Source organism: Furipterus horrens, unplaced genomic scaffold, assembly GCF_987537825.1.
Source record: "Furipterus horrens unplaced genomic scaffold, mFurHor1.1.pri manual_scaffold_11, whole genome shotgun sequence".
Lineage (NCBI taxonomy): Eukaryota > Metazoa > Chordata > Mammalia > Chiroptera > Furipteridae > Furipterus > Furipterus horrens.
In genome coordinates, this window is record NW_028327181.1 from 7,729,950 (window position 1) to 7,801,778 (window position 71,829).

The window sequence follows — 71,829 nt, forward strand, 5'->3', positions numbered from 1 at the left end:
GTACAGTACCGCAAAATCCCACGATACAGCGAGAAGTCCGCGATAAATAATTAAATATATTTTTAAAACCCCACGATACAGTGAGGCCGCGATAAGTGAACCGCGATATAGAGAGGGACTGTTGTAGTTTTATTTAATTTAAATGTAAAGTTAAAAACTACTCATTCTACTACTGAAAACCTTTTATGTACGTCTGAAACAACTTGGGTAAGTGAATCTACTCTCCCTGTAAATTTTATAAAATCTAAATTAGATCGAGCATTTCCAATGAAAATTTAGCAACCTAATTGAGATATGCTGTAATAGAAAACACATACTCAATTTTGAAGACTTCAGTATGAGGGAACAATGTAAAACATCCTAAGTAACATTTTTTGTGTTAATCACTTTGTAGAAGGATAACATTTTAAATATATTCTTTTTACTTTTCGAACGTGGCTATTAGGAACTTTTAAATTACATGTGTGCTCATGTTATACACCTATTGACAGCAGTGTATGACTTACTCAGCGCTATGGAGTGCACCTTCCTGGAGCTTACAGTCAAAATAGAAAGACGGAAATCAGGTAATTAATCCAAAGAATAATGAGTGTTACTAAGCAGAAACCAGGGAGCTGTGCAAGTCTCACAGGGGACCTGACCCAGACAGGTCTGTCCAAAGCAAGCCTGTGGGTTGAGGGGAAGGAGACAGTTACAAAGCCCACGCTGGGAGCAGCGTGGGGGAGGGGGCGGGGAGGGGCTCCGTGCTGGGGGTGCAGTGCCAGCGCCCCGGGGTTGAGGGCCAGAGGAAGCGGATGTGCCAGGAGCACCGCCGCTTTGATGTGCAGGTGGTGCCGTGGCAGGGAGGGGCCGGGCTGCCATCAGCTGTCAGGTTGGCACTTGCTGGCTCTGCCCACACACTAGCTGGGCTCTGGAGGCCTGCGGGGCTCTCTGGGTGTGGCTTTGCAGGGCTGTGCTGGAAAGTACCTGGGCTTCTGGGAAAGCTAGGAGCAGGGGGCTGGCCTCGGCGCCGACCCAGGGCCTACCCGGAGCTCCTTCAAAGCATAGCCTGGGAGGTAACTTTGACAGGGACACTAGGACTGGACTTGGACAACTAGGACTGGCCGGTGTGTTGTTCAGGGTTGCTTCAGGTGATTCAAATTCCATTGCTGCCTACCTGGCCCCTTTGCCATGTCTTTCCTTCCCCGAATCTGCCCTTTGCGTTGCCACCCAAATTCTTGCAGTTCCGAAAACGTGCCCAAGTACATTGCTGCCTCAGGGCCTTTGCACTTCCTGTGTCCTCTTCCTAGAGCATGTCCTCTCAGAGATTTACATGGTTGGCAGCTTCTCTCGCTTAGGTCTCAGCTCCAAGGTGACCTCGGTCCCTGACTATCATTCTAAAGTAACCTTCACGCTCTTAGGATTCCTGTTTATATCACACTCTTCACTCCCAGAAACTATCTTCCTCATTCATTATTTTTGTTGTCTGTCTCCCCAAGAAATAAGCTCCATTAAAACAATATACGATGCCTAGAACAGCTGCCGGCACAGGATAGGTGCTCAGAACTTAGTTGTTGAATGAATCCATTCATCTTACTAACTCTCAGATCTGAAAACAATTCTGGTGACCTCATAGGAATGTGGACAAATGTTGGTGATGGAATGCCGGGTTAAAGAAGGAATAGAAGATGATACTCTCCGATGTGGCGCGTATAAAATAGGGCGTGCAGGGACGAAGAAGTTCACGCACAAACTGAAATAGTTATCTGCTGGGCGTGGTGGGACTATGAGTGATTTCTATTTTTAAAACTTTTATTTCATGCCATTGAATTGGTTTGTTTGTTTTTTTGATAATAGCTTTATTAAGATATAATTCCTACACTAGGAAGTTCACCATTTTAAAGCATGTGATTCAGCGTTTTTTTGTATATTCTCAAAGTTGTACATAGATCTAATTCCAGGACATTTTTGTCACCCCCCAAAAGAGAGCCTGTGTCCATTAGCAGTAAGTCTCATTTCTTCCCCTTAACTAGCCCCAGGCAACCAGTCACCTATTTTCTGTCTCTATGGATTTGCCCATTCAGGGTATGTCTTATAAGCGAAATGATATTATATGTGGTCTTTTGTGTCTGCCTTGGTCACGTAACATCATGTTTCCAAGGACCGTCTATGTTGTAACGTGTATTAGTCCTTCATTCCCTCTTATGGCTGAATAATATTCCACTGTGAGATATCCAATGTGGATATACCACATTTTATTTATCTATTCATCCATTGGCAGACATTTAGATTATTTCCCTTATATTGTTTTTACCATCACACACACACACAAACATACACACCCTCGAATGGTGAAATGGGACCTTCTCCCTACAGCTCCACAACATGTAGAGCATGTCGTCCCGTGCTCCAAAGTGATGGAGGCTTCTCAGTGCTCACCGCCTGGCCTCCTTTGCTTGTACAGCCAGCTCCCGGCAGGCTCTTAGGCTCCATCCTCTGAGCCCCCTATACTCTGTTGCCACACTAGCCATGCACAATGCCTTGGCCAATGCCATCCCCTCTTCCACTTCCTGGAAAATGTCACCGCGGTCTGCAAAATTCAGCTCAGATGTTACTTCCCTTGCAAAGGCTCCACTGCTTGTGGTCTGTCTACAACTCACTCCACTCAAAAAGGCTCATTATTTGGTTTATTCCTCTACCTGGCTCCTGCCTTGGCCTGTGATCGGAGTGCCCTTGGGGGTCTCATGTATCTTTGCCTCCCTGGTTTCTAACACAATGCTGGCACCCATTAGGGGTCCATCCAAGTCCAATGACTGAATAGGGGCATGGCGCCATCATCCACTGTGATATACTGAGCAGGCATCTGACAGTGCCACCCTCTGCCAAACAAGACATCCAGAATGTCCAGGTTAAGAGAACAGGCTTTGGAGTCAGATGGACTTAGTTCGAATCCTGACTGTGCTATTTGCTAGCTGGGGGGCGGCTCAGAGATCATTTTCTCACCTTTAAAATGGATTTAAGTGCAGGTGGAACACTGAAGTGTTGTTTTAAATTGTGGAGGAACATACATAGCATAAAATGGAGCGTTTTGAGTGTACCGTTTCATCGCATTAAGTGCATTCACATGATTGTGTCAATAAGTGTTTGGATCACTCCTACTATTATTGTATCAGACGCTTCTGTGGTGTGAATTTTCCCAGAGACGGGACATGCTGTTCTGAACCAGTCATGTTTCAGCCTGAGACTCACCTTTACCGAAATCATTTCACCATCTCAAGACTGCTGGGAAGTTTATTGTGCCGTTTATACTAGAGGCTGTGCGGGTTCTGATGACATGCCCCAAGGGCACAGCTGGGATAGCCGGGTGCCTCCCCATGACCTGCTGAGTTATGATGACCCCATCTTACAAGCCACTCCAATGGCCTCTCTAAGGTTTTGACTTGGGCGCTGGGAGGGCAGTGACTGAAGGGGAAAAGAGGTGAGGCCAGGAGTGCCTGCCATCCTTAGCCGGGACAACGCATCCCGCCTGTGGCAGGCGGTGACAGGGCAGGGGCCGGGCCCTGTCGAGCGGCTGATGTCTTTATGTGGCAGGGATTGACTCGCGGTGGCAGGCCCGGCGTGCATCACCCCTGTGACAAATGATAAAGATCTCATTCAGCCTATGAGATCCACTTGAGGAACTGAATGGAGACAGTTGAAAAGCACTGCACACCAGCCGCCGAAGCCCAAAGCCCGCAGATTCTGCTGATTTAAGGTCTTCCGTGCAGATTTGCTGATCCTGGAGAATCTGGGCCACTGGGGCTTTTTAATAGAGTCTCCAGGCCTCCTTGCAGGGAGCCGTGGTGCCAGGATGCAGGCAGGACCTGTCTGGTTGAGTCTGCAGCACCGAGACAGGATGACTGTCTGACACCCGGTCCATCGCGTTTCATTCTGATGACTAATTATGATTGCTTCCTAATTCCTCACGGCCTCCCAGGGAAATCCTTAAAGAGATCCCCTCTCCTCTATTCCCAACTTTTTTGCCTTTGCCATTGGAACCCCTCCTCCTGCCACCATTACTAAATTGTAGCAACTCCTGACAGCCCGACAGATGCTAGTTGGCCAGCTAACCGAAGCTACAACTGACCCCTTGAGTGTGTGAATGAACAGGACAAGTGGCTGGTGACATGCTCAAGTCACTCATTTGTGTCCCTGAGTTTACCATCTGGGCGCCTCTTAGTAAAAGAATCTCGCAGCAGGTGATTCAACATGCCTTTGGCAGCAATCACGAAATTCGCTAATGGGTTTCATAGTCACAGCACACGTGGGGAGGGGTCGCGGGACAAAGCCGTGTGGAGAGCTGAACCTGTAGAAACCTCCTTGGTGCTTATGATCCAGACCAGTAGCATTCCTTTCTCTTACATTAAAAGTGTTCCGTAATGAACAGGACTGCGCAAATGAACTGTGGCACGTGTGTGAAATGGCATTAAAAAGAGAGAGGCACCTGTGCCGCACCTGGCATTGCCCACCTGACTTCCCTCCCCGCACACCGTCGCATGTGCTGTTCCCTGCATCACAATGCTTTTCCATCCTTCCCGACCCTCCAGCACACATGTGTTTGGGATACCGCAGATGTCCAACCGATGAGCTGGCTCTTAAGGTATTTCCCTCCTCCAGAGTTCAGCTATCCCACACCCAAGAGGTGGTCTGGGCAGTGGGAGTGGAGGGAGGTTGATCTTTGTATATGAGAAAGAAGAGGTCCACAGTGAATAGTTAAGTGAAAAAAAAAAAAAAAGTAGGTTACAAGCAGTGTGTCTTATGACCCAATTTTGTAGTAAGAAAATTCTGTATTTCCATGTTTGTTTATGCATAGAAATGTCTAGAAGAATACGCAGTGCATTAACAGGGACTATTTCCAGGGAGTCGGGGTGGTGGAGTAGAGGGTATGGACAGGAACTTTTTGCTTTTTATTTTCTACTTTCTAAAGTGTTTATCTTTTTTCCAATGGGCATTGTATTAATTTTATAATTAAAAATCTAATAATTTTAAAATGTGCTTGGGGAATAGAATAGCTTTGCTTCCAAAATACTTGCCACTGCCCTTTCTCACCGACATACCAAGCTGTTAGTTATTGTGTTGAGGGGGTGTATTTTATTTCTTCAACCAGACTGTGAGCTCCAAGAGCGCCGGCACTGGGCCTAGTAACAGTACCGCTAACAGAAATCCAGACATCAGCGCCACTGTTGGCTGAGTGCTAAATGTGCTACATACACCGTCTAGTTAATTTCATTTGCTTGTAAGTCCTTAGATGCCCTATCATGCTTTGGGTAGGAATAAGGGTTCGATAAATACATCTGATTGAAGAGCGCGGTTGGCAATGCCTTAGGGAAATATACAACGGGGGTCCCTTGTTCAACAGTGAACACTTTTCTATGTGAGCGGGACTTTAAACAGTCTCTCCTTCAAAAGGAGACAGTAGGTAGCGATGTAGACAAGCTCCACCCTCAGTCCAGGCCTGAATTCTAACAGCATGAATTCCCAAACACACAAGGTCACGTTTCCCAGAGCGGGTCCTGCACAATGCTCTGTGAATAAAGAGTCCCATGATTTGGAAGATGCTTCTTTTGATCAGCCCTCTCTGAGATTCACATGCCTGTAAGTGCATTAAAGTTTCTGAAAAGTCCTGCAGGGAAGAAGAGGGTTTGTTCAACCCCCAAACTTCACCAAATCATTTGATTACAGATCCTGTTGTCTCATGAACCCCTCTGCTTGTGTTTCATGTAATATGTTTTGGAAAATGCTGCCCCAGAATGTTCTCAATCAGCTGCCACTAAGAAATGTCTCCTTTTACTTGGTGGCAGGTAAGACACCACCCCAGACTTGAAATGGTCAATGCTGGGTGCTCCAAGTTTTCTCGAAGATGGCCAGGGTTTTGCAGCATGGATGGAAGCAAGACAGCCTACCTCGCAGCTGCTCAGAGGGCACACCACACTGATTCTTGGTGCTTTCTGGGTCAGAGAGTGTGATCGTGTAAAAGTGAGATCTGGGGACTGACAGGCCTGGTTTTGCACGTGAGTTCTACCACAGACTCATTGTGTGGCCCTGGGGTCTAGCTCTGTATCTCGCTGAGCCCACATTTAAAAGTGGGGACAAGAATGCCTCCCTTGAAGAACTGTGAAGAGCAGACGTCCTACACAAGGGACGCTTGCGAAAGGAGAGTTGCTGTTGGTTTTCCCCCAAGTTAGTCACTTCTGCCACTGCGCCTCTGCCCGCTGCCAGGACCCTCTTCATGTCTCTGGCTTTCCACTTGGCTAACACTTGGAGTGTGCTCCGAATTGGAAAACCTTGGAAAGAATTGGCATCTTATAGCTTCCTCCTGGTTACACTAAAGCCAATACAACATCATCAGTCTCTGAGGAGAATCTTGTGCTTTTAAAAATAGATAAGAAAAAAGAAAATTAAGTACTCGCAGTTTGTGGCAGAAACAGATACAAGCAGAACGCCAGGAGTTGCCTAGACACGACTTGAAGCGTCAACTCCAAGGTGCCCTGGCTGGGCAACTCTGGGTAAGCTACTCAACCTCTCTGTGCTTCTGATTCCTCATGTGAAGCGGAGAGGAAGTGGAGCACCAAACCTCATAGGAGTCGTGATGTAAAGCGCTGCATCCTGCAGCGGAAGGCCCGGCTCAGGGTCAGCGTCCGACGTTAGTATTGCTACGGCTGCTATTAATTATTAAGTATGGTGTTCTCGCTCCTTTTGCGGGTGACGCTTTTCCTTCTCCGGTCCTTACCCCTGGCCACCTCCCCCGTACCCGCTTTTCTTTTCCATCAATACAAAACCAAACAGCCGATTAGGCTACTCAAGCGTTTTCAGGGAGTGGGGTCAAGGTCAGGGGTGGGTGCCTACTGGCTTCCCAGTGCCTGCCCCCAACCCCACCCCACTCAGCCCCTGAGACGCCTGCTCCCAGGCCGTGCAGCGTTCTCCAGGGGCGGGGCTGGCCAACACCTACCGAGAGGGTCGCAGCCTTTCGTTGTGCGTAGGGTCCCCTGCAGGCCGGACGCAGTGTCCCCAGGGCAGCTGTGCTGCCCTCGCTGCCTCATGCATGCCAATTAGGTCCTAATTTGATTTCTGTTCTATCTGTGCGAACCCCATTAAAACTCAATTCTGCTTATTACCAACAGCTTTCCTGCCACGCAACGACTCTCCCTCCCAAGGCCTGCCTGGCGCGGTGAGGAGCGGGGCTCCGTGCGCGTGGCCCGCTGACACCCTTCTCCAGATACGCAGTGCCCTTGCGGCTCCTACCCTGGTTCCCCAGGCCCAGTTGCGGGGACCAGGCTGAGTCTCAGGTTCACCTTCCCTGCCCAGCCACCAGCGTTTCTTAGGAAACAATGAAATCACGGAGAGCTGGAATCCGGGGGTGCTGGGAACTCAGAGGTCATTAAGTCCCGCCTCCCACATCCCAGCAAGAATTCCCTGGATAATTAATGATCATCAGTCCCCGGCAGCCTCCTGCGTGGTTCCCAGCACCTGGAGCTCTAGCCCTCCCTCCCTCGTGGAAGCTGAGCTGGATTCAGGTTGCCGCCCCTAAGCTGTGTGACCTTAAACAAAGCTCTTGACCTCTCTGATCCACAGTATCTCAGTTGTAAAACAGGGGGTAGCATCACGCTTGCCACCTAGGACCATTGAGAGGATAAAAGGCGCCGCAGGAGAAGAGAGCCTGGCACAGAGAGAGGCTCCGCAAGACCCAGCTGTGACCAGCACTGCAGAGTCCTGCCGAGCGAGGAAGGCGGGGCTGGTGAGGCAGTTGCGACCCTACCAAACTTAAGGACAGGCCAGAAACCTCAGCAATCGGGATACATAATACTTTAATACAACATTTCTAAGAACTGAAAACTAATGCAAAAAAAAAATCATGGATGAACAAATGATGAAGTTTTAAACAAAGACAGGACTGGAATCTTGGGAGCAGCAAGGGAGATTTTCCAATCACAAGGTGGAATCCTGTCTTTAAGTTGTTGGTGTTTTGCTCATGGTGGACTTTTGGACAATAATTTTGAGATTAAAAAACATAGTGCATTCAATGCTATTCATCTTGATCAGTGAGTTTTTTGGGGGGGCCCCTTTGACTTTTGCAGCCAGTAATCCTGACCCCCAGGAGCGGTCACAATAAAAACCTCTCAGAACCTCAGGTTTCTTATCTGTAAAATAGCGCTAAGAATAACTCTTTATAGGAATATTTTGAAAATTAGTAAGCAGGCAGGATAATTAAAAGCACCTGCTCTAGAACCTGGGCGAGTTCAGACCCCTCCTCTGCCACTTAATAACTGGAGGCGTCTCAAGCTCTCTGTATCTGGATGGTGGGGCACTAACCGTTCAGCCTGGAGAGGTCGCTGGGGGGTTAACTCCAATAACCCTCACCAAACACCCAGCTCATGCTTGGCATGTAGCAAGAGATCGATTCCTGTCTGCTATTATTGGCTGCAAGAATATACATGAACTTAACTGTTCCTGGTATACCATTAGCCCTCAATAAGTGACACCGTTTCTGGAAGGGGCCTGGCACATGGTAGGTGCTCAGCGGACTGAAAGCTGTAGAAGGGCAGAGACCACTTCTGACTTGTGCCTGCCACAGCCCCTAAAGGCTGCACATAGTGGGTCTGCAAAAACTTTCATGGAGTGAATCAGTGTTTAAGTGACGCCAGAAAGTCCGTTCCATCTTTAGTTTCTGGAACTCTTGAGAAATGTCATCCTTTCATAGACACGGCATCCTTACCCGTATGACAGCAATACTGCTGATGGCCAGCTGTTGCCTCCTGCTTACCTGCCCCACTGCGCCCCTCCCCCCACCGAAAGGGGCTTATCCAGCCTTGAGTCTCAAAAAATAAGTAAATACATAAAACACATGAAATGACTCCAGAATATCTCATGTTTGGCCCCTTGGCCTCCTAGAGAAAGCCAAAGGAGGAGGATAGAAACACACTCCTATGGAACCTAACGCCAGTTTCCTAACCTATCTGTGGCCCGGAAGCCCTCCCGCCGTGGAAATGCACTTTGTGCTGCAAGGATTGTAGATGCGGCTTTTGGACATGTGTTAGGGCTACCTCAGTATTTGGCTTGCGGTAGCTGCTCCCTAACTGGTCTGTAGACACTGCCTAGCTTCTTCAGGCTTCTGAGTCGGCAACCTCTGGTCCGTTTGGAACAAACCCGGCCTGGACTCCTGGGTCTGGCCCTGCCTTCTCATCTGCCAGCTCCAGACCCTGGACTTGCTTTCTCTTCTTCTGTGTGTGTCTGTTCTTTGCTTGGGATCTCACTGAGGACCTAGCTGGGTTGTTCAGGATTATCTTCTCAGCTCAAGGCGCTTAATACGTGCAAAGACCCCTTTTCCAAGTGAGATCACATTCCCAGGTCCCAGGGGTGTCATGGAACTGTGCTTTGAGGGTTATTTTTCAGACTACTGTACTCACTTCCCTTCTTCTGGTCTCTTCTGGAAAATGACAGGCTCCCCTCTGGCTCCAAAATTCTACAGGTGGTCCTCAGCAGCAGCATCTCCACAGAGAGCACCTCATTTCTTAGAAGCACTTTTATATCTGCTACTTTGCTCTGTGATACTGACCTCCTAAAGAGGCACCCAGGGTGGCTAATAGAAGACCCATTTAATGGATGATGCAACCGAGGTCCTCGGAAACTCCCAGCTCACTCTCTCCAGCTAATCAGAGCCTGAGCCGAGCAGGCCTCTTGGGTTCCCTGGGCACCACTTCCGCCCATTACATAGCTCCTCACCACAGTGGGCCTTGTTCTGGAAGCCAAGAAAGGTGGATGAGTCAGAGCTAGTCATGCAGCTCCAAGCCCCCTCCACCCCAGGATCCCTACTTCACAGCCCTTTTGAGGTGTGGTGCTGGAGAGACTTCATTTGAATTTGCTGTGGTCCTGGTGGCAGCAAGTGCTCAGTGTCTAGCCCCAAGCACACGGCTGGCGATCTCTTCTTCCCTGTGGGTATCTTCCTAAGCAAGAGGATTTTCTCCAATCCAGGAACTGAGGGCTATTAGAAAGATTTGCCATTTCAATAGCATTAGGATAGATTCAATTCAGGAATAGTGGTCTGGGGGCGGGCCCTTCTTCCTAACCCCACCTGCCTGTGACTTGCTAACCTGGGTAAGGACTTTCCTCTCCTTGCCTCACTTTCCTTGAAATAACATGGATTTGGTAGCAGGAAGGGGGGGGGGGGGGGCGTGGGTATAGAAGACCCCACCGGCACATTTTAATGTAATTCAGAAAAGAAAATGAAGAGATAATTATAGCCAAGTGTTTGGAGTTTTTGAGAAGAAAGATGCAACATCAACACAAGGTATCATTAGCTTTATTACTTGTCAGGAAGGGGCGGAGGAACCAGTCAGGAATGAGTACACAGCTTACAATCCCTGGAGGGCGTGGTGGGTGGATGGGCTGGACATGATCATTATTTATTTATTGCTTTTGTTAAGTGCCTGCAGTGCGCTGGGTGCTATGCTGGGTATGCGTGGAACGCAGACGTACACAAACCACCCGGGGTCAACCTTCTGTGGGCGGGTGGAAGTTAAAAGCTCTCGCATCTTCTCTTCCCGCAAACGAGAACATCTTCCCCATGGGCCTAACACGGTGCCAGAAACAGCCCCCCCCCCCGCCCCCAACGCCAGTTAGCTATTACTCCTTGGGGGCAGCCTGAAGACGCGGTGTATCTGGGTTAAGGCATCTCATTACCTGGGAGGAGTAAGGCAATGGCTGACTTAAGAAAAGCACACATTGGTGTAGCTCCTGACACCCACTCCTGGCCACGGGGGCAGAGAGACCTGGGGGGCCTCCTGGGTGCTCAGCCTGGAGGGCTTGGCCCTGAGTGGATGGACCGCTGCTGGACAGCCCAGGTCCGTGGGAAGCCAGGGGTTAGCACGCCTGGAAGGTGAGAGGGAAGGGTTGACACAGACAGCCCCCTGCCCCAAACAGACTCGCACACGCAGGGGAGGAAACAAAGCACCAACAAGCAAATGTTTAACTACGTCTCAGAGCAAGAGAGCAACTTCGAGGGCCCAGAGCACTTCCAATGTCAAGTGCATGAAACCATGTACACTTTGGAGGGTCTTGAGTCTCTGAGACCGCGAGGAGCGAGTTTTGGGCTCTCTCCTCTGACGTATGCACTTACTGGTATATGCAGGCATACCATACATACTTGGCAATTGCAGGAGGTCCCCCGATTCCAGAAGGCCATCCTTGGACCCCCGTTAGGAACCCTTCTTTTACCAAGTTCAAATACTGTGCTTTTACTTCCTTTGTTCGCAAGTTCTCAACCACCCTGGCAGGAAGAGGGGCATGACACAGAGACCCTGGTCATGCAGACAGTGAACCTCTGGGCTGGGACCAGAGCCCCCTCTGCTGCACAACTCTAGGGGTCCCATGTCATCCAAATTCCACGCGGTGCTCCAAGGAATGCCCTCTTGGATACAGGCAGTGCAGACCCTGGCAGACCCAAGTCCGGGTCTTCTGATAATGGGCCTTCGGAGCTCATTTACAGGCGTATATGCAAAAGAGCCAAGTAAGTGATGGTGCTAATGAGTCCTGCGGGAATTCAGAGAGGGATGTACCTGTTGAAGACTTTGATGCCTAAGCTTCCAAATGGAGGACTATTTATAAATCATCCACTGATCCAACAAATTCCCATGTACCTTCAGCCTGTCCACCCCCAACGCCGTCAGTAAAATCCAATCTCTCTAACGCGGTCCCAGGGCCCCCGCGGGGCCTGCGCCTTGCCCCTCTCCCTCTCCTCATCTCGCGCCTGTCTCTTCCCCACTCGGGCACTCCGGCAGCCCTGACCTGCTGTCAGTCCTGAGCTCTCACCAAGCTTTTCCCACGCCAGGGCCTTTGCACGTGCCGCTCCCGCGGCTGGGGAATAGTCTTCCTCTGGTTCTTTGCAGGGCTGGCTCAGTCTCATCCTCTAGGGCTCAGCTTGAACGTCACTTTCTCCGAGAGATTTTCTTCAACTTCATCTAAGAATATCCCTCCACTCTTTGCCTGCCATCTGCTTCTTTCTTCTTAGCACGTATAACAATCTGCAACTGTTTTATGTCTTCATTTGCTTGTGTGCTTATTCTCCGTCTCCCCCTGGAGCACACCAAGCCCCATGGAGGTGGAGTAGTGCTGCCCCAGCCCCGAGCACATCGTCAGGGCTCAGCTGCTGAAGAACGCAAGGCTGATACGTATGCTCCTGACCTAAGAAAGGTGAGACAGACAGGGATGCTGGCTGTCAAAAAAATGTCTTGTCAGCCAGGTCCATGACGAGATGAAACACCCCGTGAACAGTTTTATGACGTGGTCAGAAGCACAGGCAATGGCTGCTCGGGACTGTCAAGGGACTTTTAGAAGTTGTATTGCTTTCTTAGGGAAACGCTGCCGGCTTCTGCAACTACAGTTTAATTAAATTCAGTTGGCTGGGTACCTGGAGAAGCAAGCAGACTGAGCTCCCAGAAGAGAGAGGTTTGAGGGACACAGGGGCTGCTGTCAGATTGCAGGACCTTTGTCACGCCTTAACAATAAAGCCCAGGGCCACACACAGCTTTCACCTTACTGGACTGTGTCACAATGCTGAGAGAAAGGTTTCGTTAAGCCCGTCTTCCAGGTAAGGAAATCAAGGCACAGAAAGGTACTCATCACTCAGCCAGGATCACTCAGCTTGTAAGAGGCTAGAGGTATAATGGATGGAGATGGCTGAGCCTGTGCACTTGGCCTCCTTTGTGATGACCTATCACTATTGCTGATCAGGCACTGCTTTGGGTGCTCTGGATAGAACAGTAAAAAAAAAAATTAAAAAATTCAATCCTTGCCCACGAGTTGACTCTGTCTGTTACACCTGAGGTTGCATATTCAGAAGCATGTCTGTCCCATTTCCCTATTAGGCTGCGCACTTCTCAGGAGCAGAAGCTTCCCCTCCGCTCCCCGGTCACGGGCCATGGGCGCGTGGGGCGGTCTGATGAAGCCTTGGGACTCCTTTTCAGAACCATGCGTTGCCTCTCAATGCATAAAATAAAGCATGTGCGATCGCAAAGGAAGCCGATGACCCTGTAATGCAGATACCAAAGTACGGGCACGAGTGTGTGACGTGGTGATAGGTGAGCCCTTCGTTACGCTCTCAGTAACAAGCTCTAGCCACTGTGCTATTTCCCACTGCAGTTTCCGCGTGGCGAGGGGCACAAACCCCAGTTTGATGTATCTGCACCAGCTGTTGGTGATACGGAAGTCTCTGTGACTTGCAGGAGTCTGGGTCACAGAAGCAGGCCATACTACCGTGGTTTGTCACCTGCGTCCCTAACAGAAGACAATGCTGCCTTTCTCGCAGAGGTCAGTGACAGTTAAGATTTTCTTTTTCCAGCTAAACTCATGGACCTCTGAACTCTACCTATGCACCCACAAGGGGTCTGAGGACACCAGGGTTAGGAGCCCTAAGAATTGAGTGGTATTTTCCCACAGTGCACCCACAAGCACCCACAGCTGCCAAGGGCCTCAGTAACCCAGCTGGGAAGGATGCCTCCCCGGGTTGCTGTCCTATCTTGTCGTGATTGAATAAATGACTTCAGTTTTTCCATGTCATCGGGGAGGCTACGGTGATGCTGTATGGAGACCAAGCAATAAATAAAGGCAGGAGGGACAGGGGTCAAGAGCATGGCCCCAGGGGCGAGGGGGTCCCAGGCAATCAGATTCACATTGGGATGCCTGCACTCGTTAGCTGTGTGTGCGCCCTTGGGTGGGTCAGGAAGGGTCAGGACTCCACTCTCTGCAAACGAGGCTGAAAAGGCTGTCCTGGTGGGTCTCTGTGAGGACCCCACGAGACTGGGGTGAGGCGTGCAGGTATGACACCGTGCAGGTATGATGCTGTGTAGGTATGACGTCGTGCAGGTATGACGCCATGTAGGTATGACACCACGCAGGCATGACGCCATGCAGGCATGATGCTGTGTGGGTATGATGCCATGAAGGTATGACGCTGTGCAGGTATGATGCCATATAGGTATGACGCCATGCAGGTGTGACGCTGTGCAGGTATGATGCCATGCAGTTATGATGCCGTCCAGGTATGACGCTGTGCAGGTGCATGAAGAGCACTCAACCAAAGACACCTGTCTAGGTGACACCTTGCACTCCCACTGCTTCCCTAGTGCCCCTTCCGAAGCCCGCAGGCTGTGACAGAGCATTAGACACATGCCTTTCCCGATCGCTGCTTCTCTGTCTCACTGAGCGTCCCACGCCGGGCAGCAGCCGTTCATAGACAGTCTCCCAGTGCGCGTTTCCCTCACGCTTCTCCCTTCCTCCCCACCACCTGGCCCAGCCCAAGCTGATGCGTTTGGGGGTGCACACGCTGCCAATGGCTCAATGGCTTCCCTTCCCTCCTCTCTTCTTTTCTTCCCTCTTTCTTTTTTTAAAAAATTGCCCACTGAAGCCAAGTTGCTGAGTGAATCGTTAAGGGAGCAAATTCCAAGAGCGTGAGCTTCTCTTGTTTCCCAGGACAGGTTCGGGCCAAGACAAACCCCGGGGAGGCCAACAGCAGTTGCTGAAACAGTGGAGCTCAGAGCTGGCTTCTCGGCCGGCTGGCGGGGCTCCGTTTGAACTTTCTCCTCTCTCCTTCCACCCGGTGATTAAAAGAACCGCATGCAACTTTCTCCTTCTGCCTCTTTGCTGGTCCCTCCCCAGGCGCCCCCTGGAAAGGCTCTGCAAAGTCCCTCGTGTTTCTCCAAGAGCCCCGAGCTGAGGCCTCTGGATTTATTTTCACTTGGCAACGGGAGGTTGAAATGGCCCCAGAAGCCTGAATAACTGGAAAAGGGAAATGGAGACAGGCAGGGATGGTGGGAGGCCCTGCCTGTGGCCTATGCGAGGCCCTCCCCACCTTCAGGCCAGCGCCGTGAGGCCCCCAGCCTGTGTGCCAAAGGAAAACTCACACCAACCGGCTGGGGTTTGAAAAAGAGGTCAAAGTTGTTCAGAGAAACTAATGACATTTGTCTTTTCTGGGAGCCTGACGACTCCTTGTGTTTTCTCCGGCTGCAGATCCCTGCTCCTGCCCATTTTGGGTTTCATTCATGTGTGACCTGTGGGGAAATCCTCGAAATTTTAATCCCCTGACCTGGCCCATTTTAAGGGATCTCTAAATGTTAGTTAAAGTAAAGAATTTTTATAAGAGCAACTCAAGTCGACTTTTTTTTTTTTTTTTTTGTTCTGTTATGTGTCTTGCCTGGGCCTGCGTAACATGAGTTCATATCCCTATGAAATCACGGCTTTCCTCACCCAAATAAGGTCGTATCTGTTTCCCAAATTAGACCTCGAGTGAGTTGAGGGCAGGAACTGTTCTTCCCTCCTTTCCCTCCCTCCTTCACATCCACAAATATTTATTGAGCATCTACTGTGCACCAGCATCATCTTCTCTCCATCCCATTCTAACACTTAACCTGTATAACTCCTAATAGGTGCTTTGTAAGTGATGGATGGATGGATGGATGGGTGGGTGGATGGATGAAAAGACGGGGCTGGGGGCAGAACCCCAGGAAGTACACCAGGCTCCTCAGCTCTCCTAGGAGGCTGTACATGTGCTTAACAGCTCAGACTTAGGATCAAGCAGCAGAGAGGTGGGCTGGGACTGGAGCTAGGAATAAAGGACCCCTTGTCGCCAGTCCCAACTTGGCCACCGTCTTGCTCTGCGTTTAGAAACAGCCTGTTTGACTCTTTAAGTTGCAATTGTTCCTATCAAATGAAAGCAATCTCAAGATGTCTTCTGAGTTCTGTGATTCTTCAAATCCCTCTGCCCCCAAAGCCGACGAAATGAGATCCTGCCTACGAGAACGATGAGACCATCAGGTTCCCTCCCAGCTCACTCGATTCTTGGACTGTCTCTTCTCAGTCTGACTTGGAACAGCCTATGTCTTTTCTTCTTCTAGAACCTACAGTGGCTCCCAGCTTCCTGTCACAGCCAGTGTGCTTTCCTGTCTTTGGCTTTCCAAAGATGCACAGTCCGTCCACAACCCACAAACCCACTGCATTTCTCAGCACTCTGCTTCTGGAATCTCCCGCTTCAGTCAGGCCGCGCTCCTTCCTAACCCTGACTTGCCTCTGGGCCTTCACTTCTGTGCCCTTCCTCTTCCATTGGTGACTTCTAAATCTTAGCGATTTCATAAAACCTCTGTTAGCATCCACCAAATGTAAGTTGGTTGTAAACAGATCATCCCCAAACAAGAACTCACTACAGGAAAGAAAAAAAAAAAAAAAAAAAATCCATCCCAATTTCCACACCCAAAGACAAACTCTGTGAATGCCTTGCTTTACATCCTTCCAGTCTTTTTTTTCTTTCAGAATCTGAGCAGGGTTTTAGTGGAGGAGCCACATGATTTCCTTATGGATCACCCCTGGTTGGTTGGCTCTGGAGGTTGTTTCTTTCACCACCGTCTACATGTTGTGAGGAACACCCTGTCATTAAATTTTTTTACCTGTCTTTAATTATTTCCTTGGGTTCAATTCCAAACAGTAGAATCGCTGGGATTAAGGCTCTTTAATGATGGGGGGGGGGGGGGGGAACCATGTGGAGACCCAAATCCTTCTGTGAGTCCCAGCAACATGCTGCCTGAGAAAACAACAATCCATATTTTTTTTTCTTTGGGAATTGGCCAGTTAACAGATGTCCCGGCACCCTTGCTTCCCAGCCTCCTGATGTTCGGGCCCAACACCAACCTTCTGTGACCTCTAGGAGGTTCTGTAAAAGCAACACGCGAAAGAAAAAAAGCCTCCTGTGTGTCTTTAGCTGGGACTGAGGGTTCTGGAACTAAATCTCTCCTGAGTCCCCCCACCTCACCCCTGTCCTCGGGTGATGGAACTGTGTACTTGGACATGTGTGATTAACTGTGGTATTAAGAAAATATGTATGACACAATGTTTTTTAGCTTTTTCCAGAGATATTTATATCACACAAATGGCATGTTGGGGTTTTTTTTCCCCCCTCTCAACCACTAAGAATGAATAAATCAATTGTCCTAATCAAGCTAATGGAGAGGGCGTGGGCTAGGAAGGTAGGTGGGAGGGGCTCCCTGCCAGAGGCTGCTGCTCAGCTGACGTGGGGGGAGGGGTGGCCAAGTCGCCTGCTCTCTCTGGGCCTCTGTTTCTCTGTCTTAAAGATGGGCATGGTGATGTCCGACTGTTAATGACTTTAGAAGGGTAAAGGTCGTCGGGAGCACATGGAGTTCCTTGAAAGAAAGTCACTGTGTGAATTTTTAATCCTCTATTCTCAGGTCTTCGGAGCCGCGTGTAGGAGCAGAGTTGTAAACACAGATAACTCACCCCTACATTCTGGTTTGTAAGGTTTTTGTCTCTCCTCACAATCCGACAGATCTGACCTTAAGAATGACTCAGAATGGGGGGGAAATGCAGTTGGTTGTGGTCACTGTTATTACATAAAAATTAATGACTTGGCAAACACAGGGATCACCCTGTCATGCTAAGGGGCATGTTTACACCAAGCAAACATACTTCCAGTCCCTAAGCCTTCAGCAGCACTGCAGGGCACCATGGCCACAGTTCCCCCGCAAGACTCCGGATCAGGTGCCAGAGTCACCCTGGTTCCGAAGGGAGACATTAGTGAGTATCCCTCTGCAACCAGTCCTATCGGCCTCCAAAGTCCTTACGGACAAAGTAGGTTTTTCAGTTCCTAATTTATGGAGGTCTGCTGACTCCACCAAGCAGGGAAAAAACAAATTGAAAAACTCCTAAGGACATAGGACCCAAACTTGGATCGTATTCATTGTTCATTCATCCTTCACCAAATATTTATCAAGCACCTACAATACTGAGTGTACCTGGCACGATGCTAAGTACGGGGGATGCCACAGACAGCAAAAGCAGAATTGTGCCTGCCCGGGGGAGGTGGTAGGCAAATCAAGAAGGCGGACATTAATCAGTACTCACACGAGGAAATGTAAATGTGCAGCTGCGTGGGGAGCTATGAGAGGAAGGTGATGGGGCTGCGATGCGTCATCGTAGGGGGACCGGATCTAGCTTTGGGGACGAGAAAAGCAGAAGTCTCTGTATATGTAACGGTCCCTCTTCAGAGAAAATGATATATTTGAGGATACAAAAGGCCAGAGTAGTAAGAGGGGGTGGGGGAGAGAATTAAAAGATGGAGAGAGGCACACTCACTAGGAATGGCCATAAAAAAAGTGGAAAATAACAAGTGTTGGCAAGGACGTGGAGAACTGGAGCCCTTCTGCTCTGCTAGTGAGAATGCAGAATGATGCTGTCACCGTGGAACACAGTGTGGCTGTTTCTCAACAACTGAAACATAGAGTTACCACATGACCCAGCAATTCCACTCCTAAGTGTACGCCAAAAGAATTGAAAACAGATGCTCAAACAGAACGTGTACATCCTCATCCGTAGGGGCACTATTTACAATAGTCCAAAGGTGGAAACAACCCAAAGGGTCATCAGTGGGTAAACAAAATGTGGTCTATCCATACAACAGAATTTTTTAAAATAATTTGTTTGTTTGTTTTATTTTTAGAGAGAGGAGAAAGGAGAAAGAGAGGGAGAGAAACATCACTGTGTGGTTGCCTCTCACTTGCGCCCCCAACTGGGGACCTGACATCCAACCTAGTCATGTGCCCTGACTGGGAATCAAACCAGTGACACTTGGCTTGCAGGCCGACACTCAATCCACTGAGCCACAGCAGCCAGAATATTATTCGACCACAAAAAAAGGAATGAATCCTGACACATGCTGCAACATGGATGAGCATTTAAAATGTTATGCAAAGCGAAAGAAGTCATAAAATACCAGATATTGAAGGATTCCATTTATATGAAATAGACTGATGGTTCGCCAGGGGCAGCGGGGAGGGTGGAATGGAAAGTGGCTCCCAACGGGGAAGGGGTTTCCATTTGGGGTGAGAATCAAGTTCTGGAGTTGATAGTCACGATGTTGCGCGACAGTGTGAATCTGTACTTTAAAATGGTTAACATGGTAAATGTTACGTTTTGTGTATTTTACTATAATAATAATGATGATAATTTTTTAAAAGATGGAGCTAGAGAGACAGACCCAGCCCTCTGATGAAGGGCTTTCAGGACAGTGAGCAGGTCTTCCTGGCTACTCGGCAAGAATGGATGGGAGCGGGCAGCGGCACTAGGAGGGGGACCAGCGAGGCGGTGGGAGCCGTGAGGCAGGAGAGGGATGTCTAGGACCAGGGGTTACAGCGGGGGTGCAGAGAAGTGGGCAGGCTTGAGAGACCTGTAGTTGGTCAAAGCAAGAGGGCTTTGGTGAGGGCGTGGCTGCCCTGCCATTCCAAACAGACTCGGCTTCCTCATACACGGCGGTGCTCAAGTTTCCAGGGCTTGGAGGAAGAACGTGTCTTCACAAGGGTGCTGGGAAGCATATTGGAAGAAGGCTCTTGGATTCCATCAAAAGTAAGTTTTTGCTGCCAGACCTCGAGCAAGTAACTTCATTTCTTGGGCCTCAGTTTCTTCCCGGGTAAAACCGGGACCCTCAGACCTACTTCACAGGTTACTGTGGGGCGGTGGGAAGAAATAAGCATATCGGGACAACTGCACCTGTCCCAGCTGTCTCCCCAGATTCCTGAGAGACCCAGACGACTTGTCAGTCTTTCAGAGGCAACACAGATCACGCAGGGATGCTGCGGGGGGTCGGAGGGGACAGAGGTCTCAGCTTTTAGAAGGGGGCCCCTTGAACAGAGTCTCCAAAAGCGGTGACTTTACGATATCCTCGAAGGTTACAGATGAGATTTGTTAAGGCCATGACAAAAAGGCAGAGGACTCTCAGAAGAAGTGTGAGCTGAGAAGCAGAGTCGCCCACAACGTGGTCTTCCTTCTGCACTTGCCCCGCCCCCGGCTAAGCCCCACCCAGGCCCCGCCCCCGATGTTCTGTGGGCCATGCCCTCTCAACACCCAGCTCCCGAGGGGGTGGGAGTCTCCCATCTGCGCTCAGCATTTGGTACCCAGACAGGGAGGAGAGGGAACTTGATGGGTAGGGACGGGAGGGCTGGAAATTAGCAGGGTGAGAACTGGGGAGACTAGTCTGAGACGAAACCCTCCCCGTGCCCGATCTTCACTCACCCCCTTGTTGAGGGCCCTGGCTTTTGCATAATGTAAGTACTTATTTAATGCGTGTGCTGGCTGGAGAGCTCTTCATTTGTCTTTCTGTCCTTCACATGCCAACGTGCTTCCGCCCCTTGTCTGTCTAGGTTGAGGCGCTTGGAGAGGAGAGGGCTTCCCAACAGCTCCCGTTCGACCCCCAGCCCTGGGCCAAGGGCAGAAGGAGGCTGGGCGGGGACAAGGGAGAGCACCATATGACAGGCTTTTGGAACCAGACCCGATGCCAACTTGGAGTCTATCCTTTTCTCCAATAAAAGGAACTTTTCACTTTTTTTTTTTCAAACACCCTTTAAATGTTTTTACATTTAAAGAGACTAGTTCCTATCCATCTGACTACAGACATCACAGCGCAAAAAAAAAAAAGCTAGTCCTGCACACTCGTGCGCGCGCACAGGCGAGAGCGTGCGCGAATACGCGAACGAGCTCGCGCGCGGGACACACACACACACACACACACACACACACTCCTCCTGAGGTTTCCCCTTTGGATGTATCTACTCCGGTTACAACTAGAAGCAGCCCCTCCCCCACCTCGCCTTTCCCCTTCCTCCCCTCAATCTTGGGAGGAGCATTCTCTGTGCCTTCCGAAGTCCCCGAGGGGGACCTCCTATGTTGGAGTGGGGTGGGGGGAGGGTCATAGAACGAAGACCAGAGAGAACAAATTAGATAATCAAAAGAATTATAGTAATTGCTTTCACTTTTCCCCGAGCCCGCTCTGTGGATCCTCTCCCCGCCTCTTCCCCGGCTTTCTGTCTGTCGGGAATACTGGGTCTTTCCGACCGCCTCCCACCCCTCCCCCGGCGACTCCTCTCCTCTCCCCTCGCTCCCGCGTTCCCTCTCTTCCTCCGTTTTCTGGTGTGCTGGAACGTTCAGCGGAATATGATGAATGATCACCTGTCACGGCTTGTTTATTATAATGCAGGCAATCAATTACACATCCCCAGCGCTGGCCGGCCTGCAGGAAATTTATATGCTCAGCACAAACCAATGTGAAAATGGAATCTCATTTGCCAAATGTCTTTCTCCCCGTACAGCACGATGATTACAGTCTGTGTTTGTTTCAACAGTCGTGTACAACTGACAGTGCCATCATTTACTGCCTGGCTCGGGTCACGTTACTCTAAGACTTTATTTATTGGGTTCCGATGGCCAGCACAGGAAAAGGACAAGAGAGTCTGTCAGGGATGCCACCTTATTAAAAAGTGGGCGGGCTGGGCTGAATTCCTGGGCAGCGCTGCAGCCTCGGCCCCGGGGCCCTGCCTCCCCTGGCCACGTCCCCCTGCGTTCTACAGGCAGCACTCTTAAATCCCTGCTAACCCGCGCCCCCGCTCCACATCCTAGGCAGCTCTAGGGATCAGAAGCGCCACAGGTCCCAGAATCAAAGGACAGAGTTCCAGTTCTGGCTCTGCTACTGCCTGGCTGTGTGTGGCCAGGGATTCAACCTCTTCATCTTGAAAATAGGAGCTTTAACACCTACCGTGGGAGGATTATTGTGATGCCTGGGATATCAGAGGTACTGGAAAGTGCTAGTTCTGGTGACCTCAGGTCACACACCCTGAGGAACTAAGACCCGCACAGGCACACGCTCGGGAGGCAGAGAGGAGAGGGGTTCCCTTGGAAGAGACAAGAGCTGAAACTCACGCCCTGTGTTAAAATTTCCCCAGTCTCCACCTTCTGGGACGTGGCTGTCTCAAAATCTCCTGCTTCCCTTCTGGGTGGAATTTCGCATTTTCCTTTTCTTTATGCTGACACGCAGTACGGCTTTGGGAAAACGAAATGGCCACTTGCTCTGATTCCATTTCTGTCATCGTAAAAACAGGGGTGGGATCCAGGATCCAGAGTGCCCGTAGTGTGAAAAGTGCCAGGACAGTGCTGCTGCCACCGCTCTCCCACCTCTTTCTGTCATGAGTTCTGGTGGGTCCTCAGGGTCTCTCCGCACAAGGTGTGTTGACCCAAATTTGCAGCCCCACAGCGCTTGGTATAAAGTGGGAGGTCAGTGGATGAGGGGCAGACGGATTCTCCTATGTATGTAACATTGTTTTTTATTGTGGTGTATATTTCCTTATTATTTGACACAGGTATTTATTTGATGGCTGTCTGCCCTGCTGGGACAGAAACTCTAGGAGAAATTTACTAAAGAAATTAGTAAATATCTGTGGCATGGAGGAATGGATGAATGAATGTGTGGCTGCATGAGTAAATGCAACGTCGGGGCAGTCTCCCTTCCGCAGAGGGTGGGCCCCAGAGGAAGGATGTTGACAGGTGTCTGCACAGAATCAGGCTATTTCACATGGGCCCAGTCTTGTCTGAGTGCCACAGGACTCACGGTACCAGCTGGTGACAGACCACAGGCGTGTCCCCCTAGCTACTCCTACTCACCCCTCAGACCTACATCCCTTGAATAAATTTCCACTCTTGTATCCCACGTTGCCTTGAAATTTCTATACCTCCCTAAACTGCAGGCTCCTTGTAGACAGGCAGCCACACCCTATTCATATTTGGGTGCCCCCAACACCCAGCCCAGAGCATGCCTAAAACAGATGTTTTCAATCAATCAATAAAGAGGATCTTCTCTAAGCACAGATGTATAGAATACAACTTAGAAGTCCATTAAAATATGTTGGGCCAGAAAAATAATGATTCGAGTTTATATTTTAAAAAGTAAAAATGTAACAGCTGCCTCGTCTATTTCAGCCACGGGCTTTGGATCTGTGAAAGGGGTTTCTTTCTATAACTGTAATTATTAGTCGCCGCGATTATAATAACAACCAGGGGGATGGCACAGAGCCGTGCCCCCCACCCCCCAGCAGGATGGGCTGCGTAGAGTGGGCACGCTCTCCGCCGACTTGCTTCACTAGCTGACTAACAGACCTTATTCCCTGGCCGAGCGGATCATATCCTGCCAACTCCGGCTTCCCAACGTGGAGAGGAAGTGAGAGCAAGCATTGTGGGATCCTGGGGGAAAAGCAGCCTGTGTTTGCTGCTGCTTTGACAGTTGAGGCTCCGAGAGGGGCTGGCAAACAATGGGAAATGAAACATTTGAGTGGCTGCAAAAAATTCCGCGGGAAATCCCCCCTGGTGGTATTTATGTGCGAGGGCTGTGACGAGGGGAGCTCCGGGCTTTCGATTTCAAGGGCTCCTGAGCAGACCACAATAGAGGCAGTCACTCCCCGGGGCCACGGAAGGCCAGTCTGTCTGTGCAGGGAAGACGTGGCCACGCACATGAAGTTGAACTACAACGGTCTGCTGGGAGTTCACCCACAGCTGTAAAGCTTGTGCCCCCAAACCTGCTCAAAGACAAATCCTTCTCAACTATTCCCCTACATGTGTCCTGGCCTCAAGAGCCTGGGGACTTATACGACTGAGGGAATTTCCTTGGGCTCTGACCCACGTGCAGAAGTGTGTGATCCATAGCCCCCTACAGATATCCCCTCCCATTTAATCGAAAAATCCAAAATCAAGGCCTGACCGCCCTTCCCCTGGCGTTTTCCCATTAATATGTGGCCTCTTCCCGCTTTCTCCCTCCCATTTGCAATGAACAGTTACGGATTTGCTGCACCCCCCACTCTCATTTAGAGAATAAAGTGGCCTGATATTAACCAACCCTGGTTTTGCTTTCCTGAGAACTAATAAATATTCAAAATACTTTACCACTCTTGCTAATGTCTCGCTGCTGCCGCTGTGATAGAATATATGTGTTTATAGATCCACTTAAAGGTAAGGTTTATAGATTTTTAGAGACACTTAGCAGATGAGAAAACTGAAACTTCAAGGGGCTCTTGCGTATTAGTCATAAGGTTTCCGTAGCAAAATGACAGCCTCCTAACTTACATGGACTTGAGTCAGAATAAAAATGTATTGGAAGATTTGACTGAGAAGCATGGGCCGTCTTAGCTTCAGGCATGGCTGGATCTAGGCCCTCGATTATGTCTTCAGGACGTTGCCTCTCTCCCTCTCGTGGGCTCTGCTGTGCCCCGCACTGGTTTCATTTTTAGATCGGCTCTCTCCAGCTGTTATATGTCATCCCAGTCAAACCCTGGTTACGGCTGCGAAGTCCCAGGGTTAGGTCTGCTGGTCTCTGAGAGGTTCAGCTGCCTATTGCTATGCCAATGACTATGGCAAGGAGGATGCCCCAATCTCATGCCCACTGCCCAAGTGAGCCAAACCACATGGACCAAGGAAGAGCAACTGGTTCCCCCAAAGACTCTCGGGGTGTTCTTACCAGAAGGAGGAGGAATGGATGCCGGGCAGGCAGAAAGACCTGATGTCCCATAGTGCCATGTCACACTGCCAGGTCGCAGCAGTCAGGCCTGCCTGCAGCTCTGCCCCCTAGCTTCTCCATGCTGCTGGAGACCCCCTCAGAGACCCCCTCATGCTCTATCCTGCCCTGGGACCCTAGCCCCACGCCTGCCCCGTGAATTCATTCTAGTCGGCAGTTTTCAACATGTGCGTCTTAGGAGCTGCTGGAGGGAGGGAGACCGTGGAGACCAGCAAGCAGGAAGGTGATGGAGCCTCAGCGGCTGCAGCCATCGGAATCCCTGCCCCCATTTCAACCATACAGCCATGCTTGTGTCTGTTTTTACAGTCACTTCCTTTATACGCGTTTATTTCAAGCAAACAGCTCCGTTGTCCTCTCACCCATTTATAAATGAGGAACAATAGCTCAGAGAGATGCAGGAACCAGACCAAGGCCATGCATGCAGCGACACAGTGCAGAGCCTGAGAAATCACGTTCTGCATGCCTGTGTCCTGCACACCCTTCCCACGTGCAGCCTTGCGGGTGGGTGAGAGATCCGTGGGCAGAGACCACCACATGCAGCCCCAAATTACATCCCTGATTTACCAGCCAGGGACGCAGATCTAAACACCAATGGGGCGGCCTCCCAGAACAGAGCAGAAAGAGGAAACATTTTTGCAGCTTTTTTCGAGTCTTGGGCTTCCCTGCACCGGGCAGGCGGCTGCTGGGAACTCTCTGTAGGTAGTAGGATCTTGCCAGCATGGAGAAAAACATCCGGATTCCTGCTACTCCCCGCTTGCTTGGACCCGGTGCTTACATCACCCTTCCAGAAGAGCTGACATGTGCTTCCGCTTAGGGTGTTTACAAACAACTGTTCTGCTCTGTCCTCCCATGTCCGGAAAGCCGCACCAGCCCCCTTCTGTGGTGCCGGTCACGCCATTCATCACAGCTAACCTTTCTGCGTGTACGTACAGTGTTCCCGGAACTGCACGCTAAGTGCTTGACAGATTCTGTTTCATCGACTCCACCCAATGACCCCTACGGTAGGTACCACCGTCACCCTCATTTTACAGGTGGAAAGACGAAGACGCGGAGAGATGAGTCAGTTTCTCCGAGGCTCTCAGCCAGCCTCACACTCAGACAATCAGACTGAAGAGAATGGGGTCTGAGTTATATCGTGACACCAGGCACCTGCTGAGTACTTTGGGCAAGAAAGATGTAGATCGTCGCCGTACCTGTACGCAGGCAGACAGAAAGTGCTCTGCGTCCTTTGGGCCCGTCCTCCCCCCACTCAGGGGCTTCCAGCTGAGCCGGAGGACCGCTGTGGTTTCCTTTGTCCTTCCCTCCTGCGCTCTCTTGCCCAGGGTCTTCGGCAAACACACATGGGGGATTCCAGGGAGACAACCATGGTATTAACAGTGGCCTGGCACCTAAGGTGCCAGTGAACACAGGCACGTCGGGTAAAGAAAGGCACACGGTCTCATGACTTAGACTACCTCGCAGGAGCTTATTGAATTACTGTGGTTCTTAACATCTTCAAGTTGGATCTCCTCCAGGCCGCCAGCTGGTACGTTCAGTGCGACCCAGCTCGTCTTAACTCAATTAACTAAGCCGGGCTGGGTTGAGCTCAGTAAGTATTTCTTAAGCACTGAGCTGACTGCAGGGGGGAAAGACAAAGAAGGGCAAGACGCTGACTCCCCGCCAGACCAGGCCCTTACGGAGACGCCTTGCACTCTTAGGGGAGGACGTGGGGCCCCATTTTCTGACTACTGCCTTCACAACTTCCCTCATATCCGCAACCCCCAACCCCGGTGCGATGGCTGGCATATTTTTCTTTAATTTGTCTTGAAGTAAAATAATTTCCTCTTGAAAACATAAGTTTTTATTATTGAGGTGAAATTCACATGACATAAAATCAACCATTTTAATGGGACTAATTCAGTGGCACTTCGTACGTTCACAGTGTCGCACAGCCACCAGCTCTGTCTAGTTCCAACACGCGCACGTCACTCCAGTATAAAACCCCACACCATTAAGAAGTTTCTCCCTATTCCCACCTTCCCTTGGCCTCTCACAACCATCGATCTGCTTTCGGCATTTATGGGTTTGCCTATTCCGGACATTTCTTATAAACGGAATCCTCCGACATATGGGCTTTTAGGCCTGGCTTCTTTCACTTAGCGTCATATTTTCAAGCTTCATCCACATTGTGACATGTATCGGAAATGTATTCCTCTTTACGGCTGAATAATTCCACTTTATGGTTATACCACATTTTGTTCATCCTTTCATCCTTTGGTGGACATTTGAGCTATTTCTACCTGTTAGATATTATAAATAGTGCAACTTAGTAAGTTTACTTTAATTAAGATATAATTGACACATAACATTGTGAAAATATGAAACATTTTATGAATTTGCATGTCGTCCTTGCTCTGGGGCCATTTACTTTCCTCTGTTTTGTTCCAATTTTCATATATGTACTGTCGGAACAAGCACTAAATAAATTGATCTTCAAAGGAAAATTAACATCACTATTGTAAATAGGAAGGCGGTATTTTTCTAACAAATAAAATAGATGCTTAACTATTAGGAGTAAAAATTGCACCTGCCATAGCACATAAATCACCCCGCATGCTATCAGATGCAGCGGTAAAAAACTCCGGGCTGGGTGTGGCTGGCCTTGAGTTTGGACCCCACCTTTGCCATCTGTGTCACTCTGGGCAAATGTCCTGTCCTTCCCCAGCCTCAGTTTCCTCATCTGTTAAATGCTAATACTTAAAATGACTTCATCTTGTAGTTAGTTGTGTGAGAATTAAAATCAGGCCCACGGTAAGTGCTCAACACGTGAAAGCAGGCAGGGGGGCGCCCAGGCCGTAAACACAGGAGCGGTAGCGGTGCTGGCAGCTACAACGCAAGGATCTGCTATGTGCCAGGAAGGGTGACGCACCTTGGGCGCATGGTCTCCTGTAATCCTCACTGTGTTCTACGAGGCAAATTCGGACCCCCTTTTGTAGCTGAGAAAACAGGCAGAAAGAGGTGGAGCCGGGAGGTGAAGGTCACACAGCACAGACGCGAGCCCTGGGAACGTTAAATGACCATCTGAGAAGGAACCAAGCGTCCCCCGGCGGGTCAGGGCCGTCCCCAGGTGGGGATGGCTAATGGCACAATGGCTGCTGGGGCCCTTGAGGTCCAGCCCTGGTGCTGGCTGCGCACCAGCCTGGAGGCCCAGTCCTCACTGCAGTCCTCCCAGCGGCCTCTCCCTCGGGCCTGCCAAGACGGCCCCCGAGGGACCGTTCTCGGCCTCCACATCTTCGCTGGTTGACTTAACTCTTGTGGGTAATGGGCTTCGCAGGCCCCCAGGGTCCCCCAAACTGCGCCTTTGCTCTGCACTCTCTCCATGTTCATGCTGCCTCTGAGCTTTCAAGACTATTTCACAGCCTCTTACTAATGATCCACTGCCCGTGCAAAAATTAGCGAGTCTCAGGTTCACACACATCCATGACACCTTCATCAACGGGGTGTGTAGGATTCACAGTTCAGTCCACGTGGGGAATTCTGTTCCATCCAAGGATGACACCAGCATCAGGGCGGTCTTCGTTTCCTGGGCTGGCATAACAAATCGACACAAACGGGGGGACTTAAAACAACAGGAATTTATTCCCCCACGGATCTGGAGGCCAGAAGTCCAAAATCAAGGTGTCAGCAAGGCCACCTTCCGTCCAGAGCCGCCCGGGGAAGATCCTTTCTCGCCTCATCCAGCCTCTGGTGGCCCCAGGTTGTCCTTGCTCGCGTCTGCATTGCTCCCGTCGCTGGCTCTGTCCTCTCGTGGCTTTCTCCCTGGGTGCCCCGGCGTGTCCTTGATCACCTCATATGAGGACTCTTATTATTGGATTTAAAAACTGCCTGAAGCCAGGGTGAGCATTCGATCCTTACATTAATGACCTCTGCAGAACCCCATTTCCTATGTCACATCTGAGACTCCAAGTGGACATAAATACTTGGGGACACTACATACCCCACTACAGAGGCCTTCATATAGAAGGGGTACCTGACATTCTTTGGAGTGGATTTATTCTGTATTTGAGCCCAGGGGGTACAAACATAACAGGGCTCAATTTTCCTCCAAACTCCCAAAGCGATCAGCCAAATTTGTATAAATCACTCTTCCCCTGCCCTTGGTGGCGCCATGCCTCTGCCTTGTTCACCTCCAACTTCCCCAGGCCAGCGTTGTCCCGGGGCCTGAGAAACCTGGCGCAGGCCTGGCCACCTTCAGTCCTGCTCCACCTTATGCCTCTGGTTCCCAACGCGCAGCCATGAGGATGAGCCCATGGGCCCCCAAATTCAGCCGGTGCTGCCTCGTACCGGGTCACCCAGATGTCTTACTTTAGACTCGGCTGGTGTGTGGCTGCACGTCCACGAGCAGGTGGTGGCCAACCTGAGTGAGCCCGGGAGACCCTTTCCCAGGAACAGCCCGCCACCCTGGTGTTCCCCGGAGCGCACTTTGGGAAAAGCCACATGATATAAAATACTGCAGAACAGAAAGTATATCCACCACTGTTATGAACGCGTTGCCATAGAAGATGCGTTTTTGAGTAAATACACCAACTCGGGAACACTTTGGTGATTTATTCAGAAAATTGGCTTCCGGATCACCGTGGACGAGACCCAACTTGGCTGGGAGACTGCGGTCCCTCGGCAGAGCCACACGGACAGCTGAACTGGGCCAGATTTTCTTCTGCGAGAGGATCAGAGACTAAAAGTGCTCCGATTCCACAAGCCCTGCGCCAGAGCCAAGAGGGTGTAACTCCCGCTTTGAAAGGCGAGTACTTTCAAGGAAAACTTACACTGCGGTGTAGGCTGATCATGTACGCAGTGATGCGATGTCAATTCAATGGCAGGGACCCAGCAGGATAGTCATCATATTAAAAACAATCACAACAGCAACAATAATAAAATAACGAGAGAAGGGAATAAATAAGTGTGAGAGGCAGGCACGGCTTCACCCGCCGTTCCCCGTCGGCTCAGCCCTGAGCGCTCGTCAGCCCCGAGCATGAGTCCGGTGCTTAAATAGCTGTGGTTTTCGCGTCATATGGCCTCTAGAAGCCGGCCCACGCCTTTGTCGGCTGTGGCACTGGACAGTGACAACCTCCAGCCCCGGAGAAAACCTTGCCGCACTAAGGTGCCTGGGAGAAAGCATGAGCGCCTCCAAATGGGATCTTTCCAAGGGTTTTCAAAGGTGATGTCCACGCAGAGTCTGTGTCTTCCTGAGGAGCTCTAACCCACATCAGACATGACCCCCCCCGCTCCCACCCCCAGTCTCAAAGCTGAACAGAGTCTGGTTTTCCCCGTAGGAGCCACTACATAACCCACTACAGAGGCCTTCAAATAGAAGGGGTGCCTGACATTCTCTGGAAAGGTGACAAGAGCCGAAACAAGTCAGCATCACTCCATGCCCCATTCCCCACTCCCCGTTCCCCCACCAAGTGCCTAGAGAAAACAGTTGAAATCAGAGGTGTTGCCTGCATGGGGTAACTAATTCTCACCAGCCTAGGCAAGGGTAGTTTATCCACCTAGCTAACAGCCCCCTGAAGGTCAGAGGGAGCAGGGACTGAGAAGGTTCAGCACTGTGGGGAAGACAGAATCAGCTCGCTCTCTCTCTTTCTGTCTCCATTTTGCCCCCCTCCCTGAAAACTGCCCCTGCCCACAGGATGATGTCCAAACTCCAGGGCCTTTGTCTTCTGGACCAGTTCACCTCATTCTATCATCTGCAAGGCTGCCCAGCACAGAGCCCAGATTAGGGTAGATGAGCCAGAGTGGGGAAGGAACCCATGTGAAACGCAGGTGCCACATGTCAGACAAAACTACCTGAAGAGAAACTTAAATCTTTGCCCAATTTCTCAAGAAACACTCCCCCCACAAATCCTATTTATAATATAAAAACAGACACAGGCTCATAGTTACAGAGAAGTCACAGCTGCCAGAGGGGAGGGAAGGCTGAGTAAAAAAGGTGAAGGGATTGAGACGCGCAGGCTCGTAGTCACAGAACAGTCAGAGGGACGGGAAGTCCAGCACGGGGAACAGAGTCGGTAACATTGCAGTACCTGTGCGTGGTGCCAGGTCGGTGCTGGAAATAGCTGGGGGGGCGGGGGGCGGAACACTCTGTAAAGTATATGCGTGTACCCACTATGCTGTACGCCTGAAGCCAATACAAATTAATATTGAGTATAAACTGTACTTTAAAAATTATATATATATATATATGTGTGTGTGTGTGTGTGTGTCAAGTAAGATTAACGAAAAGCAAATCCTTTGAATTTTCATCTCACCTCCATGGCAGCTGGCGCCCCGGTCTCTCAAATCCCCCCAACATCCTTCAGATCTAACTTTGCTCATCCCTCCCCTGTCTCCCCTTCCACACGCAGCTTCCACTCTTCCCTACAAGTGCAGCGTAGATGGCTGAGACCTGGTAGCTCTGGGGCTCAGCCTGCAAGGTTCAAGTTCAGTTCAGTCCCTGCAAGTTGAGCGGAAACCTAGCAAGTGTGAGCGCTCAATCCATGAGACATATGTCAACCATTGGCTTCTCCCATTTTCCTTTCTTACTTGGCCCACTGTCCCAGTGATGCACTAAGAAACGCGCATCCGTTTCCCAGGGTTGCTGAAACAAATGGCCACGAACTCGGCGGCTGAAGACAAGAGGAAAACACTCTCTCACCGTCCTGAGGGCCTGAGTGTCAGGAGGGCTGTGTCGTCGGCAGAGGCACGCAGGGAGGCTGCGCCCTGCCTCTTCCAGCTCCTGGTGGCCGTGAGCATCCCTGGGCTTGCGGTTGCATCACTCCAGTCCCTGCCTCTGTCTTCCCATGGTCTCCCCTCTGTGTCTCATAAGAACATTTATTACTGGATGTAGGGCCCACCCACATAATCGAGGCTGATCCCGTTTCAAGATACTTCATTACGTCTGCAAAGATCTTTTTTCTTTTCCTAAATAAGGTCCCATTCACTGGTTCCAGGTGAGGGGGTCAGAATGTGGACATATCTTTGTGGGGGGGGGGTACCCGTCAATCCACTACAAAATGATACTGGGTCCTTCCTTTTGTGGGTGGTGGGCAGAGAGAAAGCTGCACACTCTTATAATTCTTTTTTTTCTTTTATCTTGGTCATGATGAATAAATCAAGTCTGCAGCCAGCACCAGGTACTTGGGAATGCAGAAGGAAAGAGAGGCAGATGGCAGAAAGGGATTGTCAGCTTTCTCTCTTCAATGACGTTCATCAACTCCTTCAATGGCGCAAGTCTGCAGCCACCTTAACTGCAGGAGGCGTATCACGCCCTGGGAGGGGGCGATGGGGTACCGCATCCTGGGGGTTGGATGGGGTACAAAAGGCAGTGAGTTTCAACCACAGAGTCAGACCCTTAGACAGACACATCCGGGGACAGAGCATCTCAGCTTTCCCACCGAGACTGGTCAGTGGCATGCATCACTGGCTGGGAGTGGTTCAAGTTAGTTATTTATTAATATCCTGTGTTAAGATTTCTGCCTTGGCTTCACTGAGGGGATCAGGGAAGCAGTGACTTCTCTTGACTCAAATTGCAATCAGCCAGCCTCTTGGCTCTGTGTTTACCTACCCAGAACTATTTCTGGTGTGTCTTCATAGACAGCACACACCAAAGTATTTGGTATTTGAGATGCAGGCGTTAAGGATGATTAAAGTTAGCTGCTAATGAGTATGCCTAGAATAGATACAGTCTGTATGTGTATGTGTGTGTGTGTGCGCGTGTGCTCCATGTGCGTGCTCCGCTGCGTGTCTGCAAAGCAGATGTCTACAAAGCTGCCCTCAGGTGACCTCACCAATGTCCTGGATCATGGGTATGAACAAAAGACGGAAACGGAGGAAAACTGGCCTGTCTCAAAATACTGCCTTACCAGACGCCTCAACTCCTCCATCTACATTCTGCCTATCCTTCCAAGCCAAGCCATCCCACCCTATCAAGGAGCTCTGCTTGACCACCCTCTGAACTCCTAAACCAGGATTTCACCTCCAGTACAAACTTGGATCCCATTGGCAGGGAAGAGGATGCAGAAAACCGATCTGGGCTGTGAATGATGCTGTTAGCTTCCTAGGGGGCTGTAACAAAGTACCGCCATCTGGGTAGCTTGAAACTACAGGAATGTATTCTCTCACAGTTCTGAAATTAAGTTGTGGGCAGGACCACAGGACTATGCTCCTTCCAAAGCCTCTAGGGGAGGATACTTCTTTGCTTCTTCCACCTTCTGGTGCCCCCAGTGTCCCTTGGCTTATGGCTGCACCATTCCAGTCTCTGCCTCTGTCTTCACTTGGTCGTCTTTCATCTGCGTGTGTGCGCATGTCTGTCTATGTCTAAGTCTCCGTCTCTTTATAACAACACCAGTCATCAGATTAGAACCCATCCTAATGATGTCATCTTAACTTGATTACATCTGCAAAGACCACATTCACAGGTACCATGGGTTAGGACTTCAACATATCTTCGGGGGATGCGGTTCAACTCCTAACAGATACCATGAGCAATTAGGGATGCTTTTCATGGGTGAGGGAAGAGAAAATCTGCCCTACAGCACTTACCCGTGGTATCATTTTGTTGGAAATGAGCACAAGCTGCCATGACTACTAATTTCTATCTATCTACCCATCTATCCATCCATCCATCCATCTATAATCTTATCATGTATATCTATCTATTTGCCTTCTTAAGTAAATCAAAAGTTCCTTGAGAGCAGAGATTATATCTTAGTTCCCTCAGGTTGCTTATAAACAACAGAAATTTATTTCTCATAGTTCTGTAGGCTGAAAGTCTGAGTTCAACATGCCACGTGGCTGGGCGAGAGCCCTCTTCCTGGGTCATACATGGCACCTCTCACTGTGTCCTCACATGGTAGAAGGGATGAGGGGGTTCTCTCAGGCCTCTTTTATAAGGGCATTATTCTCATTCATGAGGGCTCCCCTCTAATGACCCAATCACTTCCCAAAGGCCCCATGTCCCAATACCATCACCATGGGCATTAGGATTTCACATATGAATTCTCGGTGGAGTCGGGGACACGAACATTCACCATACTAATAGCTTAAAGCCTTTCTATTTCCCCACTGTCTAATCTAGGATCTGGATGAAGTAGTTACTTAATTCTTGGTCAGTAATTAGTTTTCACTTTTTGGACTCTGAAATTAGGTCGGGGGGGAAAAAAGTCTCTCTCTATAACACAATACCCTAAGGGCATCTGAGGGTTGGCTGCCTGGGCTTGCTGGTCTACCCTCTTTCTTCCCAACCCTTCCCTACCTTCCACAGATCTCATCTACCAAATTCTACATGTGTACAGGGGTGTTCCCTCTAACAGGATGGCCCTGTAACTATTCAGTGAAATGATAATGTCAGACTCATCCATCACCTCCTCGAAGGGGTCTGGTCTTCCTAATGGAATGCACTGTCCTAAAGAATGGGAAGCATCATAATGTGGAGTTTTGTGCAGGCTGGTTTCTAGCTCTGAGCTATGGACCTGAAATGATAGTTAAATCAACGAAGAGGCAAGAAGCTATCCCCTTGGAATCTGGGCATCTGTAAAAGACAGCTATTGACAGCCCTGAGTGGATATGCTGCAGGCCAGCTCTTCCAGCCTCGATCGGAGCGCTTTCTCCCACTGTGAACAGAAGCTGCCCAAGAGAAATGGAAATGATGGCTGGCTGATTGTTTCTGCAGTCTGCAGGACAAACTGTCTGCCCCCCAACAAGACTCTAGGTCAAGTGCTCTTCTCCGTTCTGTAAAGCTAGTGGAGAGAAATGAGCTCTCGGTGATACTCCCAATTATGGAGAAAAGTGATTCCGCCCTGATCTGGCTTTAATGTGCCTGGCGCTGGATCAAGAGGCAGGAAGCCTGCCTTCTCCTCCAGCCTCGCTCACTGTCTCAAGCCATGACCTTGGGAAGTGACTCAACCTCTCAGCTTCTTTGCAGCCTCATCTGTAATGACCCACTTTTTATCCCCTCATAGTCATGCTCTGGGATAAATGAAACAAGCCTCTACCTCTTTTAGTCCCCCAGAAAGCCTGGAACCAGGTAAATGCAAAGGACAGACATTTCTGTTGTTCTGTTGCATGTGTTACTAACCCGTAGGATTTTGGAGTAATGGCAAAAATGGATGCATTTATACAATTTTTTTCATTCCCTAGGTGCCTCGAGGTGCCTCTTTTACGGAGTGAATGTTGCTGTGCCCATTTCTTACTCAGCAAACTGAGGGAGGTGGGCCTCGAGGTGACGGGCGGGAACTAATCTAGTGAAACTTCACTGCCGATGCACAGCTCCCTGCAGGACATGCAGGACACCAGCTCCGATGCCATTATTAAGCCTCATCTTCCCTCCACTCCAGCTATGCTGACTGGCTTTTACTTTTTTATAAGCACCAAGCGCTTTCCAACCTCCAGCTATGCACACCTGTTCTCTGTGTGGGAGGCTCTTCCTCCCTTACATGTTTCCTCTGGCCAATCCCTACCCATCCTCCCTCAGGCCTCCGTTCAATGTCACCTTCGCAGTGAAGTCTTCTATGACCCCCATTCTATGCTCTCATAGGAACTGCATTTTTCCTTTACTGAGCTTTTCACATTTTTACCTAAATAAGTGTTAGTTTAATGTCTGCCTTTCTCACAAACAATGAGCTCTATGAGGGCAAAGATCTATTTGTCTTATTTATTACTGTGACCCTAGCACTGAGCAGGCTCCCAATCTGTATGGATGAATGAATAGTGAATGGATGGGTGAATGGGTGGACAACAAATAGATGGATAAATTGACCCAGATGAATGAATGATGGATGAATGAATAAAGTATGTATAGATATAAGAACGATCCAAATGACCAGTACCCATTCATCATTGAGGAAAAGTTCTAAGAAAGTTCTAAGTTCCAAGTGTTCAGAGAAGTTCGTGGGTGCACAGTCAGGACATGTGCCAGCAGGAACACACGCCATCTTTGCCGCATCCTAGCCTCTGACGGTGGCTACTGAGCCTTCACATTCTGTGTTGCGCACCTGCGCGACGCCAGCCACTGCCTCCACCGCCACATGGCATTTGCCCTGTATGACTGTCTTCATATGGTTTTCCCTCTTCTTATAAGAACACCTGTCATATGGGATTAGGGTCCGCCCTACTGCAATATGACCTCATCTTAACTACTTTATACCTGTGACGACCTTCTTTCCAAACACGGTCACATACTGGACAGTTGGGACTTTAACATATATTTGAGAGGACTTAAGTCAACCTGTAACAGCCTGTGAGACAGCAAGACCTTCCCCCAGTGTGTATCCTAGAGACACTACTGCAGAGGACGATGCAGAGACACAGGTGAGGATGTTGGTGGCGGCCAGGTTTGTCACAGCAAGGCGCCAGAGATGACCTACCTGTCTGTGACTGGGGAAATGCACAAACTAAGTATGATACATGCAGATGATGGAAAAATATGCAGCAGGCAGACATAATATATGGCATTTGCATATATCATCATGGAGAGATCTTAAAAATATAGTGTGAAATAAAAAAGGTAGGAACTAGAGTGAGATTTATGACACAATACCATTGACATAAATCTAAAATATACACCCAAAGAACAACATTATCTGCGTTTCATAAGCATTGGAAAGTGGGTTGAAAGGGTTTGTTTTGAATACACGGGAGCCGCTGCCCGTGGGAGGCAGTGAGAAGCGCTAACAGGAGGGGAAGGCGGAAAACTACACAAGACGGCCTCGCAGGAGCCTTGACAAGACAATCGCCGGGCGTGCGGCGTCCCCTGGCAAGAGCGCTTCTATGGATGTGTGCGTCCCGGGTCTGGACTTGCCAAGAGGGAAGAAGTCGCGTAAGGAGCTGATTCATGACAGCCATGCTGAGGGCTCTGAGGAGTCCAGGGTCCTGCGAGCGCACAGCATGGGGGAGACAGTGGAGAAAACAGTGCTTTCACTCTGTCCTGCAGAAGAACTGGAGCTGGGTGGGGGAGAGGGGAGAAAGCCCCAGGCAGAAGAAGGACTGCGTATATGTGAGCCCGAGGAAAGCCCAGGCCTGCTTAGGCGTGTCAGCCGGGGTGAAGGACACTGTCCTCGTGCTGTCACTCTACTCTCCCCCCAGGGGACAGAGCTGGCCATGGATGTGTGTCAGCTGCTCAGATACCCACAGGACCAGGTGGCAAACACAAGTAAATGACCCAGGTGCCGGTGAAACACTTCCACAGAGAATTACGGGTCTCCTGATATTTAAAACACAGGACTCCCCAAGTCGGTCTTCCTCTTCCTGATAGAGATGTAGGATGTGATGAACATTGGGGAGCAACAGGGAGGGGTGGTGCCCGTGGAGAACCTAGAGGGGGGTGGCCCAGCTAAGGAGGCAGCTGCCACTTAGCTTCAGACAATGCCTGCCCCCTCTCAAACTCCGGTCCCAGTGTGAGCACCTCTCCTTTTAAACAAGAAGCCACTCACCTGAATTGCATGTTTAATTTTTTCATTTTACCTATTACAACCCAGTAGGACCGTAATGAGGTACCACGTCACACCCACTAGGATGGCTACGATAAAATAAATAAAACGGAAAGCAACAGGTATTGGGGAGGACGTGGGAAAACTGGAAGCCTTGCACATTGCTAGTGAGATGTGAAATGGCTCAGCTGCTGCGGAAAGGTCGGACAGGTCCTCGAAAAGCCACCACAGAATGACCACATGACCCAGCCAGTCCACTCCTAGGCATGTACTCAAAAGAACTAAGAACAGGCACTCAAACAAGCATGTCCACACACATGTTTATAGCCATACTATTCACAAAGAGGCCAAAGGTGAAAACAAACCAAATGTCCATCAATGTGGTCTATCCATGCCATGGAATATTATGTAGCCATAAAAAGGGATGAAGTACTGATACACCCTACAACATGGATGACCCTCAAAGACATCACGCTAAGTGAGAGGAGCCACACACAAAAGGTCACATATTATATGGTTCTGTTTGTATGAAATGTCCACAACAGGCAAATGCATAGAGACAGAAAGCAGAGTAGCAGTTGTCAGGGGCCAGGGGTCAGGGGTTAGGGGTTGGGTGGGATGGGGAGGAAGGATCGGAGCTGAGTGAATAGTGGATACGGAGCTTCCTTCTGTGGTGGTGAAAATGCTTTGGAACTAGACGGGACACAGGTGCTGGGTGCTCAAGACTGTGGAAATACTAAATGCCACTGAACTGTTCACTTTAAAATGCTTACATTTATATGATGTGGACTGCACCTCACTTTTAAAAACTGGAAAAACTGTAACTTAAGTATTTCAGAAGAAAAATGTGTGGGCCGAAGGAGAGAAGCCTGCAGGCTGAATCTGAGGCCCCGTGCCAAGTCTAAGTCTGGTGTGGAGCTTACAGTTCGCAGGAGCCCCACAGACGGGGAAGGAAACTGAGGCTCCGAGGGAAAGAGCGATCAGATCAGGGTCATGTGCTGGACTTGGGGCTGTAGCCAAGGTGTGTGTGGTCTCCAGGCAAACTGATCCCGCGCTCCCTGCGTCTGGGGCCAAGGGCTGTGATATAAGCACCGGAGGGGAGGATGACAGACAGCTCTTAAAGCTGGTGGTGGCAGGAGGTCTTGTCTGAGCTGGAAGCTCCAAGTTCTGAGATTCCCTGGAACACTGTCACCTCCTCCCTCGCCAGGCCCAGAGAGCGCGTTCTGAATTTACCATGCAGAAGGCTTGTGCTACATGTGAAAACAGTAAAAGCAGCAAGTGTGAACGCCTCAGGGTTCACTCCAGCCATGCGTGTTCCAGGCAGGGTCTCCTCCGAGGCTCACAGGAGATCTGGGAATGCAGAAGCGGAGCCGGCACATCCGGCCTGCGTTGAACTCCCACAAATTCCACTACATGCAGTTGACCAAAGAAGGAAGGAAATGAGTGTTCATTGACAATGCCACCTGTCACGTCCCTCCCAGAGTGGACCTGCCACACAGGCAGCTTGGACGTGGCAGGTGTGGACCTGCTCTTCTGGCAGTCCCCAATCCCAGGGACTTGGTGGGAATGAGCAGCTCTGAGCCTGATGCTAAGCAGAGTTTCACGACCTCGCCACCATGACATCCTGGGCCGGGGAATTATTTGCCGGGGCTGGGGAGGGGTGATCCGTGCATTGTAGAATGTTTGGAGGCATCTGGATTTTCATGGACACTGACTTTAGAATCTAGTATCCATATATGATGTAGTATAATGATCCCCTTCCACAGGTGAGAAAACAGAGGATCACAGGGAGTGAGTTACTTGCCCCAGGTCTCAGAGCTAATAAGTGACAAAGAAGTGGTTTGAGCCCAATCTGTCTTACTCTAGAACACCTTCATTTTTTCTATTTTGCTTCCCCGTCTGCATGAGGTACCTACGGGAAATCAGTGTGCCAGAAAGTAGACTCTACAGAGCAGCCAGTCATCTGGCCTACCTCTTGGTTCTGGATGAGGCCACAGGCAAACTCAGGTTCAAAAAGATTATTTCCCTGGCCAGGTGTCTCAGTTAGTTAAGACCATCATCCTGAAATGCCAACGTTACAAGTTCAAACCCCAGTCAGAGCACATACAAGAATCAACCAATAAATGCATAAATAAGTGAAACAACAAATTAAAGTTTCCTTCTCTCTCTCTTAAAAAAAAAAAAGGTGTTTAAAGAGCTTTGTATTACTTAGGACTCTTTTGATTGCAAGAGAAAGAACCCTAACTCAGGCCAGCTTAAACCCAAATGGAAATGTATTGGTTCATAAAACTGGGAGGTTCAAGATGGGGATGGCTTCAGGCACGGCTGGATCAAAGGATCAGGACACAGTCACTCCATGTTTGTTTCCCTCTGTACTGACTTCATTCTCAGGCAGATTCTTCCCCCTTTTACATAAAGAGAGCCACCAGCAGCACCGCATTTTAAAGCTGACCATTTAGAAACCCAGCATGCATCTTTTCTCCTCCATCTCAGTAGTTCAGACAGTACTCCTGAAGTTGGCTCTGATGGTCCTAACTTGGGTCCCATGCACATCCAGGAACTAGTCACTATGGCCGGGGTGAATGGGACTCTGTGATAAGGCCTGCTCATCTTACAGAGGGGACTGGGAGGAGAGAGAGAAGGATGCTATGGCCAGAAGGCAAGGGAACAGGCCTGGGCAGGGAGAACACAGTCACAGTATGCTAACGTGGCAAGCCAAGAACCAGGCAAGGCATGTTCAGGACACAATGTCCTTTAATCCTCGTGACAACTTTCTATCATTACTGCCGCTTCACTGGGAAGGTCCCAAGGCTCAGAGAGGCCAGCATCTCACGTGCAGCTGAGGAAGCAGGTCTCCTCAACCACAGGCACCCTGCCCTTGGGTGGTGGAACAAGGACTTAAGTCCAGATCAGTATGACCCGAAGTCCACAGCTTGTCCCCTGTCCCACGGGAACCCATACACACTGGTGAGCCATGTGGATCCTCCTCAATGCTTGTTCCGGTATCTTAACTGGCAAACCCAGTCAGTAAGTTCTTTCCTGGCACAAACAGTGCTATTACACTAATGGCTCGGGGAACTGTAGGCTGGTCTTGGAGCAGTCCCACACGGCTCCGGCCTTCCCCAAGCCCTGGCCTCCAAAGAAAGACATCAGAAGTTCTAGGAGCCAAGGCCCACGTGGAAATGTTTACAGGCCGCCATTTTGTTTCAGGCTGGCAAAAAAACACCACACACCTTGAACTTGAGCTCCTTATGCAACGTCTAACTGGGAGGCAAAGGTGGCCGAGGTCAGTTACCTCCTAAAAAAAGCCTCTTGTAAAGGGTGGCAGCAGACCTCATCAGGCAAAAAGCTGAGAAGCCGGGGTTGAAACAGAGGCCTCTCTCTGTCTGGTCAATAAGCAGCTGTGGAGGGCGCGTAGGATGGAGCTAAATTTATTTGTTCCTTTCTTTCTCGGAACAGCAGTGACGAGGCTCAGAGTGCAGCTGTCTCGCTCTCCCGTGAGCCTTCTGCAGGCACCAGCACGCACAGAGGTCGGCCCTCCAGGACTTAGATTCCTTTCTGGGCCGTCCCCTTCCTGCTGCGGGCAGGCCCCCCTGCACCCTTCTGTCCTTGGGGGGCTAGAATCCTGTGCCAGGGGCTAGAAAGCTGGAGCTGCGTCCCAGACCTGGGGTGAAATCATCATCACCTTTTAAAAACAGGCAAAGCTGCAGAACACAGATACCCCGGCCTGGGGAAGGCAGCTCGCGGCCACACCCTGGAAAACCACAGAAGTCCCGGACGCCTCCGCTTTCACTGCTCAGACCTGTGGGAAACTTGTAAGACACAGGCTGGGGGGGGGGGGGGGGGGGCATCTCGGGAGGGGCCGTCCAGACCCAAAGCCAGGCTGGTTTGGCAGTCCTTGCTGGAACCCGCGTGTTTTCGGGAAGGGCCACACTCGGCCAGGCCCGGAGCACACCGGCTGAAGTGGTTTTTTAGAAGTGCTTTGTGAGACTTTCAAAAGGTGCCCACGGGTGGGGAAGTGAAAGGCGGAGGGGACCAGGTTAGAAACTGCTTCTTTATTCCTCGCCTCGCCTGAACGGCTTCTTGACGGTTACTGCTCTGGTTTTGCTGAGTCAGAAGCATCCCCCAGCTGCTCACCGGAAACACAGCTGTTGGGCGAAAATAACCACAGAAAGGAGCATCGTGCACCTTCCAGAAAAGGGGCCAGAAAACCTCAAAACAAAAGAGAAAAACACCAAACAAAGAAGCATTGTCAGGCACCCACGGCGGCCTGCTCACTTGGCCAAGCCCACAGCCCTCTCCTCACCTCCCGTCCCCCCCCATCCCCCGTTGAAGACAGCTAAGTGTCGCTGCTTCTCCACTGCTCCCGTCCACCGCCCCCCCCCCCCCCCCCCGAGAGATGGGACCATGTCCTCAACCCTGGAACCTGTAAATCAGACCTTTTGTGAAAAAGGGGGCTTGGCAGATGTCATTAACCCGAGGATCTCAAAATGAGACTGTCCTCTATTACCCAGATGGACCCCAGGTCCAATGACAGGTGTCCTTACAGGAGTAAGGCAGGAAATTAGACACAGAGACGCAGAGGGGAAGGCCAGGTGAGGGCGGAGGGGAAGAGTGCAGTTATGCCATTATAAGCTAAGGAACACCACGGAGTTGTCATGGCAGCCACAGGACACAAACAGAGATACCCATGGCTTCCATTTGCTGGGTCCTCTCCCCGGCGACTCTTTTCCCCTTGTCCACACTGGAAATATTTACGGCACTGTGGTTACACGTTCTCTTACACAGATATTTAGGTTCCCTTTGTAATTATCAGGAAGCAGGATGGGGTGCCTTGAGGACTCCAGGGACTAGGGAGCAGCTACTTCCAGTTAAGACTCCGCCACAGCCCAGGTGTGTGACCTCATGCATCAGCCACCATTTACTGAGGCGCCTGAACATGGTGCCTTAGAACACAGGCTCTGGGTTTGAACACTGGCTCTGCTACCCGCTAACGGTGCGGCCAGGAATGAGGTAGTTAATTAACCTCTCTGGGCCACGGTTTCCTCATCTGCACAATGGGGAGATAACCTGAACACCAACCTGCTAAGAAACATATAGAGATATTGAAAAGAATAATTATTCTTCGTGTGTAACAAGAGTTTCTAGGGAAGTCAGGGCAGTTCCCAGGGGACAAAAACAAAGTGAAGAAACCCCCAAGCTGATGGTGTAATACCAGCAATTCTCCAGTAGGAGCCTGGGGACAGGAGACATCACCTTGGGTCACACAGGCTGGGGACAGGAAAACCATCATAAAGCTGGGTCTTCCATGAGCTTCGGGCTTCCATGAGCTTCCCCCCGATGAGTTGTAAATATTAAGTGAGTTAGTACTGCAAAGCTTCACCTGGACGAGGCTCTACTTGATAGATCTTATCGTCTAGTACTTTGTAGAAGTGTCAGAAACGTCTATTGTTTTGGGCAGTTCAGCATCTGTGACACCATCTTCGATGACAGCATCCCAGTTTATCTTTAGGAAATCACATCTCTTATACCCTCCATGTTCCAGAGAAGGGTATACAAGTCAGATCTGGCCAATCAGAGTCAGAGATTCATTCAGTGAGCTCCAAAGTAGGTTAATCAGAGTGAATAATTGCTGAAACTATTGGGAAAGAGAAATTTGCTTTTTTCTTGGCTCTACTACTTAGTGGGATATGCGCCTGGAGCTGTGGAGGTTCTCTCTGCCACACGACCTCAGGAGAGCCCACCTGAAGATGATGCCCAAACCAAGGGAAGTGGAGATGAGAGACAGAGATTCATGATGACATTGCTTGAGTCCCTGGATCCAGCAGTGCCTGAAACTGTTAGTACCTCCCAGACAATAAATGTTCTTCACACTTAAGATAATTTGAGTGGGTCACTTATGAACAAAGGCATCCTGACTCCCACAGTATCCTATGTGATAATCTCAGCAATTCAAGGAGGAAAGCATCTTATTATTTCCATTATATGAGAAGAAACTGAGGCTTAAAGACATTTCATCACTTGCTCAAACTTGCACTGCTGGTAAGTGGTAGAGCTGTGATTTGAACCCAGGGCTGTGATCCGATCTACTTGGCTTGGAAGGCAAGTAGCAATGTGGTGAGGGCACCTAGGCTTTCTGATCATGCCTTGGGAAAGTCGCATAAATCTCAAGGCTCTGTGTAGCTCATCTGTAAAATAAGAGAACTGATACATCTTTAAGCTTTTAAAAATATATATTAATAGAAAGGTGACTATGACTATAAACCACATATTTTCAGTCCATAACTAACAGATGTAAACATATGTCATACTTGCTTTGGAGACAAGATGATCTCTGAAAAACCATACAGTTCCTGCCTCTGAGTCTTGATTCTAGATTCTGAAATGCCAAGGCACTCTGACTTGAGGTAACTTGAATGAGAAAACAAGAATACAAAAGTCTTTTATATTGATTCACATATTTACAGTTTCTGGCATTCTTCATTCCTTAGGTAGATCTGAGTTACCTGGCACTGTTTTTATTCAGCCTGAAAAGAACTTCTTTTCATATTTCTGCTGGTAACAAATTCTACCACTTCTTGTTTGGCAGAAGAACATTTTTATTTCATCTTCATATTTTAAGGACACTTCCACAGGATATAGACTCTTGGTTGAAAGTTTGTTTTTATTTAATTTTATTTTTAATTCAATGAACTGAGAATGTCATTCCATTGTCTTATGGCTTGCATTGTTTTTAAGGAAAAATCAGTGATATTTCTTAGCTTAGTTCATAATATGTAATATGTCTTTTTACCTTGGCTACTTTTAAGATTTTCCCTTAATTGCGAATTTTAAATCATTTCATTATACTGTGCCTTGATGTTGTCTTCTATGTGTTTATCCTGCCTCAAACTTGTTGAATTTCTTGGATCTGTAGTTTTACAGTTTCGATCAATTTTGGAACATCTTCAGCCATTATCATTTCAGGTATTGTTTTCACCCTCCTTTCCTACTGGGACTCCAATTACAATGTAGGATCAACTATGTAATATTGTTGCAGCGATCTCTGTGATCATTTTTTCTAATGTTTTTTCTCCTTGTGCTACAGTTTGAATAGTTTCTGTTATTATTGTCATCATGTGTATTAATTTTTTGTTTCTGCAATCTTAATATGCTATTAAACCTATCCAGTAAAATGTTCATTTTAGATATTATATTTTTCCTTTTTAGAAGTTTCATTTGGTTCTTTCTTTAAAAACAAACAAACAAAAAACCTTTCACTTCTCATTATGTTCATGGTTTTCTTTAAATCTCTGAACATATTTGTAATAGCTGTTTTAAGGTCTTTGTCTATTAATTACATCTTCTTTGTCATTTTGGGGTCTGTTTATATTGACTGATATTTCTCCTATAATGGGTCACGTTTCTTTGTTTCTTCAAGTGTCTAGTAATTTTTTTATTGGATGCTAGACATTGTTAATGTTATGTGGCCAAATGTCTGGATTCTGTTGTTTTCCTCTTAAGTTCTTTGGAGAACTGACCAATTTTTTTTTTTTTTTTGAGGCTTTTTAATGAGTTTTGCTGGGGGTGGATCTAGACGAGCCATTCTTCTAAGGTTAGTTTTGCCTTACTATTGTATTAAGGTGTGACTTCACTGTGGTCTTTAATAAATGCTCTGGATGTCCAATTAGTCCCATTCTAGCTCTAGAAGTTATTCAGGTTATACACCCACAGTAGTTGTTCTTTGATACCCTTGTAGCATTTCACCCAATGCCTGAGCAATTTAGTATTCAGGAAGTGACTTGAGGGGCTCCCTATACAGATTTCTGGTCCTGTTTATCTGTCTAGCATCTTCTCTGGAACACTGCCTCAGAAATTCCAGCTCTTTCCATCTCTACATAAGCTGACCTGTGTCTCCTCAGTTCAGAAAGGCTGTCATTCTCTGCTTGGGACTCTTTTCTCTGTGCCGCAGTCTTGAAAGTACTTCTAGGCAGAAAGCCAAGGTGAGCACGGGGCTTGCTTCCTTTGCCTCCTTTCTTTCAGGGCTCATAGTTCTGCACTGCCTGCTGCCCAGTGTCTGAAAACAGTTGTTTGATACATTTTATCTAGCTTCCTAGCTGTGTACAGTGGGAAAACAAGTCTGGTACAAGTTGCTTCATCACAGCCAGAGGCAGAAGTTGACTTTAACTAACTTAAGCTAAAAGAGAATGCTTTGGAAGGGCCTAGGGGGGTTAACACAAGTAATAGCCAAAGAACAGTCCTTAGAAAGGACAGAGATCCAGGGAATTAAGAGAGAGTCTCTTCAGGGTGTAGACACTGGAATAAATGAATTCCAACCCTGTAGAATCTTCCAAGACTCAAATTTCTGGGAGAATAGTCTGGCCTAGCCACTGTCATGGGCTTACTTCTTGGCCAAAGGAAGGCAAGACAGACACTTTGATTAATGATACTATTGAGATGATATCCAATGGCAGAGGATTGCCAAAACAAAAACTGCGTTGCTCTTTCCAGAAGAAAGGAAAATAGCTGCTAAGTAGGTAAAACAAACTAACTAACTAAAAACTGAACAGACACATGACTCAAAAGAGAACAAAATCTTCAGACGAGATTGGCTTTTAAACTCAGAGCCACACAGTCCCATTGTGTTCCTTAAACCACCAGACTGCACAGCTGCCTTCTTTCCCCGGACATCCCCACCTTCCGCAGCAACACGGACGTTCCCCACGACAATTCCATTTTATGGGCAACAAGTAGACAATACAACCTTTGCATCAGGCCAGAAACGCCAGTTTAGGGCTCACTGGGAACAGGTTCTCTGAGTCTGCCAATGTTCAAGGATTATTTCCAGAAAACAAAATTTGCTTGCGGGTGAAAGGCAAGCTTGAACCTGTGTCCCGGGAACAGAGCAAGAAACGAAACGTGTCCACAACCCTCCCTGCTCAGGAGCACCTGGAGTTGGAAGCTCCTTGCCCGAGAGAACGTGTCGTGTTTCAAGAGTGAGCATGAGGGGCTGCAGGCGAGTTTCCCAAGCAGCTTAATTCAACCGCACACAGAGACAAATGCACCAACAAGGAAGGGAGCCAGATGTCCCCCACTTAGCTTATTCTAAGGAAATTCTGCTGCTCCCCCTCTGCCTGCGGGCTAATCAGATAATGTGTGTGTGTGTGCAGCTACAAAACTCACCACCCTAGGTCCTTAAAAGTTTCCACAAACATTACTACCTCGTGTGATCATACCCATTTCAGAGATGGAAAATCTGAGGTATGGTATGTGGAGCTGTGAGTCAGTGATAAAACCAAGAATCATGTTCATGGCTACAGAATAAAGCTCTCTGGAGGTGCCTTGAGGACAGTGTTGAAAGCAGGACAGAGGGAGGAGAGGGGGCAGAAAGGGGGGGGAAAGGAAAGAAGAAAGCAAAACAATCTTCAAAGGTACCTGGGTTCTGGTTTGGGAGAGTTGAGAGATACCTACTCTCGGTACCTAATTATGATTGAAATCATAGTGAAGTAAAAGCACATCACATCGCTAACATTTTTCTCCAGCTTTTTTTTTTTTTTTTTGAAGCTATCTCCATGCTCTGGTTCAACTTAGAAAGAAGTTTTTTTCATTCCTCATGTAATTCTCTCTTTTCTGTTCTCTTCCCAAGAAAGAAATTATGGGATTTTCATGCTGATTGAGAAAAGGCCAAAATAAGGTTATAAAATTACTTGCTGGAAGGGTTTTCGTGACTTGTATCTTGTTGACTGGTCTACAAGGTTAAGAAAGGGGTGGGGGCCTGCAGAGAGAGAAGATGGAACCTAAAATACTAAGAGGAAGAATGGTGGACTTTAGAACCAACTCCCAGGCCAGCAGGAAAGAGATTTGGGGATAGCCTTCTGGAGCCTGCGAGGTCCGTAAAGGGACAGATGATCACGTTCAGCCCTGACCAGCGTGGCTCAGGTGGTTGGTCGTTGTCTTGCAAAGTGTGAGGACGCTGGTTTGAATCCTGGTCAGGGCACACATGTAAGTTGCAAGTTCAAGCCCAGCTGGGGTGTGTATGAGAGGCAACTGATCAATGTTTTTCTCTCACATCGATGATTCTCTCCCTCTCTTTCTCCCCCCCCCCCCAAAATTAAATTAAATTAAAAGATCATGTTTTAGGTGTTTAGCGAATTATTTGTTGAACGAAAGGATTATCGCATGTGTGTGAATGTCCAGTCACCTCTCCCTCACGTATCTGACAAAACAGATTCCAGCGCTTCCATACCTCTGCATTGTTTCCATTCTTGTCCTGGCAAGTGTCCCCCCTCTGCCTTTTAGGGCAGTGGACTTTAACCTTTTGTGTGTCATGAACTCTTCCAAGAATCTGAGAGCCAAGGATCCTTATCTCAAGAAAAATGCACCAAGCCATAAACATGGTTTTGCATACCTTTTCAAGTCCTGAGCAAATGCCCTGAGCCTCTCCCATGGTCTCAGCCTATTTTCCCTTCTTTCTTCTCCCTTTTACCCACAAATTCATTTGCTCCTTCACTGGGTTCACAGAGCACTTCTTTCCTTTTAGTTCACACCAGTGACAATTTATTTTGCTCACGCACCTGTCATTGGGGCAGGGCTTGAGAGGGCCCTCGCTGCTCCCTCGCTGAGAGCTGGGGTGGCTTGAGACGGGGGCTGGAATCATGGGAAGGCTTGTTCCCTCACCTTTCTGGAGGCTGATGCTGAAGGACCTAGACAGCTGGGAGCAGAAGTAGCTGGGGGTCCTTGGGCAGCTCTGCCTGTCTCTACATGGTATCTCTTGGCACGCTCTCTGGCATATCCAGAGCCCTTCAAACATACTTCTATTGCTTAACACACAACATCGTAGTGATTATTTATGCCCACGGAGCGTGGTAATTTACTTAGTCTGTTTCACTAGCAACACTGTAAGTCCTTCAGGGACGAGGAACACAACCTGTTCATCTCTATTTCCCCAGAGCCCTAGCAAGTGCCCTGCGTATAGTAAGTATAATACTTCATATTAACACATGCTAGCTGCAATATGCATGTAGGAGTGTATTTGTTTTATTATTACGCCCCACCATAATTTTTAAAAAGATAAAAATGTAGCTTATTTACATACATCAATACAACAAAATAAAACTTTTCATGTAAGAGGATAGGGACTAAGTGAAAATAAAGATAGAAAAAATGTTGGAATAAAGAATAATATCGGTATCCAAAATGCATACCACAGATTTCTATACCATTATTAGTGGTGGCCCAGAAATCTGGTTTGAGCATCCTGGCAGTAAGGGCAAAGAGGGAAATATAAGCAGTTCCAAAATCCGTCACGTTAGATATAAACAAACCGCTTGCTCAGGAACACACAGCTTTTATGGGCTATGTAAAACTGTAACCTCCTCGCACTAAAACTGATGGCAAGTTTACACGTTGATCTCCATAATTGCCCCTGAAGGGAAGTCCAACACAAGCACATCTGTAAGTGGCAAAAACAAAGGGATTAAAGGCTGCAGTTCTCTGAGAGTCTGGTTTTATCTCAGGAAATGTGCAAAACAATCTAGTCCAGCTTTTTTTAAGGGTATACAGATAGGTCCTGGAGGCGCTTTCCCACAATGGGTTCTGTGGTCAAGAAGAAGGTGGGAAACCTACCTATGTCTCCCTCTTGGAACTTCACAATGAACACTAGCATTTTAAAGGCTCTGAGAAGTCCTGCAGTAAAGAAACCCCGCATTTCCGAAGGTCCTTTGACCACTGTTGTGCAAAAACCTAGGGACGACCTACTATGTAAAGAGTTTTTCTTTTTAATAAGAGCACATGGGATTGACAGACTGCTATTCTTAAGCAAGGTAAAGCCAATAGCTCTTTCTTTGGTTCTTTCTTAAAAGGAACCAGGAAAGAGACAAAGTTAATATCTGCAAATCTGCTTAAACACCTTTTTTTAAAACCCTTTTTACTTGCTCCTTTTTTTATAGGATTGAATCCCCCCATCCCCAACACACCCCCCAAAAAAGATTATGGAGAAATTTGTCCTCCCAAATTCCAAATAAGGCACAAGTGTGATCGAAGGTCACGCAGAGGCGCACAATCGCCGCCCCTGAGAAAATACGAAGGCGCCAGCACACCCACGCACGTTCCTTGCTGCCCACGCCTGCGGACATCGGAGAAGCCCCCGCGGCTCTGGCTCACCCCGGTTCTCGCTCACCCCGGTCGCTAAGTGAGCGGTACTTGCTCAGACCAGTCAGAAAACCCAAGGGCGGCCCCTTGCGCAGACCGCCGCGAGCCGCAAGGGTGATAACTGTTTGCTTCGGCATCACACAGCAGAGAAAGCGGGGGTGACATGCGTCACCCCTTGTCCAGTTCCTGTGCGTTGGTACAGGAGTGTGTCCCCGTCAGAGGAACCCAAGTGATCCGGCACAAAAAGGAAAAGTGAGCCTCAGGGGCCACGGGACAGCCCCAGAGCCTTTTCTTCACAAAGCGTCTGTGAATAACTGTAGGGAGCTCATCACACCAATGGAGGGCGGCAGAGCCTTTAGGTCAACATTTCTCTAAGTAGGTGCCAAGGAACACCGGGCTTCTCCTGGTCTTGGGAGCTGCTAGGGGGAGAGGAAGGGGCTCCTTGTAGGTACAGAGCTCGGCGCCCAGGCGCAGCTTCTCTTTCATCTGCCTAAGAAAATGTTCGCAGAAAAAGAGAGAAAGAAAGTGGTGGGGGCGGGAGGTTTCTGCTACTTAAATTTAGAAAATGTTTGGGAACCACTGCTTTCAGCAAAGCTCCGCGTACATGATTTCTCACAGCGGAGATTCTGATAAGAATTGAAAAGCAGTTTTTTATACAGTCTTAGTAAGAACCTGGGGTGGGGGTGGGGGCAGAAATTTAAATTAATTTTAATGAAAAGTAGAGGTATGGAAAACATAAAATAAAGGAAACATTTGCAGGCATATCGTTAATAAAGTTAATATTCCTAATTTATAAAATGATCCTACAAATTAATAAGAAAAAGACCAATAACCCATAAGTAACAGGGGCCAAGGCTACGGAATTCACAGAAGCAGAAATGCAAACGGCCAATAAACATATGAAAAGATGCTCAGGCTCACTTGTCAGGGAAATGCAAATGAGATACTATTTTTTACCCATCAGACTGGCAAAAATGGAAAATATGTGTAACATCCAGAGCTGGAGAGGGTGCAAGGAATCCAGTTCTCTTAAACACCATGGGGGGGGGGGGGTGGTTGCTGTGAATCATTATAACGTCGCAGAAAATCAGCTGTTGGTATTTTTGAAAATTTAAACTGTGGCCTAGCACTCCCACTTCTGGGAATATATCCACCAGAAATGAAAATGCCCATATAAAAAGGCATAAATATATGAAGTTTATTGCAGCATCCTTTATAATAGTTTAAAAAAAAAATGATCTGGAAACAATCTGAATGTATGTTAATAGGAAAATGGTTGAACAAATCGTGATATATTAAAGAATACAGTGCAGTTATTAAATATTATAAAAGAAAATTGTACATATTGACTGGGAGATATGCCTGCAACACCCTGGTAAAAAGAATAAGAGCAAAGAGCAACTATGATCCTATTTTAAAAAATAAAAGGGTCGAAGTCACATCTTATAAGTGGGTTTCTACATGTCTTTATAATAAATAAAGAAAAGAGTAGGAAACATTTATACTAAATTGTTAACAGTGATTACGCTGGGGAGGTGGACTGGAGAGGAGTGAAGAGACTATTAATTTTACTTTAGACACTTCTTTGCTGTCTGAATTGTTACAAAAGATATGTATCACTTTTGTAATTCAGTTGATCCTGATTTTTGAAAGCAGAATTAGGAAAGAAAATTCAAAGCAAATCAAATGGTTTGAGAATCACTGGAAGGCCGGGTAGGGGGCCTCCTGAGACGGAATCATAAAGCGCCAAATCCAGTGGAGAGTAGGGCCAGTAGAAGGCACCCCAACTATGCGTAGGGGTGGTTTGAAGGACAGCCTTTCAATAGTGCCCTCACTTTCCTCGAAAAACAGTCCTGACTCTTCTCTAATGCACGCCAAAGGACAGAATGAGGCCCTAAAGTAATAATACAGAGTAGAACAGGGGTGGACACACTTTTTTCTGTAAAAGGGTGGACAGCATATATGTTAGGGTTTGGGGGCCACCCAGTTTCTGTCACAACTACTCGGCTCTCTTTCCTTGTTGTGTGTCAACAGCCATAAACAACAGTAAGTGACTAGGTGAGCTGTATCCCAATAAAATTTGACTTATAAAACAGGGAGCGAGCCAGCTTTGATCCAAGAGCTATAGTTTGATGACCTCTGCTACAAACCATTGGCATAGTTATATTTTAAAAGTAATCCCTTCATTTTGTTATGGTTTCCTTTGCTGTGCAAGAACTTTTTAGTTTGCTATAGTTCCATTTGCTTTTCTTTTGTTTCCTTTGCCCAAAGAGATATATGCAAATATATAAATATATTTCTAAGAGCCACATCAAAGACTACTGCTTTTGTTTTCTTCTAGGAGTTTTATGGTTTTAAGGCTTACATTTAAGTCTTTAATACATTTTTAGTTTATTCTTGTATATGGTGTAAGAAAGTGGTGGCTTCATTTTTTTTGCATGTGTCTGTCCAATTTTCCCGACACCATTAAACAGATTATCTTTACCTTATTGTATATTCTTGCCTTCTTTGTCAAATGCAGGTGTGGGTTTATTTCTGGGCTCTCTATTCTGTTCCATTGATCTGTGTGTCTGTTTTTATGCCAATATCATGCTGTTTTAGTTACTATAGCCTTGTAGTTCAGTTTGATATGAGGTGGTATGATACCTCTAACTTTGCTTTTCTTTCTCAGGATTGCTGGGGCTATTCAGGGTCTTTTGTGGGTTCCATATAAATTTTAGAATTATTTGTCCTAGTTCTGTGAAAAATGTGATTGGTATTTTAATAGAGAGATTGCACTGAACCTCTGGAGTGCTTTAGGGAGAACAGACATTTTCACAATTTAATTCTTCTTATCCATGAACATGGTATAAGCTTCCACTTATTTGTATTTTCTTCAATTTCTTTATTATGTTATAATTTTCTGAGTACGGGTTTCTACCTGCTTGGTTAAATTTATTACTAGGTATTTTACTTTTTAGATTTATTGAAAGGATTACTTCAAAAATTATACAAATGTCTTACCCTTATGCTGTACACATGAAAATAATATAATATCAAATGTCAAGTGTAGCTGAAAAATAAAAGAAAAAGTAAACTTTTTCACTGAAGTCTATATAAAATGCAATTTGGTGTAAGAAAGAAGTCCTGCTCCCCGCAGCCACCATACTAGAAAGACCTCGCGGGGAGGCCATGCTGGGATATTATGCACGCCCGTGGAGCCCAACTGTACACGTCTTCCCAGTCCCCTCACTAGACACGAGCACAAAGACTTTCAGATGACCTCTGCCCCAGCCGCATGACACTCCCCGAGCTGGAACCGCCCAGTCGGGCTGCTGCTGAATCCCCAGCCGAAAGAAACCACTGTCTTACACCACTGCCGTCGGGGCACACTTGTTACGCAGCAAAAATCCCTGGGGCGGCAGCGAAGACCGGACCCATCTCACCAGGCTCTTGGTAGCAGGGTTTCACCGGGAGAACTAGCCCGTGAGCCGGGGTAGGCGGGTCTCCACCCCTGCTTCTTATTTCAGGGGTCTGTTTTCAGCCCTCAAAGGCAAAGGAAGTTTGGTTTTCCCCCTTCAAGACTCATTTTAATCTCTTTAGTGTCTATGCAAATGGAGAGCACATTCCTGAAAAGAGAAAGGCCCCTGAGATGGGAAAGGTGAGAGGACAGAGCAGGTCCCTTTGGAAACGCTTGAAGGTCACGAATGACGTCTTGGTGTTCATCCAGCGAGATTAGCGGGAGTGACCACTTCATGAGCTTTGGTCAGAAAGACAAGGCCTAAAGGGGGCCTCGGGGAGCCCTTACCCCACCCAGGAGAGGAACAGGCCAACTTCACAAAGAGATCTCCTTGCGCTGGCGTCCCCACCACCCAGCGGCCAGCTCCGGCAATCTAGCAGCTCAGGGGAGAAAGAGCTCCTTCCAGTCGGGCCCGGGGTCTAACCAGGCCTCTCTAACCCAGCCTGCAGGGAGGTCGCCCACACTTTTTCTTTGTGGAGGTAAGAGCAGTTTTCACAAGGGCCGCGGAGACCAGAGTCTGGAACTCCAAACTGTGTGCTGAGTGGGAACGAGGCCCCGCAGCGCACAGAGAGCCTCTGGCTCCGGCCAGGGTTCCAGTCCCGCTGCTGTGGCCTGGGAACTCGGCGAAAGGGCGATTACGTTAACGGGGCCACGGAAGGAGGAGGAGGGTGGGAGCTGGTGGCCGAATCCAGAAAGGCCAGATTTCAATTTGCATAATAATTTTGTTAGCAACAATGGGCATCCAGGACATCTATTTAAAGGCTGTAATGTTAATTTAATGGGAAAAAAAGCTAATACAATTCCCCCAGAATTTTTCAATTAAATTAATGTGATAGGCTTTAATGGATAGCTTAAGGAGAGACCGCGAATAGGAGAAATATTGCATAAATTATACATACACTTACATACATGCTGCCCGTATATATAATCTCTCTGCTCTAAGGTTCTGACACATGAGAGGCTCTATGCTTAAATCTGGCAACCGGTTATAACTCTATTTCAATTCAAGTGACCATTTTATCATCTGAAGAAGGAAAGGGACCCTCCCTGAGGAGTTTCTGCACACCCCATCTCTTCAATGACACGCCAGAGGATTCGGATCTTAAAGAAACAGAGAACTCACTGAACAATAAGCCCCAGTCACACAGGCGGGCACAAAAAGTCAACGACTTAAGAAATCCAGCCGTGCCCAAGTCCAATTCCTCGATCCCTGCTCCCTGAAGACGTCTAGTGGAGCAGTAAATAAAAGGAACTGCATTCCAACAGCACTTCAGTTTCCCGAGCATTCCCATGTCCCCTTCAGCACGTGTTCACTGAACAGCCACTAAACGCTGCACGCGGTCTCGGGTGCTTCCGGGGATAGTGCAGCGAGCCGCCTGGCATGATCCCTGCCTCACAAAATATCCAGGGTGCATTCGGGGTGAGCTCTTCCTGCTTCCATTTATTTTACCACTGATAACATAAAGATAAGGAGTGTGGTAGCCAACCAGGATGGCCCCCGGTAATCTCACCACCTGGGTTTCTCACCTCTGGGTAGGACCCCCGCCTCTGTCACACTGAAGCGTGTAACCAGGAGGATAGTGAAGAAATGGATGCTCGAGCAGCCCCGCTGGGAGGTCAGGGTGGTGAGGAACTGCGGCCTCCTGCCATTGGCTGGTATCATCCTGCCAACAGCCGTGTGAGTGAGTCACCTGGGAGCAGCTCCGCCAGCCCCAGCCAAGCCTTCGGATGAGACTGCAGTCCCTGCTGACATCCACCTGCACCCGGAAGCCTCGAGGGAGATTCAGGGTCAGAACCACCTGGCCGAGCCATTCTGATTCCTCACCCACAGAAACCGTGGGAGACAATAAATGGTCATTGGTGCTTTGAACTTCTATGTGCCAGAGTAAGCTGTAATGTGCCAATAAAGAGCACACACAACAGTCTGCCTTTTCAGCTGGCCCTGGACGAAATCACGACAGAGGCCAAGTGGGCCCCCTCTTCAGGGTCCGCACCTGCCTCCCGCCCACCATAGAGCATCAGTGTGCCCCTTCTCTAAGGCCTCACTCACCCTCTGCTCCTTTGCTTAAGCTTTTAGCTGACATATAGGCTCCAAGTTTAATATGACCACTCTCAGAGGTATTGTCATATTAATTAAAGACTTTTAAAAATAAAAAAAGATTTCAGGTCCAAAGAAATGAAGGTCTCCAGGTGAAATCTCAGAAACAAAGGAGTCGTTAGGTGATGGGGGCAGGGGGAGGGGGAGGGCAGAGATCCTCCAATCTCATCTCCGAAGGGCTTATGCTTTTTACACAATTCCAGGAGCCAAAACAGAAAGGGCCCACGACTGCTAGCACTGACTCACAGCCAGTGTTTAGCATCAATCTTTGTTTCCCGCAGCTAGTTTTTTCCCTTATAGGCTATGACAATTCACAAATTGCTGATAGAGAAGTAAAAATCTCAATGAGGTTTTCCTTGATTAATTTCCAAATGGACCGGCAGTGAACATTGGTGAGTCTCGGCCACGCCAGGCCACAGAGGTGGCTGTGAACTTGCAGGCTGCCTGGGCTTTGAGTCTTGGCTCTGCCACTTACCAGCTGCATGAGGACGAGCGTGTCCACCGACCGCGCGGAGCCCCATTTTCTCTTCTGTAAAGTGAGGATATTAATAGTTGTCTCACAGGGGTAGGAGGGAGCCTGGCACGGAGGAGGAGCTGCTCTTGCAGGCCCCCCACGGAGAGCGTGGCAGAGGCAGCAGGAAATAGCCTTTCTGCTCAGCATCCTGCAAACTGTTTAATTGAACCACACAAGAGCTGATGCCTAAGGGAGGTGGCGTGTCCGCAAGCGGGAGTCCAGAGGGCTGCCCAGCTCCCAATAACCCCACTGCAGCCCCCACCCCCAGTGCAGGGGGTCCCTCTGGGCTGATTTCCACAGAGGGTTTCCCTCTGAGACTGTCTGCTGAGTCGGCCTTTTTCCCAGGGGGCCTGAAGGCAACAGCTAGGGATGTGGGGAAAGCAGAGCTCCTTAGGGGCGAAGTGTGTTGCTCTCCCTGGTGGGATCAACTCCGATCTGAAGAGCAAGCGAGCTAAGACCTCATGTCTCTCCAAGGGCAGCACATGCCGGAAAGTCACAGTGCAAACCGGGAGAAGAACCCAAGCATCCTGGCTGCCTCCAGAGCATCACACCCAGGACACCTGGGTTCTTCTACGTTGTACAATTCAGGGAAAGAGCTGCCTTTCTCCACAGAGCCAGAAGGATGTGACTTGAGGGTTAACCCCGCTGTCTTCACCACCATGTGGATGAAGTCTGTCTGCAGGAAGAGAGAGGGGGCTCACAGCTCCTACTTCTTAACAATTCCCTTCTCTTTCCGAGCAGACACCTGGACCTCTGTCCTTCACACCATGGTTTGTCACTGTCCTTGATGATAAACAATGGAATCAGAATGAAATTTACTAGGCAAATGAGCATTAACTCCCCAGTATTATAAAGAAAGTAAGTAGGTTGTGTTAGAGAAACCAGGTAGCCAGGCAATGAATCGGTGAGCGATTTGCCCTTGATAGGAGCTGCTCTTTGCATACGAGGTGGTAATGAGTGATGAGCATGCCCGCATCAACTCAACCCACCACCCACGCACCCATTCAACAGCATGTCCACCCATCTAACCATCAACTCATCCATCCACTCGTGTATCCACCCATGAATCTGCTCATCCATCCATCCATCCATCCATCCATCCCCCTTGATCCACGCATGCATCCGTCTTACCCTTCCACGCATCTCTCTACCCGCATACCCCTGCGTGTATCCATCCGTCCATGCACACATCCATGCAGTCGTTCATGCATTCATTCAGCAAACTTTTATGGAGCACCTACCACATCCTTGGTCCTAAGGGAGAGTCCCAGTTCAACGAGAGCCTGCTTTGTGTCTGCTGCCCTGGATGCTGAGTTTGCAAAGGGGATTCAGGCAGGGCCCCTTAAGGAGTTTACAGTCTGGTTGTGGGTGGGGGAGGGGAAAGTGAGAATCTAGTAGAGGGAGGGAAGTCCTAGAAAAACACACAGGAGACCAAAGCACCCATGGTGCAGGGCGGTCCGCCACAGTGGGCATGGGGCTGCCCACGACCTCAGTCTCCTCACCCAGGCTCCACTCTATGTAGCTGTGCATGTGACGGATGTCAGTGAAGGAGGGGCAGCGCTAACTCCCTGCACTGGACAAATGGGTTTTGCTTGACGAACACCTCTGGGGGGATCACTGCCCTCCCTTCTTCAATCATCATGGTTCAGGTGCAGCGGACCTCACTCACTCGCTCCAAGTCCGGCCAAGCAGAGAATCAAATACTCTGGAAACAGGTTCTGGGATGTGACCACAGAAGCCCTCCTTGGGACCTTCCGTGGGAGCCTGGGAAAAAGGCAAACTCCTTGTAGTTTTGATAAGCCTGGAGGCTCTGGGACCCACGCTTCCCACCACGACGCGAGCATGTCTGAGAACGATGCCCACGCAAGGGAAGGCGGGCCCAAAGGAGAGAGGGACGGCAGCATTGCCTGCGCTCCTGGGCCCAGCTGTGCCTCTCCCGCTATGGGAGCCACTAAATCCTTCTTTCAGCCTCAATCAGTCTGCAGGGCTTTGTGTCACATGCAACCTGGGGTCCCCCCACACACGGGAACGTTCAGAAATAAGACCCAGGTCCACAGGAGCAGGAATTGCTTTGCCAGGTAACTTTGTTTGCACGTTGAGAGATAAAGTGGTGAATGGTGTGTGGAAGGATGGATGGGTGGACTTGCTGATGGACAGTATCTTGATCACCAGTGAGTAGCAGCCTCATATACAAAGAGCAAGTCCTATCAAAGACACACAAGGCTTCACTGACTCTCTCCTCCAGGAAAGAGGTGACCTAGATTTTAGTTTCAGCCCTGACTCTAATCTGATCTTAGGCTAGTGACTGTCCCTCTCTGGGCCTCAGACACCTCAATTGTAAAGTGAAGTAATATATGAGCCACATTTCTTGAAGCATAATCAAGTAGAACAGTAGTCTTTTGCAATGGAATGGAGAAAACTATTTACATATGTGTGTGTGCTTAGAAGTTATTATGAATTGAAAGGTGTTCCTTCCTCAAAAGATACATTGACATATTAACTAGGACCTTAAAATGTTTCCTTATTTAGAAATAGAGTAATTGTAATTAGTTAAGATGAGGTCATACTGGAGTAGGGTGGGCCCTGAATCTAACATGTCTGATGTCTTTATAAGAAGAGGAGAGGACACACAGAGACATGTAGAAAAGGCAGCCATGTAAAGGTGCAGGCAAAGGCTGGAGTGATGCAGCCATGAGCCAAGGAATGCCTAAGAGTGCCACAGACTTCCCGAACTTGGGCAGAAGCAACGAAGATTCTTCCCTAGAGCCTTCGGAAGGAGCATGGCTCCCAACTATAAGGCAGTAAATCTCTGGTATTCCTGGTAGTGTGCCATGAAAGCCCCAGGAAACTAACAGAGGAGTCGAGGACATTTGCTAGTTCTGTTTATTGTATCCCCTTCGAGATCCACCACGCACACACTTGCATTAAAGGCTCTAACAGGGCATCCAGTGAAGACCCGTTCAAACGCACCTAATCCAGCATTTCCGCAACCTCTTGGATGACTCCTAAGAGAACATGATCTCTAAGGCCTGTTCTAACTACGACTTGGTACGGGCCGGGCAGTGAATGTGGGTAGGTCTGATTGAATGTTCATACTTTTAATATTTTAATTTTTTAAAGAAGATATGTTTGTGGTTTAAAACTACTCAAACAACAAAGAAACTGTGCAGATAACATAAAGCTCCCTCCCGCACCTCTCCCCCAAGCCTTTTCAAGGCACACCTCCCATTCCGTGATTTATTCTTACACAGATAATTCTGTGCCTATATAAGCACATCTATAGGTATGCTCCTCATTTTGCACAAATGGTAGCCTACTATATTTATTGTTTTACACAGTCCTTTTTTTTTTTTTTAACTTACCATATCTTAGATTTCTGTGTCAGTAAATACAGATTAGGGCTCCTCCTCAGTCCTGGCATTATAGTCATTTGGGGCTGCAGAATTCCTTGTTGGAGTGGGGACTGTCCTCTGCATTATAGGAGGCTCAGCAGCACCCCTGGCCTTTACCCACTAGATGCCATTATTGCCATCTCTCTCCCCACAACAGTGACAACCAAAAATGTCTCCAGACATTGCCACATGTCCTCTGGTGGCTGAAGCTGCCCTTAGTGAGAACTGCTGATATAGATCTAGCTCATCTTTCTGAAGGGCTGTCCGGTCTTCCATTGAGAAATGTACCTAACCTGCCCCTTAATGGTGGCCATTTAAGTGGTCTTCAGGCTTTGGCTAGCATAAACAACATTCCAAATGAACATCATTATGCACATGACTTTGGCACATAAACTGAAGTTTATCTGTAAGACTCAGTCAATGCGGGTTAAGTAAACACACGAACAAAAGGAGAAGAATGTGAACTGGGAGCTTCCCGATCTTGTCTTCTCCACCAGGCGGGGGAGATTCTGTCTGAGGCTGGAGGAAATGAGACCCAGGCAGAGTGAGAAACAGCACCCGGACAGGGTTCTCATTTAAGCCCCTTGATCCAGTCCTGCCTGAAGCCAGCAACTACTGCGTTTTCCCATTCTCTGAGTCAATGTCTTCTTTTTATGGCTTAAGCCTGTTTGAGTTTGGGTTTTATAACATAATGTAATGAGTAACCTGGGTATCAACAGAAGCATTACGCTCCCAAGAAGCCTGTCCTGACCCAGGGCTCTTCTCTAGGCTCCCGCAGACCCTTGCTGTGTGTGCTCAGCCAGGTACTTCCTCTGTGAGCGTCACTGTCCCCTCATGGTCTCATTGCCTCGTGTCACTTGATCTTAGCCAAGAGGATGAGAAGCAACCATTGCCCCTGCATGTGCAGGGCCCAGGCTGGATGCTCCAGAGGATCTGCTGAATGAATGAGTGTGAGTCCCCTACAACTCACAGCCTCAACGCCTCTGTTAAGTGGAGGCTCAATAAATCCATGCAAGGATCCTTCTGGCAGCAAGAGAAGCCTCTTAACTTGATGCAGGAAGCTCTGCCAAAGGAGCAAAACAATACCCGCTCCAGGACCTGGGGCTGCACGGTGGGGTGGGGGTGGGATGTTCCGAGCAGGGAGGGGCCGTCTTCCAGGAATCTCTGCCGTCCTGAGCCGCCCCAGGAATCTGCAGTCCTGAGCCGCCCGCCCGCTAGACGTCACTGGGCAAATGGCCCGATGGCCCCTGAGGTCTGTGGCTGTGCGTAAACTTTCCACTCACTTCCAGAACAGGTTTGACTTCACTGGGAACCATCTTGCTTCAACAAATTATGCCCCACAAAGCATATCACTTACATCGTTAATGTTTCCAAAGTGCCCCAAGTGTCTTGGACAAGAGCCTCTGCACAAGTACAAAACATTACAGGCCAGCAGAAGGGACACCGTCCTTGAATGGCTTCCAATCTACAAAGTGGCCCAAATCCACACCAGTTCATACAAGAGGATCCCAAAACCCCGAGGAGCGAGGAAAGCAACAAGCACACACGCGTGTCTAAGTGCTAGGCGTGTTCGCGTTCACCCCATGCCGTTCAGTGCGCACCTGCTATGTGCCAGGCACTGTTCTAGTCACTGGATGAACAACAGCTTTCATTCGAGTAGGGGGAGGCAGACAAAGAAACGAGTCATTTCAGATGCAAACAAGTGTTACAAAGCAGAGAGAACAATGAAGGTGGGATACAGAGGGACTGGGAAGGTGCGGCTTGAGGCTGAGAAATCACTTTGGTGGAAAACTCAGTCCCCACCACCACAGGATGTCACTGTCCCTATTTTATAGAATACGAGCCCGCAGATAGGAGAGTACAGTGACCTGCCTCAGTCACACAGACACAAGGAGCAGACTGCTTTAAGGGTGTCTGGCACCTGTTTTACTCAGGTTGGTAGGACACTCAGGTGTGGACGTGACTGCCATGCAGAAAGAAGTTCATGACACCCACGGGTCCTTAAGAACAGGAGGCATAGCCCACCTTGCAGGGCCACAGGGGAAGCATCGGGGTCATCCAGGAGGCAGACGGAATGGGGAGGGACACATGGGTAAGAGACTTTACAGAGAGTCCCGCGGGACAGAACGGGTGAGGCAGGGTGGGCAGGCTTACACGGGCTAGTTTGACTAATGTCAGGGGACTCTGGGGGGAGCAGGGCAGGTGGCCCGTGGCCAAGTGTGAGGGCCTATAAAGGATGAGTAAGTTCTGGGATTCTAATACCCAGCAGGGTATCTACAGAGCTCTAAATTGGTTGTTCTGCATTAGGAAGACATGCTTCCTAACGAGTTGTTTACTATCTCGAGGAATTGGCTCACTTTGGGAGAGGCAGTCCCTACAGGGTAGCAAGGTCCCAAGACCTCGAAGCATCAGAACAGAGAAACTAACAGATATGGTTAATAGGGGGACTCGGCCTATGTCTCAAGATGCCCCTTGGCTGCCCACAGTCACTGCTGAGAGCAAGACCCCGGCTGGCTAACGGGGACTGTCCACCTGTGGGGAGAAGGCAACAGGTTGGCTTCAGCTACAAATGGAAAAAAAAGCATTGCCTGTCACTTAAGACACTATCTTGGCACAGGTCCATTAATCCTCATAAGCCTGGGGACAGAAGGGCAGAACCGGGTATAGAGGCACTTCAGTGGCGAAGCTGGTGAGAGGGAAAATCAGTTTGTGCATTCAGAGCTTTTTGTTGAGGGCAAGGGATGGCGGGCGGAGCCTTTGATTAAAACAACACAAATACTGTTTTCAAAAATGTAGCTGGCTGGTGCCCGTGTCGCTTTAATTTGTTGGGACCAGATTGTCCAGCCCTCGTGGATTTGATCCCAGACGGGCTTGTTTGACTTATTCAGAGAAAAACTGTTTTCAGCCACAAATTGTACCCCTCGCCCCAGCCAAATATGTTGCAATCCTCGCTCAAGGTCCCAACAGTCATCCAGGAATCCCGAGCCCACCTTCTGGATCCCGTCTCCGTGTGCCGCCTGTATGACTTCCACGTGCCCCTGGCCCCAGGAGGGGACCACAGAACTGGTCTAGGCTTAGCTTCAGGGTCAAGGAAGACGAGGTACAAGCATATGGTAGGTACTCCATAACTGTTTGCTGAATGAATAAGTAAACAGTTGCACAGATGGACCCAAGGAGGGATGGATGGATGAACGAATGAATAACTTGGTGGGAGGAGGGAGGGAGGGACAGAGGGAGGAAGGGAGAGAGTTCAAGATCAACTGGGCTGGTTAAAAAAAAAAAAAGGGGTTTTCTCTCTTTTTCAATGAAATGTTTCCATCCCCATAGTGACTAGAACAGCTCTCTTCTTTTCAAAAGAGCTACCTCTTCCCTCAAAAAAAAAGAAAGTCCTAAAAATAGAACTACCATATGACCCAGCAATCCCACTTCTGGATATATGTCTAGAAGAAATGAAACCAGGATCTTGAAGAGGTATCTGTACTCCCATGATCAGTGATTGAAGCATTATCCACAAGAGCCAAGACAGGGACAAAACCTGAGTGTCTACTGACGGAGGAACAGCTATAGAAAATGTGGTCTATACATATACACACGATGGAATATTACTCAGCCACAGCAAAGGAGGAAAGCCTGCCGTTGTCAACAACAGGAACCTGGAGGTCATTATGCGAAGTGAAATAAACCAGACACAGAAACACGAAGACTGTGTGATCTCACTTATACGCAGACCATAACAACGGAGCGCTTGCATGACGGTAGACGGGCTACGGATAGATGGGAAGATGCGGATCAAAGGGTACAGACTTTCAGTGAGCAGATGAGTGGGTTCTGGGGTTCTAATGTCCAGCAGGGTGTCTATAGGCAATAATACTGCAGGGGTACCCTTGAAATCTGCTACGAGACTAGACCTTAAATGTTCTCACCACACACACACACACACACACACACACAAATCATCACGATAAAAAAAAAGGGTCCACCTCTGTCTCTCTCGTTTTATTCTGACCTCTACCTTTTTGCCTCAGAGCAAGGCTGGCGGCCCAGCAAATACAGGACGAGCACGGAGACAGCCTCTCCTTTAAAACTGACCATGATCTCACTCCTCCTCCCACCCAGTGGAAACTGGAGCATGGCTCAAGGAGACCTGCTGTCACAGGATCCTGCTTACGGGCACAAAAGCTGGGAAATTTCAGAGCCAATCTGGGCCAGGGGAGGCCGGAGCTCGTGAGCTGGGCCCAAATGATTCCTCCAGACTGCAGAGGAGCCCGCGGCCTGCCCCGCGGCAAACAGGAAATCCCAGAATTTATAGATGACCCTGTTACAAGGCAAATGTTTTGGAACAAATTGTTCTTCTTTTAAATCCTTGTTTTCCACTAGTTTTTCTTTCTGGATTCCCCCCTCCTTTCCACCTTCCCGCTGTCCTTGTTAAACCGGGGCCACAGCGCCACCTGCTGCCCATGGAGGGCAGCGCGGATGGCTCCAGGTCCCCTCGCCACCTCCCCTGCTTTACAATGGGTGGAGAGTGGCCTTCTGGCTCCTGTCCGGAGACTTTGTGCTGAAGATCACGTACTACGCCGCGAGAGCTGCTCCTGTGGTTATTATGTGACCTGTCCTCTGGGACAGCAAGGACTGGCGGAAAAAACAAGTTATGTGGCATCACCACCCAAGGCCAGGTCTCCACTCCCTGGCTTTGACCAACCACGTCGAACCAACAAGCCTCAGTTTCTTCTGAATCCAACTGCAGCTACTCTTCCAGGCGCCGTGGAAAACACGTGTGCACGCACCTGCCCGATAGAGGCTGCGTCGTCAACACCTGTCCGTCTCCTGCGGAACGCTGCTCACTGGGGCAAGGCCGCCTGGAGGGTCACAGAGGCAAAGGGCAGGCCTTGGGGAAATGGCACGTTTCTCTCCTTACAAGACTGACAGCCCCACAAGGACAGGCCACACCAGGGCACACGCCGAGCCTCAGCAAAGCCCCCGCTCACAAGCCGAGTGGCCTTGTGCACGTTGCTTCTCCCCCTTGGTGTCCGTGTCTGGGGGGCAGTAGTCGTGACCACACCACAGAGGGGGCTGTGAGCAATGGAAACGAGGGCACGTACAGGATGCAGGAAAGGGGATCTGTCAAGGGATGGAGGGGACACTGCTTTGAAAAGTTTGGAGTCAAGGAAGGAATCCTCATTTTCATTTCATGTGTCTGGTGGCTTTGCCCTTATCCTTCAAGAGTTCCTGGGGTTCTCTGGGACAAACGGGAACCCTCGTGACACAGAGTGGTCGCTATATTCTGAGCCCCAATTCATCGAGGGTGTCAGACGAAGTCTACTGAAGATACAAAGCCGGGGCCAATAAACTCTTTTGCTACTGATACAAGCTGCATACACTCCAGGACATGGGTTCCCCCCTCTAGGAAAGCTCTTTCTCTAACCCAGGGGGAGAGAAGAAAGTACGGTGGGTCTCCACACTGTGGTCACTATCTGAAGGGGTTCCTGGCAGCTGAGTGGTGGATCGGATGATGTTCAGAAGCAAGGATGGGCCCCCTCAAACACCATGAGGGGGCATTCCAACCTCGTTCAGCGGGTCCTTGGGAGCCACCGGGGGTTCATGAGCAAGGGAAGAACATGTCCAGAAAGAGAATTCAGGAAGCCACGTGCGGGGTAAACTACAGCAAGGACTCCACAGTTCCTTCCACGTCCCGTGAGCTAAGTGACCAGCTAAGTATCCTGGTTTCCCTGGGACAGGGGGAGTTCCTGGAACATGGGGTCTTCAGGTTTAAAAGTAGGCAAGTCCCAGGGCAGGTTGGCCACCCTAAGTCCTTGTGAGAGCACTTCCCAGGGCTGTGCTCTACGGTGATTCTGACCCCTGCTCTGTAAAGCTGCGCTTTCCCGAACCTCTGCACCTGCTCTCAAAAATAACTCTCCTGCCCCGTCCCCTCTCACTTCTGCCCTGCCGAGCCGTAGCTAGCTTAGCAGGTCAGCATGTTGTCCTAGACGGCACGCTTCTCCCTTCTAGGCAGTATTTTGTGCATTTACACACAGACCTTCTGGAGACAACGCTTTAAGCCAATAGAGTGACTAACAGTAAACCTTTTTAGCCCAGGAGAGATGGGGAATAGGAGGGGGGTACGCAGGGAATTGCGTATCACAACCTGTCAGCAGTTATCGGTTTCGCCTCGCACAGAGCAGGCTCTGCCTTCCTGCGTCTCAGCTCCCCGGGCTGCCCTGCCGAGCAAGCCTGCTGGAGCCGGGGCTGCTTAACTATTCTGTAAATAGTGCTGACTACGGAGGTTTATCGATGGACTCCCAGACTCATCGCAGGAGAACCACAGAGTGTCAGAGCAGAAACAGATGCTAGACATCACCGGGCCGGGGTCAGGAGACGCTGCCCCCGTGCTGACACTTCCCCCTGCCGCGCCCATGGCAGACATCACTAATCAATCGTGACGCTGCTCCCGGGCCTCGCTGGTAGCCTTCGAACCCCTCCAGGCGTTCCAGGAAGCAACTCCCAATTAGGTAGGCTCTACTGAGTCCAGCTAAGGTTTATCGGACACACTTACTGTATTCCTTTTCCCACGCCCTTGGCATGATGACCACTTTCATCACCTCCTGTTTGCCAGGCCCTTTCTGTCAGGGTTCCTCAAGCTTGGCACCTCTGACGCCGGGCAGGATTATTCTTAGTTGAGGGGCGCTGTGCCGTGCATTGTAGGATGTTTAGCAGCAGCCCTGGCCTCTACCCATCAGATACCAGTAGCTCCCCCCTTTTGTTCCAAACTGTGACAACGAAAAACATCTCTGGACATTGCCAGATGTCCCCGCGGCAGGGACAGGGGCAGGGGTGCAAAGAAGTCGCTCCTGGTTGAGAGCTATTTATTTATGTATTTTCTCTCATCTTCCTCACACGTCTCTACAGTAGATGCTCTGGGCTTTTATTTTACAGATGAAGAGATGGAGGCTAAGAAGGAGCCCAGGACCCGTGAGTGACACAAGCCGGAGGCCGGGCCACAAGCCCCCTCCGCAGCTCTTCCTCCTCCGGCTGGGAAACCCCGCTCAACTCATTGTCTTTGGCTGCAGACTCAGGGGGGGAAGCATGAGAACCTGTGAGGCTGAGAAAAACCAGATGCCTGATCAATGCTCCTGCGTTTGGCAAGGGCGCTGGAGATGGCTGGGCCCTGTGCAGGGCCTCAACATCATGGGTGCTTGTCCGTCCGGAGCACGGCACTGGGCGCAGGCGCAGCCGGGGGAGAGGCTGCCTGGGACCACAGCGCGCTTGCCAGGGGCACGAAGGCTGTTAAGAGAACTGTAGCGATACTACTAATAACACTCCCCTTCTCTCGACACTGACAGGCGCTCCCCACTTCCTGGGAAGCATGTGAAATCTGGCTTGGCCCCCAGAGATTGGGGATTGAAAACCTGACAGTTTGGACATACAGCCGTGGGCAATGTTTCCCTTCTCCGGGGCTTGCGTCTGTGCCAAGAATTCCTAACAAAGGGGGGAAATTAATTAATTTTTTAAAACCCATAAAAAATGTTCACGAAACCGACTGGTTAGAAACTGTCCATTTTCCTCCTTGGTAGCGATCAAAATGTCGCGAGTTTCTACACACATATTTTACAGACATTCCATAAATCTTCCCGATGTGCTTCTTCCCTATAAGTGGGGTCCCCTGGGAAGTCATTGAGTTTCCTCACTACATGCATTCAAGAGAAAATTGGATGTAACACTTAGAGAAGGCGGTGGTCAGGGAGGGGGAGGCGGGGGCAAGGGGGCGGCGGTGAGCTGGGCGGCTGAGAAGCAGCTAGACTCAAAGTTCAGTGCCAAGAACAGGGCCGCCCCTTGTCTTGGAAATTCCTGAGATTTCCAAACCGTCTTTCGCTTCTAGGGCACAAATAATCTCTTTGTGCTATCTTTTCATCCTTTTTTATGTATTTATTTCCAACCACGAAAGTAATACTCTTTTTCTTTTTTTTTTTTTTGCACAAAATCTGGAAGAGTACAGTAGAAACAGAATGTCAAAAAAAAAAAAAAAAAAAAACCCACCTCGAATCCCAAGGTTTCTTGCTCTGTCTTGTTTTGTTTTGAAGATTTTCCTGGGCAGTTTGATTGGCACCCTTTCGGCAACGGGGTCCAACCGCCATGCACATGACAGCCACCCAGGGGAGTTTGTTAACACTGCAGAATCCCCAAGCATGCACCCCTGAGAGTGGGGTCTGTAGGCTGGGGGTGGGTCCCACGGATCTGCATTGTTAATAAACCCCTTGGGTGACTCTGACGTGGGCAGTCACTGGACCACACTTTGAGAAATAATGAGTTTCAGGTTTTTCAGACCCTGGGCAAATCAGAGACGTGAAAATCCAGATTTGAAACAAAAATCGGGGGGTAATGATTTGTTTTCTGAAGGGCTCAGCTTAAATAGGCATTCCCCTTAGTGCCGTTAACATATGATTCTGTTCACACTCGGTGCTTCAGCGACGCAGCCAGGACTTCATCTGCAGCACTCTGGGCCAACGCGGCAAACCGCCACCTTTTTACAGAGCAGCGCTGACACCCATCTGCTCAAATAAATTAACGTTTCCATCTCAAATAACTCATTTGGCTGGATCATCAAGGTTACCCGCCAACTCAGAGGGAGAGGGGTGGAGGCGATACAGAGGATGGGGGTGGGGCGGGCAGGAGAGGCTTCTGCAATGTATAAGGTACAAGTAACACCAATGCGTTTTTGTAGCCCAGAAAGGGGGACGGGGGGCGGGGAGGGAGGAACACGGCTCTAATGTAATTCACATGCACCCGTCACTGTCTGCTTTCATAATTCCCACTGACGCCTTGGGGTGGGTCAGAGCCGGAGCTGTGTTAGCCGACGGGAGCAGCAATCTGGGGCACCATGCGCTGGGCAGAGACACTGTGGAGTCTGTGTGAGCGTGTACATGTGTGTGTGTGTGTGTGTGTGTGTGTGCGCGCGCGCGCGCTCCTGGGGAGACAGTGGCGAGAAGTGGGGATTGCTCTGGACAATAAGATCAAATTCAGTGACAGGTACAGAGTATATAGTAGAAAGGGCACAAAGTTTCTTTCTTTCTCTCTTTCCTCTTGTTACCTTTTTTATGTTGAAATAATTTTAGAGTTACAGAAAAGGCGTGAAAACAGTACAGAGAGTCCCTATGTAAGCCTCACCCCGCTTTCTCTCACATTTACATCTTATATAACTGTTGTACAATGATCAAAACCAGGAAACTAACATCGGTACACGACCATTAACTAAACTACAGGTCCTGGCAATTTCACCTGTTTTCCCACAAACGTCCTTTTTCTTGAGAACAGGTACATTCAAGTCAGAGAGATCTGGGTATACACTCCAGCTCTATTACTGTGAAACTGTCCAGGACATGCCGTCTCCCTGAGCTCTGATTTCTTTTCTGTATAATGCGCGATAAGCATATCTACCTACTAGGGTCCTTGTGATGATCACGGGCAAAAATGTGTGTCTAGACCCTGGCACGCGAGCAGGCGGTGATAGCGGTTGCATTTGCCGCCCTCTTTCCAAGAACCAGGCTCCGTCTTCAAGGACAAACAAGTATTTGTGTGAATTCCTGTTGGGCCCATCTGACTTCATCTCTGCTGCTGAATCAAGTGGCTCCCTTTTGGAAAAAACAGACAAGACAGGAGGCAAGGAGATTAATTAGGAACCTATTGCAACCATTTGTGTAAGCTAAATCTGCACAGTGGCAGCAGAGAGGTAAAGACAGGAAGGGTGCAATCAGCATTTCACACGCAGAATAAAGAGGAGCCGATGATGGACAGGACGTGGAGAGAGGAAGTGGGAGGAGCCAACGCTGAGCCCAGGTCTCTAACTGAGATGAGCAAGAGGGAAGCAGCTCAGAGGATGAGAGGGTTGAGGAACAAGGATCGCCCTACCCAGGTATTGCCGCGTGCCTGCTGCAGGCCTGCCAGGCCCTGAGCTCAGCCCTTTCCAAGCAGTCATCGACTCCACTTACTAACCCAAGAGCGCTGTGGCAGAGAAATTAAGTCATTTGCCCCCGTACCTCTTTTTGGAAGCCCTACCTGCAAGCAGGACCAGCTGGACAATTTGCAGGGTTCCAAATGAAAATGAGACCCTCTTGTTCAAAACCTATTAAGAATTTCAAGACGGGGGCGGCTGAACATTAAACGGAGCACGGTGTTGGTCCTTCCGTGATCAGGTCCTGAGATCTCAGGCCCAGGAGATGGCCCTGCAGCTGGAAATCCATGGGGAGGCCGGCATGACGAAAGGCAGGAAGAGGAGAGCTAAGGAAAAGCACTGGGGGCAGGCCAGCGCCGAGAGTCACACAGCCAGCCAAAGAAACCCACCAGGAGCAGGCAGCAGGCAGGACAAGGAACAGAAAGACAAGTCGGAGCCACGGAGGGGGCAGGAGTCACGAGAAAGAAGGTCGGAGGCAAGGGCAGGAAGGCGCCCCTCTGTGTGCAGAACTGGCCCCTGCTGCTGGCCTTGGGAGCCCGGGAGCCTAGTTTCTCAGGGGTGCAGGAGGCCCAGACCAGACTGCAGTTCACAGGGGACTCTGTGCAAGGGAGGGAGCAGCGGAGCAGCCTTGGCCTGCTTATCGCAAGAAGTCCTTCCATGGCCAAGATCAGAGGGCAAGTTTGTGGTCGCAATGAAAGTGATTTTTTAAAAAATCAAACCGCCCACGGACTGCTTCTCATGTGGGTCCCATGGGCACTGAGCAGGGCTTTCCTTCTGCTTTCCCTCCTTCCACTTAGCCACCCACGTGGTCGGCCGGCTCTGTCCTTAAACTGTGGCTGGGGACCAGGGCTGAAACCGCTCTTGAGGATTCCTGTGCAGCATCCGCCCAAGCCTTTCTGAGTCGCAGACGCCGCCGAGGCTTCGGAGGGGCCTGCGGGACTCCGGTTCGGGAACGGGCTACTCTCCTTTGTTTGGACCATTGCAACCAGGAGAGACGAATCGTCCTGGGCTGGTTCTTTATAGATACTGGCTGGGCTGTTGGACTCGTTCCGAATAAAGGTACTAGAAGGAAAACAGGCAGCTCAGGGCTCTCACAGACCCTGCTTCACACGTGGGCACTTGCCTCCATGTTCTCTTCCCGGGTGGTTTTACCCCCTTTTCCTTTCTAAGCCACAGAGTCCCAGAGCCCCCGAACGACGGGAAGCGCACCCCCAACTTTCCGGCCTTACACCCAAATGTGTAGCTCACCACCTACATTGGCACTGAACACCTAGACTGTCCACGGCTGGTGAATTTCCGAGTCTACTACCTGTGTTTTCAGGAATTTTTGTTTCTAAAATCATAGGAGTGGTCAATATCACAGCAACATTTTAATTAAAAATAATAAACATCATTTTTCAGGTTTGCAACAAAACTGACAGTCCCCCCCCCACCCCCACACAGCCTCCCCCACTATGTACAGCCCCCACCAGAGTGGGACATTTGTTACAATCGATAGACCTGCACTGACACGTCATTATCACCCAAAGGCTCCAGTTTACTTCAGCGTTCACTCTTGGTGTCGTCCACTCACAGGTTTGGACAAATATACGATGACATGTCCCCGCCATTACAGTATCACTCAGAGCAGTTTTACTGCCCAAAAAGTCCTCTGTGCGCCACCTAGTCATCTCCCCTCCCCCAACCCAACACCTGGCAACCACTGGTCTTTTCCTGACCCCATAGTTTTTTGCCTTTTCCAGAATGGCACAGAGTGGACTCATATAGTATGTCCCTTTTCAGAGCAAAGTTTCATTGTTAGTCAATTTTCTATCTTAAAAAAGCGAACAAACATATTTAATGCAGAGAAGTCTAACTGCCCGGCAGTACACACAGCTTCCACGGTGAACTAGTCAGGTTGGCTCCGCAGGGCTGCAGTAACAAAGAAGCCCTGGATCTCAGTCACTCATAGCGAGTTCATGTCTCACATAAATCTGACGCAGGACAACGGAGGCACCCCCTCCTCAACACCCAGCTCCCAGTGCCATTGCAGCAAGGGGAGAGAGAGTACAGAATGCTCACCTGCTTTAAATACCTCTGCCCAGAAGGGAAACTCAGACATGCTCACTCGGGGGCCAGGCCAGTCACTCGGCCCCAGTCTAATGACATGGAGACCAGGAAATGGTAGTGAGCGTGACCGTCTCTGCCACAAGCTGAAAGTTACCTCCAAGCCCCGATGCCACTCGGCAGGAGTAGCTAAGTCGGCCAGTGTCCTTCACGACCATCTGCTGACAGATGCTTATTTATGCACATTACTCAGAGCCTCCTCTACTGCCTATTAATATGGAATACTTCAAACCCCTTCTTTTACAAAAATCGGACCATGCTTTGCATGCATTCTTGCAACAAACATGCTTTTTCACCTGACAGTATATCCTGGACATCCATTCCCATGGGGATGAATGAGAATGTGATTTCACAACCAAACGGCGACATTAAACTGTATTCTTGAGTGCTCTCTGGCTGGGAGCTCCTGGGCCACAAGGACAGCATCTCGTCATGGGCACCACTCACTGGGCCTTTCCCGCTAACCCGGCAAGGTGCTACGTGACTGCCCCACTCCCACCAACGCTGTGAGGTCAGTACCATTACTATCCCTCTCCAGGGTTCAGATGATGTTCCTGCAGCTCTGAGAGCTGAAGAGATGTGCTGCCCAAGGTCATACACTAGAAGGTGGCAGGAGGCGACCAGCTGGACTGCAAAAACTGGGGGTTCTCCTTCTTTGGCCTATGGTGCATTCTCAAAGCCTCAGTGCCTAGCCCAGGCTTGGCACATCGTGGGTACTAAGTAGTATTTACTGAGTAAATGGCTTAGAGGTGCCCTAAGACTGAATGGGGCAGTGCCCTTGGAAGATCCCTGGGTGTGTCTCTTGCTTCAACAGCGTTTGGACAGAACAGACCCAGGGACGCCCCTTCTTCCAGCCTCCGACCACCTTCGGGACCACCCCAGCCATGCTCAGCCCCCGAGACCAGCCAACACTGGTTTTTTGAGCTTCACTCCTTATCACCGAACAGCCACGAGCTCCCAAATTCATCAGAATCATGCCACCCAGGTGGAGGCCGCCGCCAACCGCCTGGTCACGCAGCATCTGCGGGCCCCCGACACCTACCTCCCTCTGGGCCTCTGTCTCCACCGGGACGACGTGGCTGTGCAGGGCCCGGGCCACTTGTCTGCGAGCTGCCGGCCCAGGAGCAGCGCGGGGGCGCCGAGAGGCTCCTAAAGACACAGAGCCAGCGCGGTGGCCGTTCTCTCCCAGGACGTGCCGAAGCCTCCCCAAGGCGAGGGGGTGACACTCAGGACACACGGAAGCCACCGCGGTCCGGGAGAAGAACCTGAGCCGGGCCCTTTGGGACCTGCCTGCCCTGGGTCCCGCCC

The 71,829-nt window shown here is 49.3% G+C and overlaps 1 long non-coding RNA gene and 1 other non-coding gene across 2 annotated transcripts; one reads left to right on the plus strand and one right to left on the minus strand.

Annotated features, from left to right (window-relative positions):
• Positions 1–19,923: 19,923 nt before the first annotated feature.
• LOC149996858 (uncharacterized) lies at positions 19,924–20,390 on the plus strand. Its single transcript, XR_016507215.1, has 2 exons — positions 19,924–20,111; positions 20,208–20,390. It is a non-coding gene; the product is annotated as an uncharacterized LOC149996858 (long non-coding RNA).
• A 6,358-nt stretch (positions 20,391–26,748) lies between these two features.
• Positions 26,749–26,854, minus strand: LOC149996859 (U6 spliceosomal RNA). Its single transcript, XR_016507277.1, has one exon. It is a non-coding gene; the product is annotated as a U6 spliceosomal RNA (small nuclear RNA).
• Between the last annotated feature and the right edge of the window lie 44,975 nt (positions 26,855–71,829).